The sequence below is a fragment of the Megalops cyprinoides genome, chromosome 19 (assembly GCF_013368585.1).
Source record: "Megalops cyprinoides isolate fMegCyp1 chromosome 19, fMegCyp1.pri, whole genome shotgun sequence".
NCBI lineage: Eukaryota > Metazoa > Chordata > Actinopteri > Elopiformes > Megalopidae > Megalops > Megalops cyprinoides.
In genome coordinates this window covers 3381793-3453881 of record NC_050601.1, presented here as the reverse complement: position 1 = coordinate 3453881, position 72089 = coordinate 3381793, and the positions used below count along the sequence as shown (strand labels likewise).

General features: G+C 46.1%; 1 protein-coding gene across 1 annotated transcript; it reads right to left on the bottom strand.

Moving 5' to 3' along the window:
• Nucleotides 1–21384: 21384 nt before the first annotated feature.
• On the bottom strand, nucleotides 21385–24238 carry LOC118794124 (transcription factor Sox-9-B-like). The gene is made up of 3 exons (XM_036552288.1): nucleotides 23420–24238; nucleotides 22696–22940; nucleotides 21385–22182 (listed from the first exon to the last, which is right to left on the bottom strand). The coding sequence occupies exons 1-3, from the start codon at nucleotides 23854–23856 to the stop codon at nucleotides 21392–21394; spliced, it is 1473 nt and encodes a 490-aa protein (XP_036408181.1). The 5' UTR covers nucleotides 23857–24238; the 3' UTR covers nucleotides 21385–21391.
• Between the last annotated feature and the right edge of the window lie 47851 nt (nucleotides 24239–72089).

Below are 72089 nucleotides of genomic sequence, written 5' to 3'. Positions count from 1 at the left end.
ATCTCACCACAGCTCCCTCACAGGCCTGTGTGGCGTGGGGGGGGTTGGGGCCAAAGGCACGCTTGGGGGATTAGGCCCTGTAAACACAGGCATTGCCAGTGCTGCGGCCCATATGGAAGCCATCATCTCGCAGTGGCCCTGGAGTGACGTCCCGCACGCCGCGGCTGCGCGGATCATGTCTCCCCCCTTCCCCCGCCCAACCCCCCTCCCCCCCACTTCCCCCCACCCACCCTGCCAAACAGCGAAAGCCACGCTCAGAACTGTCAGCGTCCCACGCTACGTGGTGAGCACCTGGTCCCGGCTCGGCTCAGGCCGTGGGTTGGGAGGGGGGGTCAGGGGGTGAGGGAGCGCTCCTGTATATGCTAGCAATTTCCAGGCAATTTCCTGTCTGGATCAATAAAGTATATCTATATTTATCTGTGCGTCAACATGCCACAGCCCCTCTGCTGAAATCCCCAGCGGAATGCCGCACCCAGTCACGTTTAAATGGGGAGGTTGTGGTGGGACACACACACACACACACACACACACGCTCCCTCAAACGTCAGTGAAATGAAGCCAGAAATAACTCTGAAGATAAATGGGAACAGCATTCAGTCTCTCGTGCTACATTTTAACCATGGAGTCGTGACGATCGCATCGCAGTGTTGCATTGTCGTATTGCGGTTGTTGCTGTGATGGTTTTTCAGCCTCGCAGCTCTCCTGAAAGCGCGGCCTGACCCGCTCCGAGCTCCTGGGAAAACGTCTGACGTTTGAGCGAGAGGACACATGGGTGACATATGCCAGCCCACTGTCTCGGCTCCTGACAGTAATTCGGGGGACCCCCTATCGGGGTGTCTGCCGAACTGCGCTGTGAGTCAGGGGGTCCTGATGGATGGGGGCTGTTCATGGGGATGTTCAGCTGACCCCAAGGAGGAGACCCAATCAATCACCCCCCCCCCCCCCACCCCCGAGTGTCACGTCGGCCCCCGGTGACTGACACTCCTCACTGCTGGCCTGGGGGTCAAGAGTGCTCTCAGGAGTGCTTTAAAAATCAGGACTTTCTCTACAAAACCTTAAGTTCCAACACGTGGGGCTTAACTTGATCCCGTCAAGGGCTTTGTGCGCGCATTTGTGTGTGTGTGTCTGTGTGTGAGAGTGAGCGTGTGTGTGTAAGAGTGAGCGTGTGTGTGGGTCTACGAGTGTTTGTGTGAGAATGAGTGCAAGGACTCTAGGTGATTACTTACTGTAGTGCGTTTGTGAATAATGTGAATACTTACATATGTATATAGGTGTGTGTGTGTTTGTTTGTTTGCATGCCTGTGTGTGTGTGTGTGTGTGTGTGTGTGTGTGTGTGTGTGTTTGTGTGTGTGTGTGTGCGTGCGTGCGTGCGTGCGTGCGTGCGTGCGTGCGTATGCGTGTGTGTGTGAGCGTATCTGTGCATGTGTGAGTGCGTGCGTGCGTGTTCGGGCTCTAACTAGGACACAGACCGTTGAAAAAGCCCATCGCTGTTCTCAGGCTCTCCCCTGCCAATCCCCTGGCCAGCCTGCCAAAGGGCCAAATCTTCCAGACCAGAAATGCGTAAGGCAGGATGGAGAGAAGTCTGCTGGCATGCACCAGCACCCAGGCCTTCAGACTGCCGTGAAGCAGCCTGTCTGACTGACACACACAACCGCACTGAAATACACAGCAGCCACTGCAGACGCCAGTAAGCCATCCACACCTGGAGTCTGCAGCACTGGCAGCAGATAAACCCAGGTTACTCTGGGCAGACAAATACCACAGGTTCCTTCCTTTGCAGGTGTGTCATTGTGCCAGGACTGGACTTCACGTAGAAGTTTATGGAACGGGGATTGGAGGGAGAGTGAGGTGGAGAGAGAGAGAGGGAGAGAGGGAGGTAAATGGAGAGACGGGTAAAGAGGACAGAGAGAAAGGTGGGGGAGAGACAGAGAGAAAGATGGGGGAGAGACAGAGAGAAAGAGGGAGAGGGAGGGATGGGGGAAAGTGGCCAGAGAGAGAAAGAGGAAGAGCGACAGAGGACAGAGGGGGTCAGCCACAGCTCATTAAACATTAGTGTGGGCACCCTGTACTGTGGGGACCCCCCCCCCCCCTCCCCTAAACTTTGAGAGGGAATGCGCCTCACTTTGTGGCTGTGTGCTGATTGATTTGGGCAACCCCCCACCCCCACCCCCTTTCTCCTGTGGCGCACGTTTGAAATCGGATGACGGAGGAGAACACAGACGCAGACGTAATTGAATCAAGATGGGGGCCCAGGGACGTCGCCGCGGTAACCGCCCGCCCGTCACCTGTCAGTCAGGATGACAAATGAAGGCCTGATGAAACGGAACAGGTTACATCATCGGCCCTCTAACGAGGGACGCGGCAGGACACCCCTGCCAGGGCGGGGGGGGTGAGGCGGGGGGGGGGGGGGGGTGCAGGGGGGTGGGGGCAGGGATAGGAGAGGGCCTAGCACTGTGTGGGGTATCCAGCAGGAGCAGAGAGACCCATTCAAAGGTTCCATACAAAAATAACATCTAAATAACATCTAAAAATAAAATCTAAATTATAAAATATATATCAAAACATGCAGTGTATTACTGTATACAGCATTACAGCATATATCATCGTCACTCCCAAATAAGTACATTTGCGAAGGTGTTCCTAAATTTATTTCACATTCTGTGTCATTGTCTCATTTGGCATTGAGCAGCATATTTTATTTATAATATATAATATACCCAGCTTTTGAGACATATTTGACATATTGAAACCCTTAAATTTTGGTTTTCAGTGATTTTTTTGTTCACTGTTGTCTACCTCTTTGTCTGAGTGAGCTCTATTAACATATGGAATTAAGTAACAGTCACAGCAATGGGCTTTCAACCAGAGGGTGAGTGTTTTCAACCCTGGGTGGCAATGCTGTTGTATCTGTGAGCTAAGAAGTGTATCTGACCTGTGTCAGTAAAACCAGCAATCTATCTTAGGTTAAAGATTGCATAACAGGTTACATTTGAGGACCTGCTGTATAAGGTCTCCCGTGCAATTTAATAACCTGCTCCTTGCTGTTAAAATGTTGTTGATGTGAGAGAATGTAGACGGTCCATTTCAAAATACCGGCTCCAATCACGCCTGTGCCGTTGCACAAACCTACGCCTCGGTGCGCCGTGAATAATTTTGTCGCAAACAGAGGAACTGCCAATCAATGGCGGTGTTGATAGAGGATCTTGTTTCATTATTAGTTCATCAAAATGAAATATATCCCACCGGCAGATCCGTGTCATGCTGTAAAGGAATGCAGGGGCCCCCGCGGAACTCGGAATGTTTACCGGCGGTCGGATTTGTTTAGTACACCGGTCATCACATGTCAGTTACCGAGTATTAAGTGGATTTTACTCCCAGCATGCTCTGCGTCCGGTATTTTTAAAAAAAATTAGGTTACAAAAAAAAGAATTAAAAAGGAGAGGGTGGGGGGTGGCAAAGAATATTAATTAATTCAGACTTCCTCTCTGACTTGCTGGCCTCCCCTCTTTTTTCCCGGGGGAGCTGAATGGAGCGGGGATTATTGGCTGTGTTTGATTCATGGGCGCATTGTGAGGGGTCTCCCCCGGCCGCGTGAGAGTTCTCCGGGAGAGGAAATGTGTTGGACATGCGCTCGGCGCTTGCGGTCGAGGGCAGGCGGGAGCAGCGGGACGCTCTTAATGACCGCCGAATAAGATTGCTACAATATGGCCCCTTTTCAGCCCCCCCTCCTCCTGCACCGCCGGCCTGTCATATTTCACTCCTGCGGGGGACCGCGGCCTTTTATTCCTTTTTTGTTCTCCCCCTCTCGCTCTCTCTCTCTTCCTCGTTCTTTCTCTTCGCCTCACGTGGTGGGGGGGGGGGGGCTGTTGACGTGCAGCACGGTGTTTTCTAGGCCTGGTGCGAGGGTCTGTTGGCGGCGCCGTGGGAAAACGGCCCCTCACGGTCCCCGCGGTGACATGGTGGTCCTCGCGGAGTTTCGGGAACGCTCGTGTGTTAGCGGGTAGCACGGTGTCCCGGGAGAAGCTTCAGCGATCTTCATTCACCCATGTGCAGGGCTGTTGTGTGTAACTGTTGCTGTAGTAAGCAACAAAAACAGTTAGTAGCAAGTAGTCACCCATCCTAATTTCAAGTATACGTTCCCAACCAAAAACAATTAGCATTAACTAAATTGCTTCAATGTGAAAATTACATTTGCTTTTTATGTTTCTGTCTTCCAAATGCTGATATAAGACTGACCTCATTGGCTCTATATCAGATGTGCATATTGTTTTTGTTTTTTGTGAAAGTTTTTCTTGGTATATATCATAGCGTAAGAAAGAGTAAGCCTCACTGGACGCCAGTCCTTTCAGACGCTGTAGAGGAGAGGAGATCCCGTAATCTTTCTGTTGTGCGTGTCTTGAATTCAGTTTCCGCTCTGAGGGTATAGTGCAAGCTGTTTCAGTTGGAGGCTGATCTGAAAGTGCCCCACATCTAGGCCGTCACTGTTGCAGGGCATTTACATTTACATTTACATTTATTCATTTAGCAGATGCTTTTATCCAAAGCGACTTACATAGGTTACAGTTCTTTACAATGTTATCCATTTATACAGCTGGATATTTACTGAGGAAATTGTGGGTTAAGTACCTTGCCCAAGGGTACAGCAGCAGTGTCCCAGCGGGGATCGAACCGGCAACCTTTCGGTTACGAGTCCTGCTCCTTAACCACTATGCTACACTGCTGCCCCACTTTTTAAACCGCTCGGGGTATCCTCAGTCCAAAGAGTGGAGGCGCATCCGTTTGTTTAACGGCAGATTCCAAAAAAAGAAAAAAGGGGGTGAAGAGGAGACGAGGGAAAAATCTGGCAGCCAAATGTCGCATCCCCGCCGCGATCGTTAAGAGGTGAAATTGCAAACAATTGCGAGAGCGCTGAGGTCAGCGGAGCGGTTTTGGCCGGAACAGGGGTTGGGGGTGGGAGGAAGGGAAGGGGGGGAAGGAGGTAGCTGGAAAAGCTCCTACAAGGTGTTGAACAGGCTCTCTGGATCTTTGCACATGGGCGTTCGCGCAGCCCAACCTGCCCTCCTCTGTTTATTGACACTCTGGAGACAGAATTTTTGAAGTTTTCACGCTGGCGATCGACCCCGACCCCGACGAGGCACGATTTTTCCCAGGCTGGGCGAGCACTCCCCGGCTCTCCGCCTTCGCGCGCAGACTACCAGAGGGCCTCCGAACCCCCGATCCTCCTGGCACTCCCAAGCAACCGGGCCCGTAACCGTGGTAACGTGCAGCGGAGGCCCGGCGGACATTTTCCCCTTTCTTGCGGGTTTTGGTGGGGGGCAGGAGTGCCTCTTGTGCAGTGGTGATTCTTGCTGACCAGTATAATTGTGAGGAGAGACAGGGTTGTAGAAGAGGACCTGCATGAAGTGATCCAGCTGCATTCACCTCTCCAAACAGCAGGCTCATATGTGGACGTTATTGGTGTGGGTAGGGGAGGTTGGGGTAGCAACACTGAAGAAAACGCTTTATATAAACGTTTTATATTCCTGTAACAGAAATATTTCTGTTTTAAATTTACAATCGGCAGGCAATCCCTCATACTGTTTTTTTTTTTTCCCCCTAGTGCTTTCCCTATACATTTCCATGGAAATACCAATGTCCACTGTCTCTTTATGATACAATTGTAGACAGCCTTCTTTGATGCTTCTTTGGGTGTTGAGCTCTTTGAATAGTTTCTGTTTAGGGCCTCTCTGTTGAAATCAAGAGGCCAGGAGCAGGTGGTAACTGTTTTTTGTGTTTCTATTGGGAGAGTTTTGTAAAACTCTCTGCATATATAGGTTTTGAATAACAACGTATACAGTATATCCACATACATGTATAGGTGTATCATACACACAGATATAAATACACATACACATACACATATGCACGGGTATGCATGCATGTGTACACATACATACGGACATACATACTGTACAGGCATTCACACACTCACTCTGACATTATGATAGATAGTGGCAATGATGAAATTCAAACCCTATGGTAGGCAGAGCATAGTAGGCCACCCCTGCAGCCTCTGGCGGGGGGGTCACACTCTACACTTCCCAGGCCTCTAGCTGTCCCTCACTTCCACTTGCAATTTCACGGCAGGTTACAGAAATTCATCTCTGGTTGCCAAAAAGGAAAAAAAAGCCGTTTGTTGCTGTCTGGCAGGAGCACTGCAGTATAAGATCCCTCTCCCTGTATTTCTCTTTTTACCTGTCCATCTCACGCTCTCTCCCTCTTTATTTCTGTCCGTCTCTCGACTGCGACTACATTTCTCTCATTTGTTTTACCCATAAAAGTCACCATTGTGGAATGTGGATTTCTCATTTTTTTCTTTTATCTTTTACCCAGATGAATTTTTGCTGCACCCCTCAAGCTTTCAAAGCTGTCAACACCCACACACCCACACACACACACACACACACACACACACACACACACACACACACACACACACACACACACACACACAATCTCTCACACACATACACTCTCTCACACACACACACACACACACACACACACACACACACACACACACACACTCTCTCACACACACACACACACACACACACACACACACACACACACACACACACACACTCTCTCACACACACACACACACACTCTCACACACACACACACACACACACATTCTCTCTCTCACACACACACACACACACACACACACACACACACACACACACACACACACACACACACACACACGCACACTCTCTCTCACACACTCTCTCACACACACACACACAGCAGGACCTGTGTATCTTAACTCACCTCTCAGGAGGACAGGAGCCATTTTATATAAAATAAACCTTTGGCGGCCCCTGTCCCATTGCACATGTGCTTCCCCCGTACCGGCGCATATGTGCATGTATGACCACACACATGTGCGCACACCTGTTCCTCCAGCTGCTGCCGTCTGGCTCTCTGGCCCATAATGTCAATTCCATGTTTTATACAACCGCAAGATCTCTCCGAGAATATTACAGGGAGCAGAAATCCTAAATCCTGAAAACCAACCCAAAACCAAAGCTTGTTTAGCCGCTCAGCTGAGAGCGTGTTTCGTAAGAGTGGAACCTGCTGTTCTTTTAAATGGGACAGTACTTTTCCATTCAGTCTCTTTTATGTGGTTGGATAATGTAGGTTTTTATAGGAAAGGAAGCAAAAGGCTTGGTGCAGAAACTGAACTGATCCACATATCTGCTGGATGGCAGTACCTCTCATTTTATGCGACAACGATTATCCCGTCCATGTGATAAAAGGATTAGTGGATATTTGGATCACATGTGGCATTGGCCACATGACATTTTGTTAATAATTGCATTATTCTGTTTCCCTTTTCACACATGCATCTGTTAAAGGAAAACAAAGGTAAAATATTGTACAGTACATAAGCCACTGTATCCATAAGACAGGAATCAAGATACCCTGATCTAGTGTATCTTTCAAGCTGTCCCCATTAGATTGGACAAGATTCACTCTGATACTCAAGGACGTGCATGAGCAACAAAGTCTTCACATCACCGTAAAGTTCAGCAAAACTCAGGGTGCGTTTTTTTTTTTTTCAAAAACCAACAGAGGTTATTCCATCCAGTGTAAGAGCCACGCGCCTCGCTGAACTTCATGGTAGGCCGCCCCCACTGCAAAGTGACAGCTCATTGGTTGGCTGTGATAACATCTGCGCAGTTTTGTCACTCCTGAGGGGGTGGGGTCAGGTTGGGGTTGGGGTCGTGGGGCAGCGAGGGAGTTCACACTGACTGAGTTTGTTTACGATGTGCAAAGTCTGAGTAATGAGCGTCGAAAAGCTAATACAAAACACGGCAACAAGGACTTACAGCTGTAAGGAGAGAAAGGAGGGGAAAAAAAACCCTGAATCAAAGTTATTCAAGAGCTATTCTCAGCCCGAATGGGAAGGAAGTGTTGTGGTTCCCCAATCCGCCACTTCTTTATGACTTTGTGAAAAATGCTGATGTTGCTGAGGAGGCTGGAGCCCAGTTAGTAGCCTGCGGAGACATGACTGACGGGCGGCTCAGCCAATCAGCGCGGCTCCTGGCCGGAACCTCTCCCACCTCCAACCCCCCAGGCCGCTGGCTAATTACTCACTTCGCAGCGCTGGGCGTCGGGAGAGTTGCCAGCCCGTTTCTCTTCTCCAGGATTTATGGTGATGCGGCAGCGGTCTGGCCCTCCGGGGCCGCGTTACCTGTGAGAAATAGGGGCCATCGCTGTTGTTATTGCGGGGGTGAGTGATGTGATGTGGCTCTCCGGGGAGGTGTGGAGAGTTCAGACGAGAGGTTCCCCTCCATAAACCCCGCGGAGGGACAGAGACCCAACGAGCCAGACCTGGCTACATTTGCCCCCCCCCCACCCTCTGCCCCTGCCTCTGCCTCTAACCCTTCTCTGCAGCCACGGCTGAGGTGGTCACCCTGCTGTCACCGACCTATCAGCCCCTTTCTGTTTAAGAGTAGGGGAAAAATGGGCTTAGTGCCGCACTGAAACCCGTCCCCCTGTCCCACACTGGCCGGTGTTGAGGCCCGCTTTTGCGTGGGTCGCCTTTGTGGGCGGTCCCTGACACAGGCTGGAGCAGAGGAAGCGAGTCAGCGCAGGGTCTCGTTGACCGTGGTGACTCCGCCCATATTTCACATTCAGCTGTCTCCTAACCCCCCCCCCCCCCCTCCCCCACCGGAGAGGCGAACCGTGTCGCGGCACGCACATGTTGGGAGGGAAAGCGAGCGTTCGCATTCGCTGATTTTGGGGTGGGGGGGGTGTGAAATCAAACTCCAAACAAAAACAAGCCTCAGAGACTGGGCGAGCACAAACAGGGAGCATCTGGAATCCACGTTTGCGCGAGGCCCCCTGCTCCCCCGACCCCCCCACCCCCCCCCCCCCCCCCCCCAGTGCCCTGGTGGTGTGAGACATAAATTAGCAGGAGCAGTGTTACTCAGTCATTAAACGCGCTGGGAGAGGAATCACGGTGGGCCCAATATCTCGTTAGGGAATGCAGGAATGAGGCTGGAAAGAGAACCGAAGTAGGAGTTTGGAAAGGGGGGGGGGGGGTGAGTTCATTTCTGCTGCTCCTTTCGTCCCTCCACGGAGGTGTAAGATAATTCAAGCTGTCAACAAACGCAGCCCTCTGCTCCATAATGTGCTGCAAAGCAAAGTGAGTCAGTGCCAGGATGGCTTTTTTCAAATCACCCCGTTTTTTTTTCCCGTTCATGTTCAATTTTGTCCTGACGTGGATCACCTGCTGTAGGTGATCACATTGATGTGGTGTTTGTGTTCTAAGCATCATACCTGGGAAGGGGCAGAAGAAAGCTACAATGCTTACATTTGCAGGGTGAGACAGCAGAGAGACCCAGCGCTCATAATGCAGGCACAGGGTGGGAGAGCACAGGGACCCAGCGCTTATAACGCAGGGGGTGGGAGAGCACAGGGACCCAGCGCTTATAACGCAGGGGGTGGGAGAGCACAGAGCCTGGGAGAGCTAGACTCTTGGTTGACAGCCAGGCTGCAGAGAGCTGGCTGCTCTATCAGGAAGCAGCTCTTGAATCTGTGCGCTGAATCTAAAACTCTGCAGAACTGCGCGGGAGTCTATGGCTGACCAGCTCTCAAAGTGAAACCTCACCACTGCCTGTCAGCTGACCTGTCACCTGCCACCTCTCAGCCCTGAGGGCTTTTGTGCAGGACTGGCAGCTGGATTTACACTGTTCTGTGTACTGTACTGCTCTGAACCTGGCAACCAACCACCAAACAAACAAACCAGGGAAAGATGGCATTTTGTACTGTTTAGAGATGATGTAGACTAAGATTAACTATGCATATGCATATTTGGTTTCTCTCCACAACAACAATATAAAACTCATCACAACTTTTGAATGCTGTGACCTTTGACCCTATTTCGGGGTGAATTTGGTACGCCCCGTGCTGACTCATCAGCACAGAGAGCACCCCCGCAGCTGCAGGAAGTGGTGTGGCTGGCTAGGGTTGGAGAAGGGGTTCTTCCTCTAACTCCTACCCACACGAGGTGGCCAGATTTGGCTCTCAGAGGCAGCCTTGCTTTGATTCGTCACAGTTCCGCATACTCAAGTCCTGCGCTGCCTCACTGGTTCATTTGTGCGGCACTGTACTGTATCAGGATCATTTTTTTTTTTAAAAAAAAGAAAAAAAAAAAACATATTTATCCCCCGAATGTTATTGTTCTCAGTGAAGTCCAGAGGTTGTCATCTGATTTGTTTTGCGCGGTGACATCATCATTTGGCGCCCCTGAACGATCTCCAAGTGACATGCTGTTTGCCTTTGTTGAATCTGTTGCTGGAATAGCTCTGGCGGTTTATTGTACATTCGGTGATCTGCGCAAACCTGTACATTATGAAACGGGAAACTATAATAAACACAGTGATAATGGAAAAAAGCCTGGACCTCGGTATGTTCATACGTCTGAAACGTCTGTATATTGTCCTTTTGTCCATATAAAAAAACTAAATACAGAAGAGCTAGTGAAGCCTTATTTTTGAGGGCAGACCTCCTCATTGTCTTTATTTGATTTGTATGGTTTCTACACAGCAGCTGAAGGAACTATTTGTCTTAGTTTATGTGCGGTGGTTGCTCTCCGTTTGAAAGGCCATGGCTCGGAGAGAGAGATATACACCCTGAGACATCTTTCAGGATCTCCGGCTCTCTGCACGGTTCAGGTACTGTGGGAACCGCTGAACCGTGTTTACTTACTGGAAATGAGGGCTGGCGTCTGACTTCGGCTGCTCAAATTTACCATCTCCCGAGGCTCCAGCACACCGCTAACCTACTTCGGGCGAGGCGTGTTGACTGACTGTTTCCACAACATTTGCTAACTATTTAAATTATATTTCTTTTTTCCTTTTTTTTTTTCCTCTTACATTTCCCTTGTCGTTATTATTACTAGGATAATATAATAAATAGAATGGAACAGAACAGATTGGAAGAGTTAGGCCCAGAGTGACTTCAGTGTTCGGTGTTCCTATGGTAAAGGGTGACCGTCAGTCTGGTAGAGTAATGTAGATCAGTGGTGGGAACTAGACAAAGCTCCTCCTCCCTGTATAGACACCTCTGTGCTCTTTTTACACGCCCAGTCAGCTGTGTTCTTGTGTGTCCTGCCAGTCCCTGTCCTGCTCACGCTGGAATCCTGTAACCAGATCAGACCAGAATATGCCCCCCCCCCCCCACCTTGTCAAACAGCAGGGCAAACATGGAGCATTCATGTTTGCAGGACCAGACGTGTGAACGCTGTTCCGGGGGGGGGGGGGGGGGGGGGCATGGGACACCTAGCCCATCAGCCCCCTTTTGTGAAAAACCTCACCCTCCTGTCAGGGTCGTGAGAATGTGCAGCACTGGCAGCAGCATGGGGCACTACGCTCTGCAGCCGAAGGTTGTGGGTTCAAATCCCAGATTAAGAGTGTTACTCATGTACCCCTGAGCCTTGTTTCCACTATCCATGAACAATATCTATCTGCATAAAGGAGCCACATTACATGCCATGACATCACTCTGGATTATGCTATGGGTTAAGAAAATAAATCCATTGTGCACTGTAACAGCGAAGGAACTGTATTATACATAGAAGATAGCAGGCTCAGATCACACACAGAGCAGGGCTGTTGCAAGCTCAAGCAAAGTATAACAGCCATGAGTAGCCTGGTTTGCCTCAGTAAATACCCAGCTACACCATGGACGATATGCAAAATGCCACCTTTATTAAGCAGTGATGGATAAAAGCCTCTGCTAGAGATAAATAATGTAGTAATATGAAGGCAAATGAAGGTAACTTGTGAGGTGCACAGAGCATGCTGGGATACTTGCGCCGTTCGTCCAACGTGAGCATCCGATTTCAAAATTTGACATGAGTTTCGAATCAAAACATCCCATAATGAGCTGCAGTTGTCTGGGAATGTGATGACTCCCCCTGGAAACAGCTAATAAGCACGTATGTGTATTATATTCTCATGGCAGCCAATGGGAGACTCTGAGGTCACCCCTCCATCTTCCGAACGTGATTAAGGAGTCGCCCCAAATTCATCCCAGCATGCATTAGGTAAACCTCTCTGGCACGCGGGCGGGACGGTCCCCCCGAAGATGATCAGTCACGGGAGCTCGGCCCTCTCTTTGTATATTTACTTTAAAATGCTCCTGCTTCTGCCCAGATGAAAAATGATGTTATTTCTGTGCGGATAGTAAATGTTTCAATATAATTGTCCTTAAGTACATAATCTAGGAGGTGTGCGTTGGAACTGGATATGTACAACAGAGCTGCTCTCTGGAATGGCTGGGGATATCTGAGCTGGAGTAGTGTGTGTGTGTGTGTGTGTGTGTGTGTGCGTGTGTGTGTGTGTGTGCGTGTGTGTGTGCGTGTGCGTGTGCGTGCGCGTGTGCGTGCGCGTGTGTGTGAGACACTGTAAATTTGTGTCTGTGTGTGTGTGTATGAGAGGGTGTGTGTGTGCACATGTGTGTGTGCACTCTCATATATGAATGGGTTAGTGTGTCAGTGTGTATGTGAGTGTGTATGAGTGTGTGTGTGTATGACTGTGTGTTAGAGAAGGACAGAGAAATATAGGTTGGTGGCAGACACTCGACACCATCGTTTTCAGTCAGAAAATGGACACCAAATTGAAATCAAATCTGCCCTCATTTTTCCAAAGAGTTCTCATGACTGACACAAACAAGAGGATTTATTGGAGGCTTAAGCCCCACAAAAACCATTGATCAAATCTATCATACCAAACTCTTACAACTTAAAACACAATTTAAATCCATAACAGAGTGATTGTCATGCTAACTGGTGATTCACCATAGTAACACATAGTAACACATAGTAACATTTAACATGTTCATCAAACATACCTGCACTATCAGATTAAATAGCCTTCAGCTCTCACTACATGACATTATTATATTACTAAAAGCATTATGGAGACACTATCAATGGCAGAGTTATGCAGTTCACTTCTGTTATTGTGTCAGTAACGGGTTGTATAGAGGGGAAGCATTCAGCTAAAGTGCTGTCAGTTATAATGGCACCAGCGGTTCTCCTCCCACACCACCCGCTCACAGTCCCCACCCGCTATCCACTGTGCTGCCGTGCTGCACCGGGGTGAACAGAGATCTGGAGAGAATGAGTAACACGGATTATATTTTAAAGCTTTCGCTGAACATTTTTACTGGACAGTTACTAAAGTTTTTTTTTTTTTTTTTCCCCCAAAAATCTGAGGTTTCAGGAATGGAGCAGCCATCTGGGATTTGCACTTACAACCCTCTGGTTTTGCAAGTCCGGTTTCGTAACCGCGGTGCCACACCGCACGGACGGGGAATGGAACTACTGCAGACGGAGCCTGGGATGAGCTTACCGCCCGTCTCCCGGCATCCGGTTTGGCCTGCCCGAAGGGCCCCGCCCACTCGCGGCCGAGCTCATCGTCCCAGTGCGCCCGCCATCACGGAGCACTGTCATTTCCCAGCGCGTGGGCGCGGTTGCCGTGGAGACGGACCGCATGGCCAGCACCGGCTTTGTGTGTGTGTGTGTGTGTGTGTGTGTGCATGCGTGTGTGTACGTGGGAAGTTTTAAAAAGGCGTTTTCGTGATTTACACGCAGAGGCCCCCCGAGGCATTCTCCTTTCCTTTTACAGGTTTTTTTTTCCCCCTTTAATGGACTGGACATTTCCAAAGAAAGGATGGTTGGGCTGCGGAACAGGCTCCTTTGTGTGACCTGGAGGGACAATGATGGCATGTCAGTGCGCTGTAGAAGGACGGACCTTGGGAAGCCAGCTTAGGGACAGTTTATTCTGGGGTCAGTGCAGCACTGTCACACACAGAATGGAGCAACAGGAGAAACGCATATATGGGGCAGCTATGGAGAGGATGCAGTTTTCATGGAAAAAAACCAAACAACCAAACAAGTAAACACTCTGGGCTCTGGGCCTGAGGGTGGTAGAGATTAGTGAAATGGAGCTGCCTTTTTTAATTTTCATCAATTCAACGCAGACTCCAGTTAATAACTACGAAAATGATTCATCTAAAGAGGAAATTGAATATTAATTTTGTTTTCCTCCTCATCTTTCTTTTATCAGTAAACAAACCACAAGTCTGCGGGTGTTTGGATGCATGTACATGCATGCACTGACAAACAGTCTCTCTCAGATGTACAGGCACTAAGCAACTCCTCACCATCCTGAGGTTAAACTGAAAGTTCTTTTCTTGTTAGAAAGTTTTATTTTTTTTAAATTTTTATTTTCCTTTTTTTGCTTTGTGTTTAGTTGTTGTCCAGTTTCCAGTGTCGGGGGTGGGTTGCCAGATTTTCTTCTCCTTTTTTCCCCTCTCTGGAAAGGACCACCCGTAGGACCCTGCGGGGGCGGATTCTGTTAGCCGTGTATGAGCGGAATGCTAATGGCTGTCTCCTGGGAAATCTGCCCGCAGAGACCATGACGACTGGCCCAGTTTCCAGCCCTCCGCGGGAATCTTCGAACCCCAGCTCTCGCCATCTGCCTTCTTCCTTGCCTTTGCTCTGCTGGACGCTGGCGCTGGACCCGTTACCGGTACCACCGGTACCAGGGTCTGTGTGGTTCCACTCCAGGAGTGTGACCCATTACTGACACCTTGACCTACCTTTGGCTCCCCCCTGAGAACCTAAGTTGGTACCTGTCCCCTGATCTGCGTCCAAGACCTGTGGCCCATGGCTACCTGGTTGCTGGCTTCATTTTCACCACTAGTTCTGGGTCCTGTCTCTGATCTCTGGTGTATGCAGGGATCACTCATGGTTCCCTCAGACGGCACCATTTCATTCGAGGGGCTTATACTTATTCCTCCCCTTGAGGAGAAACAGCATAAGTCCCTGTGCTTATGCTTAAGGGGAGAAGCATCTTCTCCCTTTCCTTCCCTTCCACTGGCCACCAGCTCAGTGATTTTCACCTGGGCTCATTCCTGGCACCTGGTGCCCACGCCATGACTTTGGGACGCGTGTCGCGGTCACGGCGGATCTCTCTCGGGGGAGAGCGGGTCCGTTAATGAGTCCCAGGCGTCGCCGTGGAGACGAGCCACACGTGTGCCGCCGCGAGGGCCGGTGCCTTCTCCTGTGATGTCGTTTCCTGCTGGGCTCTGGGACAATTCGTCACGCCGAGAAGCACTCACCCGCAAGGCATGGACCCGCGGTGACGGTGAGAATGAGCGGGGCGGCCGTCGCTGTCATGATCCGGGGGAGAAGAGGGTCCGCGGCCTTTCTGTGTTAGCATGACCGCGCTTCTCCTGCTCGGCCGCTGACAGGTACCGCAGCGCAGCCGCGTCTGCTGCTCCTGGCTCGGCATTACTGCAGTGGCCGATTGCTTTTTCAGATGGCCTCGGTTTCTGATGTCAGTTATGATGAAAGAAAGAGAGAGACAAACAGACGGAAGGAGAAAGTCAAGTGAAAGACTGAGTCTGGACTGGCATCTTCAGATCAAACAATCATTATATTTAATTATATTCCAAGTAATTTCAATGTTCTGGGTTTCTGATGCAGAGTTGTGTGCAGGTCTGCACTGAGCCGGGTGGGTTTGCCTCAGAGATAGCAGTCATGTGGACATCCGGTCAAGAACATCTGTGCCTGGTTGACCCCTGACTTCACTGCATTCCTCCTGTTTCCCCTGTGTCTCCCCTGTGATCCCTTACGCGCTCCTGGATCTGAGTCTCTCCTGGGTTTCTCTTGGCCTCCTCCTAGTCTACCCTCTGGACCTTGCACTCCTTCAGCAAGCTAGTCTCTTCCTTGTCCCACTGCAGAGTAGGTGTGGGCTGAGACACAGTTTTGGATGTTTCTCACTGGATGTTTCTCACTGAGGGCCTCCACAGCCATGGTGTTTTCCCAAGGATGTTCGAATATCAGTTTACATGGCAATTGCAAACCCTATGGCCAAAAGGACTCTGGGTAGGCAGGAACCAATCCATATGCCCACCACAGCACCCCTCCAGCCAATCACATGTAAGTCCAGTGATGAATCACGCATTCTCTCCTCTCTCTGTTCCCATGCGGTGTTTTTGATTGGTTGGTAAGCTTACCGGTCTCTGTTGGTTTAGTCTCTGATTCGATGCTGGACATGGCCGAAAGTGGGGTGAGCAGAAGTAGGCATGAAACACACATTTTTACCGTGACCTTTCCGATGAGGAAATAAGCTTTTTTTCTGAAATTGGCACATGCCTGCCCTAGATAAACACCGCAGCAAAGAAATAGTTTTGCATTGTTGCTTAATTATGTTACTGAGGGAAAACATCAACAGTGAAAAATAGCCATTCAAACTGCTATTTTGAATTAGTAGCAGTAGTCTCTCAATGCCACTAGCATGTCATTATGTTGATATTGTAATCGCATGTCAAAATATTTATGCCTGCAAAGTCATAAATGCACATCGAACTCTTCTAGCATCGTAGCCACATGCAAATAAGGAGCTGGGAATGTCTGACAATGACGTTAAACGTGTAACTGCAAACTTCCTGATAGAGATGTATGCTCTGTGAGCCACATGCCAGCTCTCACCCTTTTTTTTGTGGAATGGAGGGAACCTTTCAGCCCACCCCACAGCTGACCTTTGACCTTTGACAGAATGTGTCCACATGAGGTGAGGAAATTGAGGGTGGTCAGGGCTCCCCTGCCTGAGAGCAGCGAGGAGACGAGGGGGGTGTGAGTGAGCGTGAGGGAGGATGAGCGTGGTGTGGTGAAGCATCCCAGAGAGAGCTGCAGGGTCTGTGCAGGAGCTGTGCTTCGGTCTGAACAACAGGCCCCACTGTGGAGCTTCCCTCACGGCTCAGCACAGCTGAAGAGCTCACCCCTGCTGCAGACTCATAATGCCGGGTACCTGCGGGTCACAAGAGGAGCTGCATCAAACGCACCGAAAAGGAAGCAAGCAGCACAAATTAGTCAAATATACAGTTAGCTCAGGCCGTAGGAAGTCCAATCAGGTCAAAACAAGTTGGAAACAAGTGCAGAGGCCATTCTGAAAAGAGCTGGGAGATTGACCAGTGTTTTTTATGCCTGATATAAGCTGGAATTCATTTAGGAGGAAGAAGCATAAGTAGCATAGCACTCTTTATTTTAAATGAGGCTGTCATTTGGTGCATGCTTTTTAACATAATCACCCCACACGGCTGCATGACACTCACTTTCACGCATTTTTTCCTCTTTACTTTAATTTGCATGATGTGCGCAGGGAAGAGAGCTGCGTTTGCTGTGGCACGCTGCCAGATGAGCCGGCAAACAAATCACCCCGCGTGAAGAAAGTGACTGCTGTCCTGTCAGCTCTGTGACAGTTTGTGACAGTTGAGAGTGACGAAATGTTTTGGTAAGAGGCAAATATGAGGCTCATTAACATTGATGCCACAGCTGCAAAACAGGTCAACACAGTGCTCAGTACAATTGTCATAGTCATAAGCGCAGCCAACAGTAAGAAACAGGCTGGTTGATCATGTCTACAGTTTGAACCCCAGTTTTGGCAATGTAGACAGCATGTCTGAGATTATAAGATCTGAAATCTCCTCACCCTTACCATTTTTCAAGTTTGACACAAAAAAACATACTGCCCTCTCAAACACTACATAGAGCTTTCATAAGCCCTACTAAAACATTAAAATGGTCTGTTATGAGGTGAACTGCATTATCAGCTAACTTACTGGTGGCTGTGGGTAAAAAAAAAGGACATTCTACTATGTTGTACAGATCTGCCATACTGCTCTCCATCACACATGTCATGAGCGAGATTACCTTAGCAGCCCAAATCAGAATGACATGGACAATGTCATTTATTATTATTATTTCTTGTCAGCCATTTATGCAGTGCTTATGAAAAAGTTATGTAGTGCTTCTGAAAGTTTTATGTAATTCTTAAATAAAAAAAAATAATTGAAGGCATCCCTGAATAGTCAGTGTGGCAGTTTCATGTGATAAAAATAAAGCACTTTGTACTTGCTAAGATGGCGAAATGCAACCGTATTGTCAGTATATATCGTCTGTATATATGTTTGTGTGTGTGTGTGTGTGAGTGTGTGAGAGAGTGAGAAATTGAGAAATTGGTGTGGCCTTGTTCATGCCTGCATGCATACGCGTGCATATGTGCTCACACTCAATACAGAACGCTGTCAGTCTGCCCACAGTAGATTTTTTCCAGACCATCATGTGACCCCAGTTCATAGACTTCTATCTTGGTCATCATATCTTACTCTGTGGCTATGCTAATCTGAAAGAGAAATGAAAATGAGTTTATATTTGGGTGTGGTTTGGGGGTAGTTGTAGTTGGGGGGAGTGGGGGGGGGGGGGGCAGTGTGGTCTGGTGCTGAGTGCAATGTCAGGTAAAAGATGGTGTTTTATATATTTATATGCTTTATGTATTTTTATTTATTTGAGTAGCAGATGTCTTTGTCTAAGGCATCATTCATGGATTTTATTTTTTCACATTATACGTTTATACAAAAAGATAAACTATTTACTGCAGCAGTTCAGGTTTAGTGCCTTCCTTGAGGGTGTCACAGCAATGCCTCATAAGGGATTCAAACCTGGAAACCCATGGCAGCAGATCCAGTAGCTTAACATAACCCAAATGACCAGCTATTACTACCTCACCCACTATGCCCTTTTAGTAATGCATTAATGGCATCGCGGTGCTGACTGTCGGGTTGTTTTGGTGAGCAGCAGGGTTGGGTGTGGGTTGGGAAGACCGTGAATCCTCTCATTAAACCGTCCTGTGAGGTCATGGTCTGAACACCTGGTTTAAACCTGGTTTAGATTAACTCAGCCAAACCACAGGCTGTGTTTCAAATGTTCTCTAGCGTTTTATGGTCATGCCTTCATCTCTGCCCAGTCTGAAAATTGTTAACAAAGAGGGTGAGCAGCCATTAAATAGGTATGGCTGGCTTCAGATGTTCACCGATGAAATTGTCTGAAAGAGCTGATAAAGACCATCCTAATACTTCACTGTTCTTGTTTATCTCCATTTTTGTATCATTGGGCGTATTACAACTTATCAGTATGTGGGCTTTTTAATCTAACTTTTGTCACATATTTAGGTTTATTATCATCATATCACATGAATCACAATCAATACATTACTTTGGCCAGCAAGAGACTGAAGTGGGTTAATATCATCAAAATGATTTAAGTGTTTAGCCTTTCTCTAGGTTGCTGAACATTTGTCAGTACAATCTAAAGGTACTGATGCGAAAACTCAAAAACATTCTTAAAAGTGAATTTCATGGTCAGAAAATGAGGTCCTCCAACTTAAAAGGTCTGTGTTCTCCCTCACTGAACTCTTATGACATGTATCTAATGCAGTGAAAGCCATAGAAAGTTCCAGAAAAGCCTCTGATCCCTGCCGAACACACACACACACACAAACCTCTAAGCCTGCTTTTTTTCATCTAACAACTCAAACCCCAAAGAAAGTGTCACTTGAAAGACCTCCATGAAGTGGACCTTTGGAGCAGGGATTCAGTGTATTAGACAAACACTTCATCGGACATGTGGCCTCTTTGGAAATTAAGGCATAGATATTCCAGGAAAAAAAAGACTTGCCAATCCTACTGGAAGTGGAGATTCTCATCGTACTACGCATTCTGAATCTTCTTTTTTTCATGGATGGCCATATGTTTGTATATCACGAAACGGAAAATATAATATAATATATATTTCACCCTCCTGTCATTTTCCAAAGGTCAGGAAATGGCAGAAAACAAACACACAAAATTATTTTTCAATACATTTTCTTTTTATTGCAAACAATATAATACAAAAGCTTCTTTAAAGACAAATTTTCACCTAAGAAAACAAGGATTTGTTCAGCTGCATTAGAAAGCTGTCAATGTCAGAACTAAAATATGTAATACAAAGAAAGAAAACTTTTTTTAAATAAAAAAGTATGCTGGTAGAATCTTATCAATACAGCCACAGCTTCAAATAAACATTGTCCATCTTTGTTAGAATGAAAAAAAAAAACTTCCAGTTTTTTGTTTCTTTTTAAAATTTATATCAAGTCTTGTCATAATTAAAAGTAATCTGTACACAACTAGACAACCGAAAAAGAACAAATAAACATTTAAAATGCGAAACATTTACAAACGATAAATAAATGAGATGGTTACAATCTGTACCTTTCTGATGAAAACCTGCCCGTGTAATATATCACTTTATATTCAAAAGGTAACTTTAAAATCGTTTAATTAGTTGTATACTGCTGAATTAAAGAATAAAAATGTAAATAATAATCACTTTCAAATAAAATTAATGCTAACAAATAAATTAAAGGGGTTAAAACTGGAAAGATTGCATCAGGGGAACGAAAGACTACACTGACTTTAGTTGAGACCTGCAGAGGGACCCTGGTGTCAAAGGTCACTTCCTGTGACTGTTGAGAAAATGGCATCGAGCAGGAGGCAAAAATCTGGGCCGTGGCCTCTACACGTTGTGTGGTGCTAACTGCGGTGGCGTGTGCATGCGGTTACCACTATGTCAACTACTGTCACTCTATAGGCACTGATGGCACAAAGGCAGTATTGTATCTTCACACCAAGCAAAAGCAGAACTCGACTACATCTCTAGTGATGCCCTGGGACACATAGACGTCCACCCCCCCTACCCCACCCCACCCCACCCCACCCTACCCCTCAAAAAAAAAAAAAAACAGAACAAAAACACACCATTCCAGTGATCTCTTGAGCTACTTTAAGAAAGCTCAAGAAAATTCAGGCCCTTTCATAGTTGACTGTCACATGTTAAAGGACAGGGGGGGAGAAATGGTTTCCTGCCAGCCTTTCTACATTTTCGTACCATTCTGGTAAGATATACAGAGAGCAGCTCTGCACTGCAAAATTAAAGGAGAAGGAAATCTTTACCCTCTTAACTGTACAAAAATATGTTAGAGAGAAAAACAGCCATAAAGGACTTCACTTGCTGCTGATTTTGAAAAAAATAAGAGCTTTTTTCTACAAATATGTATAAATCCCCCAAAATAATAAATGGCAAAAAAGTCATAAAACATACACAGTACATACTAAAATATTTATAACTGATACGTCCTCACAGAGGATTCTTCTGTTCAAAAATTGTTTTCTTTTTTCTCTTTTAATCATATCTAAAAAATATATATATAATCGCAACTCCAAGCACACAGAAGGCACGGTTGTGAGCCATTCGGATATGTTCAGTACTTTTAAGTCCAGCGGTTCACATTTGTCTGTTGGTGGTGCGGTTTTGTGGAATGGTGGTGCTCCGGGTGCGAGAGTCTGAGCGAGATGGTTTCTGTGGGAACAGTCTCTGCTGCGTGGGAGGGCTTTGGCGGCAACCCCACCCCCCCACTGCACACCCCCCCCCCCCCCCCCCCCTTCAAGGCCGAGAGAGTTGGGTGTACACAGGCTGCTGCTCCCAGTGCTGGGGACTGTGGGTCGTCTGGGGGACGGAGGCCACCCCGGTGGTGTCGGCGATGGGGCTGTACATGGGCCTCTGGCTGGGGCCCATGTAGGCGAAGGTGGAGTAGAGGCCGGAGCCCTGGCCGGCCGCGTGGCTGTAGTAGGAGCCGGCGCCGCCCTGGTGGTCGGAGTAGTCATACTGGGAGCGTGTGATGCTGGGGTAGGAGGTGGCACTGTAGTGCTGCAGGCTGAAGGAGCCGTAGCTGACGTGCTGAGGGGAACTCTGCTGCTCGCTGTAGTGGCTGGGGCTCAGCTGCTCTGTCTTGATGTGGGGGGGTCTCTGCTGGCCGGGGGCTGGCTCCCCACCCAGGGCGGTCAGGGTCTGCTGCTGCTGTTGCTGCTGCTGCTGCTGCTGCTTGGGCATCCAGCCGTGCCCGCCGGCGCCCGCCGCCTGGGTCACCGAGGTGCTGCTGACACCATAGCTGCCGGTGTAGGCCACCTGGCCTCCCGGCACGTGGGCCGGGTTGGGGACGGGAGCGCCGGGGTGCCCGTGGGGGGGCAGGTACTGGTCGAACTCGTTGACGTCGAAGCCCTCGATGTTGGAGATGACGTCGCTGCTCAGCTCCCCGATGTCCACGTCCCGGAAGTCAATGTTGAGCTGCCTGCCTGTCCCCTCTAGGGGGCGCCCCTCGCGCTTCAGGTCCACTTTGCCGGAGGGCACTTCTGTTTTGGGGGTGGTTGGAGGGGTGGGGGGGCCCTGGGACTGACCTGTGGAGAGGCGAGAGGAGACATAAAGAAAAAAAAAATGAGTTAACTGAAGTGCAGACACAGAGTAATCGATGCAAAGTCAGAACTAATAAAGATATTCTTTGAAATTAGGAAGGCAGAGATAAGCTTTATGAGGTTCCCTCCGGCAGGGAATGGTGCCATTATATAACATGTTCACGAGAGGTTTTCGTAAGGAAGAGATAAGTTGGCAAAGTAAAGACAGGTGGTGTATTTGCATTATAGCTAGTAAAATTCTTAATGATTAACAGGTGCCTTTGCGGCGCAGTTCAAACGTTTTCCCGAACGGGTAAGAGTTTCGGAACGAAAAAAAAAAACAAAAAAACCGAGATCACATCAAAAATGCATACTTTGGAACTAATCATCATTAGTCTATCAGAGTTCAAAATGTCCTCACGCGCTGAGTGTGTGTAACAATGCACATTTTGTCCAAAATGAGAACCAATCAAATGGAAATACGCTTATATGATCACTGCAACTGGATACGTTTCTTACCTGAATGTTCTCCGGGGGAGTGCACCTCGCCCATACTGGAGGCGGGCGAGTCTGCCTGCAGCGCCTTGAAGATGGCATTCGGGGAGATGTGGGTTTGCTCGTTCTCCTCGGGCTCGCTCTGCCCGCTCTTCACGGATTTCCTCCGCCTCGGCTGGTACTTGTAGTCGGGGTGATCTTTTTTGTGCTGCACTCTCAGTCGCTCGGCCTCCTCGACGAAGGGACGCTTTTCTCCTTCGTTGAGCAATCTGAAATCGATTTAAAAGATGCCATGAATGCATTGCACGGGTCACACATTCTAGACATTATCAGAAAAAAGTTCTCCAGCCAATGTAAAAGGATCACGTTGCAAAAAATGTGGAGAACATGTCCGATTGTTCTTAGTGTTTCATTATTAATAGCTGAATATTAAATAAAAGTTGCTGCGTAACACTAAATTTAGTGTTGTACTATTAAAGGCTATGCACACCTACGGTAGAAGCCGTTTTTTTCATGAAACTTCATCGACAGTTTATTTTGGCGTCTTTCATTATGAAGTGGTGGTATTTTAGTTCACCCTTGTCAATGTCGCGTTTAGCTAGTCCACCCCACTTTTCTGTATATCTAAGGAATTTTGATATGAGTCATGATAGACTCATATCGTGATATTCATGTTGCACCAAAGTTTCACCACTACATAATGCTGGCAAATAGGCGGAGAAGCGAGGCGGGTGGAGACGTTGCCTACCTCCAGAGTTTCCCCAGAGTTTTGCTGAGCTCGGCATTGTGAAGGTGAGGGTACTGATCTGCCAACTTCCTCCGCGCGGCTTGTGCCCACACCATGAAGGCATTCATGGGTCTCTTGACGTGAGGTTTGTTTTTGCTGGATCCGTTCACCCTGACGGGCATGGGCACGAGGGTCCAGTCGTAGCCCTTCAGCACCTGGGAGACCGCATCCCGTATGCAGACGGGGAATTTGTCGTCCTCGTCTTTCTTGAAGTCGCCGTGCGCACCGTCCTTCCCCATCAGGCTGTTCTCGGACGGTCTCGTGTTCTCGGTGTCGGACCCAGATCCGGACGGACACGGAGACTCTGCAGAATCCTCCGACATGCTCGGGCTTGGGGCGTCAGAGAGACACTTCTCTTGTTCGTCTGACATTTTCAGAAATGGGTCGAGTAGATTCATGCGAAAACTTGAGATGAACAATTACAGGTGAAATGAATCAAATTTTAAGAATAAAAAAAATCGCCTCGCGACGCTAAAACGAAAATCCCTCCGTTATTCAATAATATTGCAAAAAAGAAATAATCAAACTATATCAAAAACGTTTTTTAAATGCAAAATAAGAGCTGCAGACTTTGCTGCAGCAAACAGCACTCAAAAAGTTTGAACACTTTCAAGTAATATTTCTTCAAAGCACACTTTCTGGAGAGCGGAGAGTAAACCGCAACTATACGCTGCAGTCTTGCAAGTAGTGCGACTCTTAAATAGCTGCTGTCGAATCGATTTGGTGTACTCTTGCATACGGAAAAGAGAGAACGTCCCGCTACTGTTGTAGTTCCAAAGAGTCTGGGAGTTTTGAAGAGTAAGCGCTGCTGTAGTCCGACTTTATAAGTAGTGAGCGAAACGAAGGATATTGGGCGAGAGAATTTGGGGGAGGAGACAGAATTTGATCCTTCTTTCCCCCCTCCTTCCCTTTCAACCAGCAAGGGCCCGAGGACTACTTTAAAATGTATCAGATAAGTATATTAGCTGGTTTTATTAAACTGATTAAAACGACTAGTGCCATACAAGGCACATGTGCATTTAATTTCATCGGTACAATTAGCGTTATTATTTTTTACGCAATCACATTAGTTATGATTTGCCGTAGTTTATGGAAGTTATGCAGTTTACATTCTCAGCCTTTTGCTTTTGGCAGCATTGCCATTTTTCTACCACTTTTCCATGTTGTGTGCTTAATGCCGTTATTGGTTGGCTTTCATTATTCAACGCGCCGTATCTCCAAGCCGAAAGAGGGGCGTATTAAATTAAGTGAAAGTTAAACATGGCAGCTCAAGTTTTATTTCATTTTCACGTTGCATAAAGAGCTACAAGCTTGTGGGTGCAAACAAATCACATCGCCGGACAACAGTTAGGGTTAATATCACCGAAATGAACACGGGCGGCAGTAGGAGCAGTAAGCGCAGAACTTTTCATGATAATTCGAATGATGAAGATTATTCGTTTGTAGTTATTGATACTGAACAGCTCTGTATAGTTTTTTTTTTTACATTCACATCATTCAGTTTTCATTTTCATGTATTCCTAGGCAGTGAAAACAAAAGGTAGGTTTTCTGAAAAAAAAAACGCAAATGTGTATTCCGAATGCGCAAGAGAACCTGCGTGTTATGTTTCAGTTTATAAATAAATATGTTGCTTGCTGCTTCCCGATGTGGTTTTCGTGACAGTCAATAGTAACGCAGTATGGCGTTACTATTTACTGCATTTGTTTTCTACAGAGGTTATCATACGCCTTGTATATTGTTGTCAATCTTATTTGAGTGTGTGAATTGACACGAGGAGAACACCTGTTTTCTTCGGGACAGAAGCGTTCGATAAGGGGCGATAAGGAAAAGTGAATGCCTTGCGAGTTCATAATAATCCACCGATAGGGGGCGACAACAGTCCAGAAACTCAAAGACGGACGATTCGTGCAATATGACAAGGGATTTTTTGAGGCGTACATAATCAGAACGAATGCGACTTCAGACGAGGCTGTGCATCTGACTAATTTCTGTACCCATGATATTTATTCGCTTGAAACAAAACAGTATTTAATTATGAAACACTATCTCTGAATGCCAGATGTATTTTTTTATTATGCCGTTTGCTCAGATGATGATTACTCAACCCTGAGCATAGTCAATGTTACATTGCATTTATGTATTATTGTTATTGTTATTATTATTATTATTGTGTGACCATGTCCTTTAATAATAATGGTACAATAAAGGTCATATGGAAAGGAATCAAATGAGGGAGAAGAGAACCAAATTCGCACGTAGTTTCTTCAACAGCAACGCTTAGTAACAGCTACTCCTAAACAGATTATTAATGACGTAAATCAACGGTGAAACTTCATTAGGAGTATGGCTATAGGATACTGGGGTAGGAAAAAACAAGCATTTCATGGAGTTGCTCCATTATATTATAAACATAAATGGAATTCCTGTATCACCCGGTATGTTTTGACACTTCAGGAGGGGTTATTGATCAGTTATAAATTATGATGACTGAATTTCTTTAAGTACAAATTGACCGTATTAGATACCTTGTTATGAGGCTCATCAACGTTATTTCACAGAGCATTAGTTACAAAGACAAATATCTAATATATAAATTTACTTACATATAAAATTTAAAAACAGATCCATATCGGAGAAAAATAAATCAAACCAGGCATTTTAATGGAAACATCAATAAAATGTTCAGTAGGCCTGATTATTGTGCTCATCGTCTCAGATGGGAAAGCGCCTCCAGATTCGGCCTCAAACCCTGATTAAGTGGCTTCTGCCTTTAAGTTTTGTGTTGTTTTTAAATGTTCTAATTACATGGACGTTTCAGGCCGGAATCAAAGGCATGACATTGTATCGTAATTTGTCGTAGTACTGTTTCAACAAACCGATAAAATTGAACGTGCCCTACCATCAGCTAATTTTTGAAAGCATTTGGCATTTGCCAGTTTTCATAAATAAGAGAACAAATCTTAATAACATTATTTATCTTCAGATTTATGCAAAGCTATTTAGAGTACGATGGCAAATACATCCAGGACACCGAGCGAGACATTTGTTATTGTTTTGGTTGTATTGAAATGGCTGAATGAAATGTATTATTAATCTTATTATTGTCAATAATAATAATAATAATAATAATAATAATAATAATAATAATAATAATATCGTTCTCGATTTACATTAAAAACTTGTGTCTTCCCTTCTGTCGAAACGTTTTTCTTCTTTGTTAAAACGTCTCCAGAGAGCCTAAGTGATTTGTGATTTATTATCAGAACAGCCCGTGGCCGTGTAAAATGAAGGTGCACTGCGGACATAATTGGTTACAGAGTCGAAACGAAACAAATTTGTCGCCAGCAGCACGGCGTACCTTGCTCGGGTGCTCTCCAGCACTTGTTAGTACGGTGACAATGGCCGCTTTGTTTCCTACAGGCGACTCTGTCACTGATCTGGGCATTAAACATTGGGAACCAAAACTGAATTAAAAACCTGGCTTCAGATTTGTTGTCCAAAACATCACGATCTTTCGCTTTTTGTAATAAATTCGAATTTGAAACGAAGGCGTCTTATGCTCTGCATCCACTGATACGAACGGAAACCCTGCAATTACCGTACTGTTCTATTTGTGATCTAAAAATAATTTTTAAATTAAAATTGACTTTTATCCTTTGCTTGCAGTTGTTTGTTTAGAGAAAAAACAAAACTTTCAAAAAAATACTTCAAGACAATGTTTTGTTACATCTTGGGAATTATTGTCGTTTCAACAGTCTCATAATGTGTGCCTGCTTGTGGTCGTTACTGCCAAAAAAGACTACAGGAATGAATTCAAGCTTAATAAATGATCTGTATGGCGGTATGTCTTACGTAAGAATATATACACAAACTAGTTGATGGTGAGTACTTTCATGTTCCCTAGTTCCCGTCCCGCTCGCTCGCTCAACGCTGAAGACCAGCTCCATATTACCTGCGCAGCCTCTATGTTTTTGCAGCCTCTCTCTAATGCATTTCATGTAACTGTTTATTTGGGTTAGTAATGTTGTGGAAATGTGATTTTCGGGATAATGTGGGCAGCATGTGTGCTTTCCTCGGCTACCTGAAGTCTTGCGTCTAATAGTTTGCAGATGTCTCTCTCTCTCTCTCTCTCTCTCTCTCTCTCTCTCTCTTTCTCTCTCTCTCTCTCCTGCCCCCCACCACCCTCGTCGCCCCCCCTTCGTAGAATTACTGAAAGCAGCACTTGATCAAGTGAGGACGTACACAGACGTCTGGAGCTTGTAAAATTGTTTGTTTGTGTTTTTGTCAAACCCACAAACTCAGGATCGGTCAGTAATACTATCTGCAGTTAGCCTTAATTAACGCCCTTTACATTAAAAAATAAAACTCAGGCGTCTTGATTTCTGTGTGCCCAGCCACCGGACGTTTATTTATTTTGCCTTGGCTTATTTAACATGTGGACGTTTTGACCGCACTCACTCTAAACACAAATATAAGTTCTTCGCCGATCAAGTTGCGAATGGATGATAGGATTTTTTAGCAACCGCCGCATTAAATCAATCGGAAACTCGCTTGCATTTGAGTCCGTAATTTATCTTATCCTATTGACAATCCTGCCTGCAGGTCTCGTCTGCTGTGTTAGCATTACAGCTGCTGGAATCTGATAAATTACAGCTGAATTATTACCTTGTCTGCCCGTAATCACTTAAGATAACCATGCGGCTGCTCGGGAAATTTATGTCGATAGGTCTAATGCGTTTTATATAACATTTAAGGATAAAGTCGTAAGAAAGTTGATATTCCCACTTGCTTGGTTAGTAATTTTGGCCATATACTAAAAATTTTCAATTCGCCGTTACTATTCAGAAGGAGTGTTTGAAAATTGAAGCATCTGTGTCTAATGTTCTATCAGGTATTCCAGGAACCGTACTGGATTCCTTAAAATCTTAATTACTCCAAAACTAGTCTGGTCCAATTTCATTTGCAGCGTTTTCGGTTTAGCTGCACAAAATAACACAACGGATACATTATAACACATGCGAAGACACGCGCTCACACACCTCACACAGGTGTGGTAGCACACAGGTAGGATTTATTTCCCACCTGGAGAGGATGCTTGGATTTTACACCTACACATCAGACCATCAGAGATAATGAATCCAGAAAAAGTCTCATGCTATGGGAACAGCATATGGTTAAAGCTTAGAAGCCATGTAGTTAGCCCCCATTCTCTCACAACCCCCTCGGAATCCACAAGGCAAAAATCCATGAGTGTTTTTTGCTCGTAGCGGAAATTTCTGACAAGGAAAACAGTCACCGCTATAAAAGATTGCTCAGGTCAGCCTGCCAGGTTCCGTCTTTCATGAATCAACAGCGAACGGGTTATGGTTAAAACACTCACCCTGTCATTCACAGAGGTTTCCTATTCTATAAAGGGCAAGAAAGCATGAAGATGCACAACTAGCATCCGTAGGCCGTAGGAGGCTTGCAGTCTCACCGTTGAGCTGCTTTGCCCTTTTCTTCACGTTAGCAGAATCGGCAGTTGAAGTAGAAAACTGAAACAAGCCAAAGGCTTAGAATTGCATTATCCTGATGACATTTTTGTCAAACTTAGTTGTTAAGAAAAGGATGTGTTGTAATGTCCTCTGCTGTACAGTAGCTTAAAGACCTAAAATTTGTGTTGCCGCTGATGCCACCACAGCTGTAGTCCTGCCTTGCATAAGGTCAGGTGAGTTCAGTTCAAAATATCTATGCACTAGGCATATAGAGATGCCTATGTGTCTTTAGTTGTATTTTATGAAGCCTTAACCTATGTAGGTAAGGATGGATCTCCCTTTTCCCAGGGTGCATTGGTAGCGCTGGAAAACCAAGGGCTTCATGAACCCCATGATGGGTGAAGCTGTCATGTCCTGACAGTCACTGAGTCCTACCAATCAAAAGGCTGTACTCTCCACAGCAAAAGAGTATGATTGGTGCAGATCACTGATAACATATGATAGCCCCTCCCACTGTGAGTCCCATGAAGCCTTAAGTCTCTCACCAGCACTAATAGAGTGTGAGGGCCTTTGAAAGATGGAGGGTTGAGTGACATCAATCTCCTATTGCTCTGCTGCCTGGGGTCAGCTCCCGATTGGCCGCAGGTGGGCCATGGGCGGAGCCCTGGGTGTGGGGGCTGCCACTCGCAGTCTCAGCAGCCGGCCTTGGGAAACTTCTCAGCTGGACTTCGAGCCGTCGCGTTAAAAATTCTGGGGGCAAACATTGGGAGCAAACTGCTAAATCACGTCCTCCACCCTGCCTTGCTCTCCCGCATTCCGGCGGCGACGTGTTTGAGTGGGGCATTTTCGGCGTGTGCGTGTCAGATGTTTCAGATCAAGCTACTTTAAAAAGAAAAGAAAGAAAAAAACTTCTCTGAGGTGAATATCCTGTGCTACCTGGACTCATGTAGAGGTACAAAACATCCCAGGATGTGCGCCGGTCCAGCTCTCATGGGGGGGGACATCCCAGCAGACCGCGTGTAATGAGAGCCTCGTCATGAGAGCAGTCATGTGACCTTCTCAGCTCTCTCTCGCACAGGGTCGGACGTGTGACGAGTTTCGGGCGACTCACCTGTTCCCCCCTCTCCTGAGCTGCAGTTTCCAACCCTGGGAGTGCCGGCTGGCTCGTTTGCTTAACCCCTGACCCCCGACCCCGATGTGGGCAGGGCAGGTGAGGGGAGCGGGGTGGCCAGGCGTGGGAACCGGGGCGAGGGTGCCGAGGGGGTGAAGCCACCTGCACCTCTTCAGGAGGCCGTGTGAACACCATTAGTGAAGCTCCGCCCCCCCTGCAGTAACTGCAAGCAGGCAGGCAGGCTCGTAAATCTGCCCTCCTTTTGTCAGGCCGTGACAGCCCCTATGTTACCCCCCCAAAGCCGAAAAACACCCCGCTCCCTCTCGCGCTGCCCTGCTGTGGTTATTTTATAGCGTGTCAGGATCCCCACGCTCAAGGTCCACAGCGCTCCTGATAAAAGCGGTCGCCGCGGCGATGGGAGGAGAGAGGCAGCAGCACTGGAGGCCGGGAGTGTACGGTGGGGGCATGTTTACCTGCACCGGTCCCCGGGTGTGAGGCAGAGAGGAATTCCCCCACTGAGAAAACCGAGGGGGTGAGGAGGAGAGTGAAGGGGGGGGGGGGGGGTGGACCTGGGGGAAGCTAATTTTACACCTCCACGACACTTTTCCTCACCTGTGCTAGAGTGGCAGGGCAGGATAGGCAGCAGGAAGGTGTACTGAAACTCACTCTCGCTTTGTGCTAAGATCAGTCATTTAAGGATCAGGAACTTGGCTGACATGGTTTTTATACCATTATTTCCTTATGTCACGGGAGTTACTTGCGCATTGTTTGAGCACTGGCTAACTGCCTCACTAGCTCGCAAGCTGAATTTGATTTGTCATCCTAAAAAAAAAAAAAAAATTCTATCTCATGGTTTGGGTGTGTTTTAGACACATGTAGTGGCATAGTGAGTGCCAAAAAGCAAAAAGAAAAGTTTAATTGCTAAAGTTAATTGGTAAGCAGTACAAGGTAAGACGCGGGTAAAGAAAATCACTTCATGTACACCTACAATATGATGTCTGAGACACTTTTAAAGATAAAAGATGAAAAGTCAGGGATGCACCATCACCATATGGAATCATTGCCTGTGTTCATGTCATCTTTTTTAAAAAATGAGTGTTATGTGATCAAAGTCAAGCATTGTACCTTATTGTATTTTATTGTTGGATGTGAGTCCCAGGGGAGTCAGGATTTCAGGACACACAGGTGGCGAAACAGCCCTGATCCGCTGTCAGGCTTGGGGGGGGTGATTGATGGATGGGATTGGACGTTGTCCTGACCAGATCAGAGCGCCTGGACGCGGTGGGCTGTTGACACACGCTCTCTCTCTCTCGCTCCAGGCGAAGTTTAAACAGGACTTATCGTGTCCCTGACACTTACAGAGAGCAGTGCCGTCCCCCATCTCCCGCCTAAATTCACACCACCCTGCCATCCCCGGCGAGATTCGCGGCGGGTTCCCACACCCTCGCCAAAATGCCTTCAAGGACAGACCTGGCCCGGCGGCCTCGCCGTGGAAACCACCGCGGACAGTTATCTGGCACGATAGGCGTCTGTGCTTTTGTTACAGCTTGGACCTGTTGCTCATCCTCTGTGGCGATTGGCATCTTTTTCACCATTAACACTTCTGGAAGGAATGCTACTTATGCTGCACTCCAATAAAGAAGATAGTTAAAATTTAAGAGACGGTGTTTGTGTGAGACAAACTTTTCAATGTCCTTCCACAGGAAGTACTTCACGGCTGCTGTAGCGTTATTACATTACATTGTTACCATTTAGCAGATGCTCTTACCCAGACAGACTTATATAGGTTACAATTTTATGTTATCGATTTATACAACTGAATATTTATTGTAGGTTAAGCACCTTGCCCAAGGGTGCAACAGCAGTGGCCCAATGGGGAATGAATCCAGCAACCTTTCAGTTATGAGTCCTGCTACTAACACTACACCACACTGCACCACCACCGTTATATTGTCTAACAGTACGAGCATGGTGAAGTTTTCTGGCATGTCTGAAATCTGTTTCCAGCTCGTTTGGCGTTCTCCCAGCACTCACAGAACCTATTGTGAGGTGTGTGTGTGAAGACGCTAACACCTTATCCCAGTCACAGTGCTATTATTGCCATGTGCTGACTTTCAGAAAGATTACACTGATCCAAACTGTAGAAGGCATAATGGGGGTTGCAGCTTTGTAGCATGTTTCTGCCATGTTTCAAACCTTTTGAAATCACGTTGGTGAGTTAATGACAAATCCACACCTAAGTACAGAGGCTCTTATCAGCAGAGCATAATGCATACTTGCAGTGTACAGGTCATCAAACGTTGAAAACATTAGAAAATATATGTTGTTGCTGTCATATACAGCATGTAGTTGCATGCATGTACTGTAGGCTGCATTATAAAATGAATTATTGTTGTAAGTTCTGTGATTCAAAATTTGCATAACTCTCATAATTGCATGCTTGACTGTCACAAATGCGTGTTGTGTTTCCTCATATTTGCAGCATTGTTTGACGTTCAGGAAATAATTGCACTTCATATTTCGGAATATATGTCTTTTTCCCCAGCGGAGTGACTCCACACCTGTATACCTGACACCCTCTCATGCCGTTGGCACGGGAACTCTGGCACAGTGACACGCAGGTCTAGGCACCGGGAGCTGAACTAGGTCATATCGCAGCGCATTTTTATAACTTATCAAATTCCAAAGAGCAGACAGTCTGCAACCTACAGTAACCCGGCACGCCTTTGCTGGGGCGTGCTGCAGTCTCTGGCAAGGCGCTGTAAGGCGATGGGACTTTTTTGTCCTTCACCTTTACTCAGTAGTAGTGCCCCCCCCCCCCCAATCCCCACCTACACACACACACACACACACACACGCCTTTCCCAAACTCCCAGGGTGGCGTTATCTCGCTCCTTATCCACCCCAGCTCAATATGGGAGCAGAAGCCATTGGTGGCTCATTGATAGGGTATCTGCAGGAGTGGGACTGCATGTTGACCCTGCTGATACGGCAGCACCAATCACAGGTCTCCCCTGCCAAACTGGCCACTTGCTGGCCGCTGGGCAGAGGAAGGGAGGACCTCAGCTGGAGCCAGAGGGACAGTTTTTACTGGGTTTATCAGAGAGTCTGCACTGCAGCCGGCTGTAATGCTTGTAGTAGTCATAGCTGTGTTTGCAGTCGCAAGTCATCATCAACACAGTGTTAAAAGAAATGACGCATTAAATGGCTATTTATAATATTTACTAGTCTGACTAGCTGTGACGATGGACTCAGGCGGCTGAAATGATTTGTTTGGATTCTCGGCCCGTTTCCCTTGCTGTCATTGGCCGGCCGTAGGTGGAAATGTTAGGGTAACAGTGGCTCATTGTGAGCAGCAGGGCGCCACCGTAGAACCTGGGAACAGCGTGTGCCCCTGCCCTGGCACCTCTGCCGTTCCTTACCCAGAATTCCTCCTGCTCGCTGGGCACGACAACAACAGCCCCCGGATCGGCAAACAATTCATTACCATAATCGCCTCACCGAACGGCCAGCGGGCTGCTAATATATATGAGGTCATCAGATGCCAACACGGCTGCGTCTGTTTGTCTGTCCTCCTGTCCGCCTGCCCGTCTCTCTCCATCTGTTTGCTCTGGTGAGTACGGGCACGGACGTTCTGAGGCTTGCCGATTTGGGACATCGCTGGTATTTGTCGGATAAATGAAAGTGATGTGGGAACTTCTGTTTGATGTCTCTCGCTGAGAAAAAGCACCCTCCCCCCAAGCTTCTTAAAGAGGAAAATAACATGCTGAACTCTGCACACAACAAGAGCAGAGCTGTAAATGTTCAATACGAAGGGTACATACGTGATTGTGACTGCAGTATGATTTAAGTTTTAGATTGTGTTTAGATCATAAGATTTATATCCCAAGATCTGGCTTGGGTGTGGTGTGGGATCCTGGCCTACACTTTGGGGAGTGCGGGGTAAGAGTTGACCCCAGGCAGCACTGTGATGTCATCTCTCCCATTCTTTCTGCTGTGCTAGATCTCCACCGAGTGGAGAGCTGACAGACACACACACACACACACACACACACGCACGCACACACAGACTCACTCATATGACCCAGGCTTGTAGTTTCGCATGTCATTTACAGTATTCCACAGCCCTTCCGAAGTATGCTGTAATGTGGCTCAGAGCTGAGTGAAATCTAAAGCACATGAATATTTAACAGGTACCGGGGGGACACTGAAAGCCCTTTGAACTCTCTGTAATGACTGAGAAATGTCAGAGCCTTTGCCGTGTTTTCTTTTTTTTTCACTCAGTGCATTGTGGGACCGGTGAAGATTAGCTTAAAGCTCTCCAGCATGTGAGAACAATTTTTTATGGCGTTTAAAGTTTTAGGTGGAAAAACAGACTCTGTTCATACACTGCTGGTGAAAATGTGCCAGTACAGCAGATAGCTAACACGATCTAGATGAAATAATAAAAGTTATATAAAAAGCTATATTTGGGGGCTTAGTTATGTGCTGCAGGTCAGGCTGTCGCTTCATTGCCGTCATTCATAACCAAGGATACTCAACTACATTGCCCCATTCTGGACTCATACCTGCAATCCCCTCATCCCCCCATTGCATTGTTCTCTGTGGCTGTACTAGGAAGTGCAGAACCAGATGAAATTGCATAACTGCTAACTGTGTCATAGCTCTCAATTCCCGGCCACCAACAGTACATTCCAACCCTTTCTTCCTTTCTTTATTTTCCACCACATAGCGTACTGCCACCAGCGCGTCCCCTCTGCCCAAAACCCTGTCGTTTTGGTCTGACGGGACAAAAGCGAGACTGCCGAAAATATCCGTCTGCGTCACACTGCTGACGCAAGTCTGAACATGCTTCCTCCAAGGCCTTCCCATGAGCCTCTGCTCAGTTCTGTGTTACTCATTCGCCCCGCTCGCCCTGCGCCGGCCACAGACGGGCGTACACGGAACCGACAGGCTGAAACCATGCGAGGAAACCTGTAATTGAATAGCTCACGTCCCTGACTGTCACAACATCGCGAGCGTGATGTTATGTGTTAATCAGAGGGGGATGAACAGAGAAGTGGTAAGAGGCCAGCTATACCTGTGCTGGAGGCGTTTCCAAGCCTAAATATCATCATAGCTTCCCGCCAAACACAAATGAGTCAAGGGGAGGTAGACGCATTTATCATGTGTACAGCACCTTAGCCAGAAAGTGGTCATCTTCAGTGCACGCTCCGAGCTAGCTCGCATGGTCTTGTTCACATGTCATCGATAGCTCCCACACAAGCAAATAAAGTAGCTTTGTGTCTCCTCTGCTGAACACAACGTCTGAAAAAGTATGTCTAGGCCGTGGTGTCTCCAATACAGGAATATCAAAACTATAATCATTCAGGATTTCTTTTTCTCTTCCTTTATTTACAGAAATTTGTCACCTGGAAGGCAGACCGCCATTTTCGGTCAGATAAGAACAACACGCACACACACACACACACACACACACACACACACATACACACACAGGCGAGGCAGGTCAGTGGCAGCACAACCGACCTGTGAGCTGCTCCTGTGTGCCTACACCCCTGCCGTTCTTTCAGCGGTGCCCTCTGGGTCTACAGCCCAATGAAAAGGCGTATTCTCCCGGCGCGGTCACCAAGAAGCAGAGAAACTCCCGGCTAATGGGAGAGTGATGATATCTAATTGCTTTCCTGGATTCGGCACCCCCCCCCCCCCACCACCACCCCACCCACTCGTCAGTATGGAGGACCGTTTCTGTCCTTCAGCCATGCAAACAAACAGGGCTGGAACATTCCGTCTTCCAAGCCGGGGGCCTGTTTTTCCTTTGTCTGCTCCTGCTGCTAAAAGTTAGAGAAACCAGACTATTTTAAATACCTAAAGGGCTGAATTGTTCTATAAAGGGTGTGAGTGTCAGAGGGAACGTAAGGGGAAAATGAAATATAAATGTAAGACATGATGTAAATACAGATTGGAGAATTAAATTAGTGGTCAGTCCTTCCATGCATTCACTCTGACTCAAATATTCATCCCTGGTTATTTAAGGATAAAATAATATTTAAGTATTCATTTATTGTGTTGGGGCAGAGAGAGGGGAATGAAATCAGGTAGATGTATTTAAACCAGATAAAAATTCAATAGAAGAGCTTCGTATGAATTTGCGAAGCTAACAGTTTGAAAGCAGCTGACGTGACCCGACAAGCTTTAGATAACTTTCTAGAGTTTGACAGAAACACACCATATGAGATTTGTAATAGCCATAGAAAGGCAAATATGAGGCTGGGATTTACGGAAAACGAAATCACTGATTACAAATCAGAGAAGGCTGCATTAATGTTATACCATGTCTTTGCCAGACCGTATGTATTGTGTCCCGTTCTGAGGAAAGCATAAGGGCATAGAAGCTCTTAGGAAAAGTACAGAGAAGGACAACAAGACTGGCTCCAGGTATAAAATATGAGCTACTAAGAGAGGCACTTGAATCACTGCTTTTAGGTCTTAAAAAGAAAGTTTGGAGAAACTTTTAATATATTAAAACTTTGAAAGTGGACTGTAGAGAGCGGAAATACAAATCCGAAAGTACATATGAAAAATATATACACTTCTAAATGGACAAATCAATTGGTAAACAGTCAGCTCATGTCTGTTCATGAGCTATAAAGGCTTTCATTAAGGTTCTGGATAGACCAAGAGGAAAACAGAGACTGTGATGTTTTGTTGGTCGTGTGTCGTAGTGGTTTGAAGAAACTGACTAGAGACTGGAAGGTCGCAGGTTCAAATCCTAGAAGGGACACTGCTTCCTTGAGGTGCGTAACCTACACAGTTTTTCGATAAAAGGTCCAGCTGTATGAAAGGAGAACGCGTGAAATGTGAGCCGTGGAGTGCGAGTCAGGCCAGTAAGCGCGTTGTGTAAACGTAAAGCAGATCTGGTCTTTGAGGGTAAGTGAGATGGAACAGGTTTACAACTGTTACACGGATGGGGGACCAGTTGCCTGGGAAATACCACTTTATGTAAGCTCACTGGCTCTGTGCCCCTTTGGTAATTATGTCCACCATGAGGACAGCAAGTCCACAGAGCCGACACTGGACACGGGTGAACCAGGGGGACCAGCGCCTGGCCCAGAACAGAATTCTGGCAGGGAAAAAAGCTAGATTGGTACATTGATATTCCCAAATATCCTGCATAAGTCCCAGCTCCAGTATAAAGGCCTTCTATTGAAAACAGGCACATTGGTGAAGTTCTGTGTTTTTTTTTTTTTCTGTTTTTGAAATGTGATTTTGTGGAAGCGGAGAAGGCGCAGCGTGTGTACGCTTGTCTGAAAACGGAGACGCTAATGAGGTAGAACAGAGAGCCTCTCCCCCTCCGCCCTGCGCCCTGCCACCCTCCTCTCTCTCGCCCCTTTTCCTTCCACTCTTCCTTTACTCATTACGTTTGAAGATCACTTTGCAAACCAGCTCGGGCAGCGTCACCCGGAGCTCAGGGAGGAGACCGGAAGTGGTAAAGTGAGACGGGTGCCGAGTACAGTGCTTTGAGCTGCCTCCGCCCCCCCCCACCGACGCGTTCGGGGTCGGACGTGGCCGGTCGCGGCCTCTGGCACCGCAGGGACCCCCGGCTCCCGCTCTCCAACGTTACGCCAGAGGAAATTGTCCTGCCTCATTTCCTCGGAGCCGCCGTATCTGAGCGGTGTGTGTGCGTGATTTGGGATGGGAGGGGAGGGAGGTGTAATTCAATCAGGTTTATTAGATTTGCCCCTGCGGGCTCCGGCGTCCCCCCGGCCCGTCTGTTTCTCTGTGCGGCTGGCGCTTACTGATGAGATCACCGCTGGCCGGCCGGCTGGAGGACCGCAGCGCTGGCCAGTAGCCATCAAAGCTAGATTTCAGACAAGGCGCCATAGAGCTGTAGTGCTTGTGCTTGCATGCTCTGGCGTGTGTGTGTGTGTGTGTGTGTGTGTGTGTGTGTGTGTGTGTGAGAAAAAAAGATGCGGCACTGGCATGGCCCACTGCAGCATCAGGTGAAGCTGCATTCCCGCGTTGCCGCGGTAACCGCCGTTTCCTCCTCTGCGCTGTGCTGAGCAGGTCACTGGGTCCTCAGCATGATTCACACAGGTTTTTTTTTGGGGGGGGGGGGTCAGGGGGCTGGGGGGGGTGATGAGGGTGGGTGTGTTGACACAGCAGAGCAGGGACGTGCCTCTTCCCAAGCAGACACCACGCCCAGTCTGTCAGGACAAACAGCCAGGTGACTCAGCGGGAGCGTTAGGAAGCCGGCGGGCCCTGCTCGGCGCACCGCGGAATGCGGCAATTAAAGCGTCTCGAGTTACCTTCCACCTGCACGTACTGCGCGCCCCAGCCTCCCTGTCCCCCGTCTGCCGCCCCGGGACTCCGGCGAGGCGCTCCGTGAAGGAATTTGGCGGGGCCGGGCAGACCTCTGGCGCGGGCAAGAGAGTAACATCCCCAGAGCGGTGCCCATCACGTTCGGCCTGTGCAGTGCCAGGCTGCCAGGAGCTGGGCAACCATGGTCACCACCCTTTCCTCAGCACCTTACATTACGGTACATTATTGTCATTTAGCAGGTGCTCTCATCCAGAAAAACTTACATAGGTTGCAATTTTCACGTCATCCAGCAGGATATTTACTGAGACAATTCTGGGTTAAGCACCTTCCTCGAGGGTATAGCAGCAGTGCCCCAGCAGGGAACTGAACCAGCAACCTTCCGGTTACAAGCCCTGCACCTTACCGCTATGCTACACTGCCGCCCCTTACAGTGCCAGTCACATGCGGAAATGAAACTCTTAACCCCGGAGGTTCCCACTTCTGAATCCCAGGCTCCTGCAGTTGCGTCATCACGCCACCCCCCCCAAACAAAACGTGTCTTCCAGTGAACCGCGGGGGGAAAGCGCCCCTGTGCAGTTCTGTTGCGGGTGAGCGGGTTGTGTCAGAGACCACAGAAAGCTGTAGCCAAGGTGACGGAACGCTAGGACCGGTAAGACCACTGCATTCTCACAGGGCACATATTGTGTCAGAAGAACATGGTTCCTTTTTTTTTTTGGCTACCAATGCTCACACGCACAAACATCAGTTTATTTTGGATAGCTTGGTAAATGTCAGCTGACCTTATGGAATCAATTACATTCGTCAGTTATCTCATCTAAAATTTAACTCTAAGCTGTTTCGTTGGAATTACATGATTCATTCTTCGTTTTGTCCTTCCATGTATGCATTATTTAAAATGTTTGGAAAAAAAAACATCTGTCTCTTATTTTGCCAATTTTTTGGATTGACACAATGTTCCAAAGTGGAGTTTTGTTTTTATATTACGTGCTTACTTACTTGAATCAGTGATTAGATTTCCATCCACTGACATTGTTCAAAGCTGTGATTGGATGGCAACTGCAGGATAAACAGGAGATGTGACAGATTGATAAAATGAGAGAAGCCATCGTATGTGTCCAAACTGGTCTAAAGGTGGAAGGAACAGGGAGCATTTTGAGGTTTTCGGAGTTTGAAAATGCAACTTTGGCATTACCTGCATAATGACCTGAAACCTACCCAGTCTTATTCATTCTGTAACCTGTAAGTGGCATTTTCACAAGAGCAACTGTGGAAACATCCAGTGATTACTCTGGTGTTAAAGTTTTCTACCATCTACACCACACACCACTTACCAAAAGAAGCAGGGTTTTTTGAGGCATGATGGTCTTTTTTTCCTGGCAGTGTTTTTTTTTTCTTTCTCATTCTCTGTTTCAGTATATGTTTTTTTTTTTAGCTTTTTTGTTTGGATATGATACACCTTATGTAAGATGCAACATCTCTGACAGAGTAAGTTCTCTAACCACTACACCATATGCTGCTGCAGAAGATTTCACGGTGAGAGGGTACATCGTTAGATTTTATGATTCACGGAGGAGAAAACATCTTAAAAGCGCAACGATTCATTGCATTTTAGGGGCTTGCTCTGAATACAGAGTACGAGCCATGTGGATTGAACAGGATTCAGCAAAGTCAAAGACCATTAAACAGGAGACTGTCAGTTCAGCGTTCCCCCGGGCCCCTGACCTGCTACATCTGCAGGGCTCTTCCAGTTGATAAAAAGAGGTTATGGAGTTGTTTGTGCTGGTATGTTAGCAATGGACATTGACTTCTTGGCCTTTTAACGATGAGGCAGAAAAATCCTTTACCTCCAATGACAGCGCAGACAGAATTTTCCATTTTAAGCAAAAGGAGGTGAATATTGATCCATCAAAGAAAAATTTCTGTTCCTATCTCTAGATACATTATAGACTATCAGCCGGATTAGGAACATAGGTGGGCAGAGTAGCCTGTTGTCATTAAACTTCTCCTGATCTTATGCTTTTATTGTGCATAAAGCATAAGGACTGAAGGGAAATGGACATTGGGGGGGGGGGGACCTGAGGAGTGGGCGGGGGTAGCTCTAGTTCTTATCACGTTCAATCTGTGGATGACAGGCACAGGTCAGGGGTCAGGGGTCAGGGGTCACTGTCTCCAGGGTCGACACTGAAACCCTCAGAGAAGGTGGTGCGGGAAAGAGCCTTCCAAAAGCTTTCTCTTTTCTCTCATGTGTGCAGGGAAGCAGTCGGAGAGCGGGAAGGAAGGAGAGAGGGAGAGCCCTCAGTGTGGTCAAATTTAGGTTTGACGAGACAAAAGGAAAGAAAAAATCACAAGGGGTGGGGAACGAGGAAATTTTGGCTGGTCAGGGAGTCAATGGCCACATCCTGTATCACTTCCTGAGTGCATCTCCCATGGCAACCCCCCTGGACATGTGGCAGAATTCACCCTGGACCACTTAAGCATCTTTGCCCTTCACCATGAAAGACATCAGTTTACTGTAAGATCAGATCAGGCTGGGAAAGGGTTTTACAGGATTTTTGATGCTGCTTTGACATTTTGGCAAGTTTCAGGCAGGCGTGAGTAAAGTAACACATGCCCTCTGGCATGGTTCGGAGGTCTATTTCCGAAGCTGGGAGTGACTTTTGCGCCTGTGTCTGACAGAGTAGCCGTCTGTGAGGTAAATGCCTCCATCTCATTGGCGATTTGCATTGTGCCGCATATTAAACTTGTCAAGCAAAAAAAAAAAAAAAAAAAAAATTCAAAGATGTAATGAAAAAGGCCTCGTTGCTAAGCTTTTCAAAACAGGCCTTTGCGTAGGCCACGGTATCAGGTCACGGGCCAAATAAACACGGATGAATGGCACCCTATTTCAGACCAGGCGAGATTCTGTACCAGAGCTGAAAAATACTGTGGTGGAACCATAACCGTAACGCTTCTGTAAAAGAATTAATCACTGACACGTCAGAGCTTTTCTAAATTCTGTCCGCTCTCTGTAAACCCACATTTCAAACAGAGAACCCTGCTTGTTCATTTATTGACTATTCATTTTCAGTATTTGCCTGAAGCTAAATCTCTTTTTTAATCAATTCAGTTAATTAAATTGTTTACACATTTAATGTACCTAATAGACCCGAAGGAGCTATTAATTGTTCCTGGGGCTTTCCTGATTTTCCATAACACGGCAAGAAATATGGCTTAACACACACGCACACACACACACACAAAATAACATGCAATTGCATGCTGTTTACTTTCCAATTTTGAATTTAGATCTATGAATGCAATCCTTGAATACATTTTTTCTTGTTTAAAATAAATTATCATAAAAATGTTCAAATGTAAAAATCACACATACTGAACACAGAAATTCTTGGGAACAAGAAAATGCCAAACAGCTTGGACTTTTTTATTGTGAGAAAAGCTGCATTTTATTTAGCAAACCTTTCTGTTAAGTTAATATTTTCTTCACGGGCCGGGCAGAATTTTGTTTCCAGGTAAATCTGGAGATGGGCCAGCTTTCCTAAAGTGGAAATGTAAACTAAAATGGAAATCCTCTCTTCTCCCACCTCTTCACTCCTTGCCAGGCTGCAGACAGACCACCTGACTTTAATACATTTCTGCCTGATATTATGTATTTATCTAGCAGACACTCGTCAGCATGGTAAAGTACGTATAACGAATGCTGGAAAACACTATTAGCACAAGGGCACAGGTAGGGAATAGCAAGTAACGCATCCGTGATGCAGACAGTGGCAGTGGATAAATATGCAGCCAATCTTGTAAGAGAGTGTCCTGTACATAGTGCTGAACTATACTATATGTCCTCATACGTAAGTAGCAATGATAATAAAGAGAAGGATCCAATGATATCAATAGACTGTCATGACACTAACATACATGTAGTGCCCAGCACTCATTAAGAACCTTCTATCAGGCTTCACGTTAGATAAGAGCTGTTGTAGTGTCAGGGGCAAGGCATGGATAGATTTTTTTGCAAAGCAACCCCAGCCGTTTCTTTCTGTTGCACTGTACACACTGTACACTTGTGCACATGACAACAAGCAATAACATCCCAGGTTAGCAAAATCCACCATCAGTGACCCAAAGTGTGTTAACACCTGAATGAGCTGTGTTCAAGGGCTGTGAGTGACTACCTTGCTTGCCTTTCTGCCCCCTAGTGGTGAAACTAACTCTGAGTTTGCCACTCACTCAGTAAATGACTGAATGATTTACTGAGTGAGTGAGTGAGTGAGTGAGTGAGTGAGTGAGTGAGTGAGTGAGTGGGTGGGTGGGTGAGTGAGTGAGTGAGTGAGTGAGTGAGTGAGTGAGTGAGTGAGTGAGCGGGTGAGCGGGTGAGCGGGTGAGCGGGTGAGCGAGTGAGCGAGTGAGCGGGTGAGTGAGTGAGTGAGTGAGAGAAGAAAGGCTGTTTGTGGGGCTGTTTCCTCCAGTCTCTGAACATCTGAACTTCATTTTTTTTTTGTAAAGGTAAATACGTGAGGGCTTTTAAAAACATTCATTTATTTGACTTTATTTACTGTGGGTTGGCTCACCTTTGCCAAGATTTTACACATGAAGACTGATTGTGGATAGGCCAGAAGGCCTGCCAGGACAAACTAGTTTAATTGGTTCCTCGACTGCAAGGACCAATCGTATTGAACTCCTTAGAATCTCTAGACCAATTAGAAGCAGCAGCAAGGGAAAGGCATGGTGTTGGCCTCCTGTGTCTTGGTCACAGGATGTGCTTTTGCGTGTTCACCATGGAAAGACCGCAGTCATTACAGTTCAGCGAAAAAAGTAATGTTCAAGTGACCAAACTGTCAAAACTGATTTTGTACAATGGTCAAGCAGTTGCATGCAATTGCTAGGGTCTTCTATGGGGTGTTATATTTTTCATATTTTGTCAGCATATTTTACTTAATTATTATTTTATCTGTAGGACATGTGCTGCACAGTGTATCACTGCTGTAGTCATTACTCAGAATGGCTTTACAAACAGCACTCTGTCTTAAGATATGGTCACAATGCATTGGCCCAAGTGTCTTTAGCTCCCTCCTGAAGCACGGTGGTTGGTGCAGAGTTCATAGTACAAAGGACTAAATAAAAAGGCCTTTTCCATGGTTCTGCCCTCCAGCCTCAGTGATTGATTACAGTCTTAGCATTTTCATATGATGGTCTTATTGAACAACCCCCATCTGTCATCAGGGAGAATGTGTGAACTTCACGTCAACCGCATTTCATCTGTCACCCTGACTGCGGGTCAGTTCCTAACGACACTGCCTCGTTACAAAAAAAAGCAGGTTTTCAGAGCAGTCACACGTGTTTGGCAGGTAGAGGTGCCTGTCTGTAAAAAGATGGCATATGGGAGCCATGAGACTGGCCTGAACCTGGAAGAGGGCAAGTGTTCCACCCAGAGCCCAAAAAGCACAGGCCGCTCCTGTTGACTGGAACCCCAATATGCCTCTTGCAGCACGTACGTGTCATGGAGGCGTTTCCATGGCAACGGTCGCCCCGTGCGGCATGCACTGTTTGTTTAATTTCCCCAGTTGTATTTTTCCAGTCAAGTCCCTGAAATTTCAGAGGCAAATGTTTACTTAAATAATAAGAAAAAAAAAATCCAAGCGTTACTAAAATGAAAGGTACTGTCACGTAAAAAAAATATTTAGAGTGGCGAGCGCTTTATTTTCCTTTTATTAAATGCTGATTAATATTCAGCGGTCGGACGCCAGCGTGCTCCATGTATTCAGTGTTTCCTTGGCACCCCTGCGACCGGACCGCGAACCTGCAGAAATGTGCTCTCAGTCAGGACCCATACTGTTTCACGGAATCAGATCGCTTTCGTTTCATTTCGGAACGCATAACCATCAGAGAAATAAACACAGTATCATTCGCACCCCGTGTGCTAAATTCCCTTTGTCGCGTCTGTTTCCGGCGACATTGCTGGGGAGCTGTTTGGCTATCAGCCTGGCGGTAGCAGTGAGCTGCGGACGGGCTGTCTGGAAGGGGCTGCCAGCCGTGCGGCGATCTCCAGGCTAATCTGAACGGAGGCCTGGGCTTGCCAGAGGGGGGGCCGTTCCTGAGACGCTCTCACACAGGCCATCCGATGACATCACCAATATGCGGGTCCTGCCAGGCCCAGGGGGAACCGCTGAGTGTGTGTGTGTGTGTATGTGTGTGCGTGCGCGTGTGTGTGTTTGTATTCAATGTATATCCAAACATATTGCATATATTAGAAAATGTAGCAATTATTGTCATTTCTATATCTACATGTGTTAGGGCTTTTTGTCACTTCCATATGTACAATGTTAGTGTGTATTTAGATGTACGTGCGCTCCTGAATATATTGCCATTGGTCTCCCTCCCCCTCTTAATCACTCAACCTGCCTACCAAATTCCTCTGCAATGGATCGTTTGGAAGAAGACAGGAGATGAGTGGGGATAGCGCATGTCACTGCTGTCAGCTTCATGCCATATCCTTCCCGGAATGTTTGCAGCGAGCTGCAGCACCGCAGGGAGGGTGGCGGTGAAATGATTAGCCCGTATATGCGTTTCAGCTGCTGATGTGTATCACAGATACTGGAAGAAAGGTCCTGAAGGGGCTCTGGATGCGTGCCTCTGACCGTGAGGGCGGCTGCTCTTTTCCCTGTCGCAGTGAGGCCCGGAGAGGCAGCCGACCGCAGTTAAACGAGGCACAGACGCGGGGTTTCGGGTCAGCACGCTGCGCCAGGCGCACGGGCCAGTGGTGGCGGGGGGTGGGTTTGGGGTGGGGGTGGGAGCGGCTGGTGAAAGATGCAAAGGTTCAGAGAAATTTGGGGAAAATAACCCCCTCCTCCTCCGGTGTAAATCAGGGCTTTGATTAGGCTATCGGCCTGGAGCAATGCAGGCTTGTGGAGCCAATCAGGGAATGTTCTCTCTCTCTTTCTCTCTGTCCTTCTCCCTCCTTCTACCCCCCTCTCTCTCTGACCCTGTCCCCTCCTCCCTCCCTCTCTGTCTTTCCCTTTAACATCCTCCCTCTCTCTTTTTCACCCTCTCTCTGCCTCACTCACACCCCTCTACCACCTCCTCTCACTCTTGCTCCCTTTCTCTCCATGACTGTCTGTCACCAATCTTCCATCTTTGTCTACATTTTCTCTACAACCCCCCCCCCCCCACACACACACCCCCCAGCACCCTTCCCTCATCCCTTTTTGCAGTTTTGGGCGGGCAAATTCAGGCCATTGGCTGATCTGCTTTGTACAGGCTAATCTGCATGTTCAAATTTTTTCCTGGTGATATCAAATATCCTACCCCCCCCCCCCCCCCCCCCCCCCCCCCACACACACACACACACACACACAAGCACTACCACAGAACTGCCCCCCCCACAGAGTTACCAGAAGTGAGGTGATCAGCCAGCCCTGTCTTGTGTCGATTCTGGAATCTCCTGTCATGTGGTTTCGATGCCACGCTGTAGTGATCAGCGTTTTGTGGCTGTCCCTGCAATTACTGGCTGTCCATGGCGAGGCTGTTTAGTATTACTTACAAAAGGGAGCAATGAGGTTAGAGAAATAACAAGATACCCTCCTGACTGAGCGAATTTCTGTGATTTACCATTGTTATGATGTAAAGCCATTATTACACCGGTTGAGTGAGGTCAGGACTTGGACACGTTTGAAAAAGAGGCCTTTTGACGGTGTAACATGGAAAACGAATACGATCACTACGAACACTGGTGTGTGTGTGTGTGTGTGTGTGTGTGTGTGTGTGTGTGTGTGTGTGTGTGTGTGTGTGTGTGTGTGTGTAGGCATGCGTGTGTGAGCACCAGTGTGTGTATGAGGTGGTAACAGAAAGGAGCAAATCGTAAAGATGCCGGCATATGCTTGTAGCATAGTACTCCATCAGCAGTATGAACAGCTGTAAAACTCTGTAACCATGTGCACAACACTCCATCCTTCATGGGGTCTCCTCCTCTCTGTCCCCTGTGTAGCACAGTGGACCAATCCCTACGCAAGCCTGGAGAGTCAATGTTTCAGAGTCAATGTCAGCTTCAGCCTGCCCTGGCCTCAGACCTGCTGGTGGAGGGTAGAGTCCTTCCCAGAGATTGAAGACCCAACAAACTGACAAATAATTAAACAAATAATTAAACAAATAAAAACTAACAAGTTAATAAATAAATCGTTAAATAATACACATGTGAAAAGGGTGAGCACAGTTTTGTGTCTTGTTTTTTTTTAATTTTATACAGGCTAAAAATCCCTGAGAGCATAGCGCAACACAAGCTCTCCATAGTTTGGAAATCAGCGACCCCAGTAGCCCCCCCCCCCCAATCAGAAGCAGTTATGCTGTACACAGAGCAGATCCCGGTAGCTAATTCCCCCTGCCTCCCCCGGCCTCGGCAGCCACTTAAGTACAATTTGTCAGGACATCTCATCAACTGCGCAGGAGTGCCCCACTCCCCCTTCCCCCTTTTCCCTCCCTGGTTTTTATTCTAATGGCGCAATAAAAAGAGGTCAAAGGTGACCTGGGGATTGCTCCCGGTAAGGGTGTGTTTTCATAGTAGCTGGCTCTGCGAGGTTGTGTTGAGGTAATGCACCAATGCAGAAACAGAACAGTCCCACTGAGCCTATCACGCCGCACGATGACGAATAGCCCTCATCCAATGACTTCTCTCTCTCTCCTTCTCTCTCCCTCTTTCTTTCTCTCTCCCTCTCTCCATATATATATATATATATATATATATATATAGTCTTCCTGTTTCTTTTTTTGCATCAATCTTTCTCTTTCTTTCTCTCTCTCTTTTCGTCACTCTTTCCGTCTTGCTTTCTGCTCTCCATGCGTTCAGTGATTGTAACGTCAAATTATGTAACCCGGTGAGAGAGGAGGACATGTGGAGTTGGTCCTGTTCCTGATGAGACTTTAGTCCTGTTGTGGTACTGCCGCAGACACAGCCTGATACAGCCGTGCACAGAGCTCAGTTGCTTTAAGGCTTATCATATCCGTAGAGGATTGTGTTCAATTCATTCTTTTTCACATACTGTATTTCTGTTTTTTATCGACGGTTTACGCAAGCATTTCCTCAGTGGTTTCCCAACGCTGACAGCATCTGTCAGTGAATTTCAGCTTAACATAAAGGCTAATAGAACTCACAAGAAACACCATATATCAGCCTGCCTGTTTTGACGTGAGTGGCTCCAGTTACAAAACAATATTCCAAGTGTTTTGATGTGCCATTAGCATACCAAGGGAGCGCTAAAACTTTAAACACGAAGGGATGATAAAGTGAAATCTGTTTGTGATTGCATTCGCTCACATTGCGCTGGCAGGCACTGTGAAAGCAGCGCTCCGTGGCGAAAAAAAAAAGGCCTTTGAGCTGGTTCCATCAGTGAGTAGACGAGAAGATACATTTTATTCTGGGAAACGAAACGAAATGCGCCCGAGTCCCTTTATGGGAGCTCTCGCTGTCTGCCTCACCATTTGAAATGCAAACCAAAAGAAACAGTCGCGAGGAGACGGCGGCGTTCGGCCTTTCGATTGAAAGGAGTCCAGACATCGGCGGCCCTTTTCCAGCGTTCCCTGTCGTCGATTAAGACGCCTCGTCTAACGCCAGCTTGCCGGAGGGTGTAATTGGGACCAGGTTTGTGGTGCGGACCTTAGGAATAATAGAGAGGCAGCGGGCAGCGCTGTGTCCCAGTGGCAAAAGAATTGGGCCAGTAATGAGAGGGGGGGGGGGGGGGGGGGGGGGGGGGGGGGTTCCAGGATTTTATTCCCAAACAGGCCAACTGTCTCTGTGCCCCTAATCTACAGCACTTTACCTGAAGCGCTTCGGTAAATATCCAACTGCACAAATGAACAGCAGATAATAAAACAGTGTAAACAAAGAACGTCACTCTGGACTGGCGCATGCAAGCCGACAATATAAATTGCACGATGGTTCTGGCTGCTGCCGCGTGGATCCGGAAGTGTGTGTCCCTTCCCAGGGTGCATTGCGGCACGCGATCGTGCTCCTCGCTCCTCCGCGCAGGTCGGTTGCGCGCTCTCCCTCCGCGCGGTTTTAAACGTGGGCCCTACGGTCCCGTCACACACACACAGGACAGTGTGTGCAGCCCTGTGCCAGGAGCTCGTAAAGTCACCACGTCCCGAGGAACGCTGAAAGGGATACTTATTACAGCTTTCTGCGTTAGTGAACTTCACTTTTTATGAGAGTTTAATAAGTTTCCCTGGGGCCGCTATATAATGTTGAGGTTTATTTTCGGAATAGGGTTTTTTAAAATATATATATATATATATATATATATATATATAATGTATGTATATATACAGTATAACCCCCTCCAGCAGCAGCACCACCTATTGCTTTCATTGCTGGTAAGGGACATTGGCTCTGTGCTGCCCACCCCCTGTCTATGGACACCTAATACTGATACTGCAGTCTTCAGTCACACGTCTGTCTGGGTGACCAGGCGTCCGTAGGGAGGGGTCTGACGTCTCTGGCTCTGTTTGGATGCATGTGACGTTTGCTGCTAGTTGCAGGGTTTATAAACTAATTGTGCTGGGTTTTACCCCAGGAATCAATCAACAAATATCCCAAACTTTAACTTTCAAATAACTGCAATCGCGATGGTGATCACTGACCTCACAAAACTGTGTTGTTAAATAAGTAAATAAAATGCACATCTGCGTTTTTTGTGTGTGAAAATTAAAGACGATTATTGGCTGTATGCAGGGGTTAGTACTGGAGTCACATTCACAGCACAGTGGTAATTGTTTTATTTCATTAAAAGTGTCTCATTTCTGTTTTTGGTCTCAGTGAACATTGAGACAAAGCTGAAGTGATCAGCTCTTCTCCTTGGATTCCTTTTGCAAATCAGCACGATGTCTTCCTCATCCGTGAGGCTGCATTGGTCTTGGACCAGGAGACATTTGGAAAATTACATCCATGTGTTTGTAAAAGACACTGAGATGCAGAAGAAAAGACATCATCTATAACAATGTCACAGGCTGGGCAGGACCCAGCAACACAAAAACTGCTTCCCCCATCCAAGAACCCAATCTGATGATGTCAGTAACAGGGAGGTCATGTGATAATGACATCACAAAGCAATCAATCCCAGAATGTTGTACTGATAGGTGACGTGGCTGTAGATACAGTGTTAATGTGACCCCATGCATCCAACATGGTCAACATCAAAAAAAGGACTTTTTTTCACTTTCCTTCCAGTAACAGTCAGTTGAACTGTGAATTCAACAACAATATTTATATATCTAACAATACATTAATTTTATATTCACTATATCTGTGCATATCTTACTTTTATCATACCTTTCATCTCAAAATGGAAAAATGGATGTTTGAGGGCTGTCATTTAATCACCACGGAGGTTCAGGCCCTCCTTCAAGTCTGAGAAAATGAACTGAAAGTCCTCACAGCAAACTAAGTGCCTCAGAATCCTACTGGTTTCCAGTTTGCTTTCAGCTTTGACATGGGGTTTTTTTTTTTATTATTTATTTATTGCAGACACAACATTCATTACACTACTGGCATTTAGAGGACACTTTTATCTAGAGCAACCTACATCAATTACTGATTTATTTTACAATGTTATCCATTTATACAGCTGGATATTTACTGAGGCAATTGTGGATTAAGTACCTTGCCCAGGGGTACAGCAGCAGTGCCCCAGCGGGGAGTGGAACCGGCAACCTTTCGGTTGAGTCCTGCTCCTTACCACTGTGCTACACTGCCGCGATTCATTAATCTGTGGCTACCGAACTCACAGAGTAGTGTAAGTGGCGGAAGAGTGTGAGTACATATCTCAGTCGATGTCTGACCTGAGGCAGGGATGATCTGCATGGAGTGGAAGCACATCGGGTGGTGGGCCATGATTCACATCCCTTTTAACTTCCTTTCAACTCCCTCTGCCAAAGGCCTGACCTCAGAACAGCCCGGGATCTTCCTCCCGAACCCAGTGGGCAGCGTGGCCGCTCTGGCACTCCCCATAACCCCTCGCTAACTCTGAGCTGTATTTTCAATCACTGTCCGCCGTTAAAACCGGCGGGAAGCCGCGTCCTCAGGGCGGAAGGCTGACCCATGCTGGGCTCCTTGGCGCTGGCGGAGTCGTGCGTTGCCAGGGCCTTCCACTGATCTGAGGCCAGTGAGCCATCCTGTGTCTTGTAGTTTTACTCACGGGGGCAGCTGCAGGGTTGTAATGTCCAAAGTAAATCTTTAATACTGTTGAAAATCTTTATTTTATTATGTAGAGTTTTTATATCTGCCTGTCTGTCTGCCTGTCTATTCAGAATGTGTATTTAAATGTATTCAATATATGCATTTCTATATATTCATAATTGTTATGTAAGGTAATCCAAGCTGCCACAGTGTAAACTTATTACCTGCAAAGGTGAGGCATAGTTAAAATGCATTAATTCGTAAAATTATTGTAGTGATCTGTGACAGGGTTTTACTTTAGGTCTAATACTAACATTACCTGTCACATTCATGTAAAAGCACTGGTGGAATTTTGTGAAGCTAATTGGTTCTGCCTCATGATTGATGTTTAGATATATCTTTATAGGGACGGACAACCAAACCAATTAATTTCATTTTATAAACCCGAAAGCCCACGGCAGAAACTACGCTACAGATGCTAATCAGTTTCCTAGATACATCTCAGTAAATACTGTTCAAACGGCTTGGAGCAGCTCGTATTGAAGATTAGCTTAGGCAGGCGTTCTCTCAGAGAAAGAAGTGGAGCTGAGGCCACAGTAATGACGGTCTTTGGCAGAGGTTTGTCTCTCCTTTGGTCCAGATGTTCATCGGCCGAGACACACTGCACTTGACAAATGAAACACAGCAATATTTCCCGGGCACTTCTTTCCTGTGGCACTTGCATGAAGCCTCTTTCTTGGAGCAAGAGTTTGGAACACACACACACACACACACACACACAGACACACTTTACAGTTGGATTGCCCTGCCAGATTTGGGCTTGCCGCAAAGTAATTGTTTCCATACTCTATAATCTATTACAAGGCATTTTTTTTTTCAGCCTGACGCAGATTGTTGCTTCCCTTATGTACCAGACTTCCTCTGCAGTTCCCTCTTCCCAAACGCCTCAGAACTTGTCACATAAAAGAAAGTTGGGGAAAAAAGTGTGAAATTACAAATTCATTATTCACAGCGGTGAGAGCTGGCTGCCATTGGTACCTCTGGTTTGTTAAGGACGGGGCACGTGGGACTGTGTCACTGTTTTCGCCAAACAACGCTGTAATTCTCATCTTCTTTCCCTCATTTTCATAAAAAGGTCAACCGTAAAATTAAATGCCACATTTTACAACGTATTACCACACTTTTGAGCCTCACTTACAGTCAATTATGAATATGTAATTAGTGTTTTCAAACAGAAATTAGTGATATAATGGCCAAAAAAATAAAAGAAAAGAAAATCTGTTTTCCTTCCCATGAGCCTATAACCGTAAATTTGATTCTCTTGGCTTCATAGGCTGGCACAGCAGCTTGGCTGAGGGGTTCTGGTCCAGATGGGTCCCTGGGTCCCTGCCCAGATCCTCCAGTCTGGATTTGAACCTTTGTGCCTCTTGCTGTGGCACAGCCAGGCCTTGGTTAGATATGGGATGGACCATGAAAGGGGGGGAGAGGGACAGAGAGAGAGAGAGATGGGGGCAGAATATTCAGAGAAAGTGAGAAAGAGCAGGAAGGAGGGTAAAGTAGAATGAGGGATCAAGGAGGGAGGGGGAGAAGAGAGGAGCAAGGAAAAGAGGGAGGAGAGGGAGAAACGGAGGGGAGGTGGCCTCAGAATGAGGGCGTGGGTGGGGTGGGAGGGGGTGCGTGAGAAAGGAGGAGAGAGACATAGAGGGGGAGAGCGAGAGAGAATGGAGAAGAATGAGAGAGAGTGTGGGGGGGGGGGGGGGGGGCGTGAGAAAAGAGGAGAGAGAGAAAGTGGGTGATGTTCAGGGTGGGGGTGTTTCTCAGGCCGAACTTGTGGTGCACTTGACAGGCCCAAGTAGGCATGTTTACCCTCCGGCAGCCCATAAGCCCTTCCAGATGAAGACATGTCTCCACTGTCCGTAAAAGTGTCGGCTGAGGCAGCCACCAGCATGCGGCAGCCAGTGTAAGCATACCTTCCCCTTCCAAACCCCGTCTCATTGTGTGCCTATTGCATTCTCATTTTTTTTGATTCAGAAAATAAATTTTCTTTTTTCTTTTTTTTTTTTTTTTTTTTTTGCAGTCTCAGAGGGCCGGAGCAGCCGTGTCTTGGTTAGTGGCCCGTTGAGCTGGCGGGTCAGTGAAAATAATTGGGTCCAACGAGCTAAATGAGCCTGTCTGCTTTGACCAGCACCAGAGCTCACGGTGTGGTCCCATATACTGAGGGGTTCCTATCAGGCCTGTGATCCTCAATTAGCCCAGGCTACACTGAGGAAAACAGGGCTCCACAATAGCATAAAATGCGAATAAAGATCAACGATATTCAAAGCAAGAAAAACAAGACAAGCCATTCTTTTTTTTTTTTTACTAAGGTGACTCTACCATTTTGAAGACAACAGAAGGTGAAATAGCGCTTTAAAGTTATGACTTTATAAGGATGTGTGTGGTGGGGGGGGGGGGGTGGTAGGGCTTTGGCTGGCATCAGTAAAGGGTGGTGGGTTGGCGGGGATTGTGGCAGTGTAGGTCCTTCTTGTTGGTTTACAGTTAACGGACTCACCACATTGGAGAGTCTCTAAATAACTTCTGGCAACATCCAGGCCTTAATGTGTGTGTATGTGTGTGTGTGTGTGTGTATTTGTGTGTGTGTGTGTGTGTGTGTGTGTGTGTGTGTGTGTGTGTGTGTTTGCGTTTGTGTGTGTTTGTGTGTGTTTGTGTGAGTGTTGGTAGGGTGGAGAGTGGGCTGTCTGAGATTGTGCATCCGTGTGTACAGGTGTGTGGCTCTGTGGATGTGTGCATGCATGCGTGCGTGTGTGAGTGCGTGAGTGTGTGTGACATGTTCAGTCAGATGACGGGGGGAGGAAAGCTCATCTCTGGAATCTCGGCAGGGTTTTTTCAGTCCTCGTCTGTGAGAAACCTGATAAACAATGGTTGGCTTCCAGTGTGGTAAGCATGGCCGCAAAGATCCGGCAAGCAATGGGGAAACGAAAGCCTTCCAGCCATCTCTGGAAGAGGCTGTGGTGGCATTCGCCATCGTCTTGTTTGTTCTCGGTACATATCTCTGTGACGCACGTGAGAATCTGCTCAGATGACCAGGTGGTTGCAAACTGCCACCTGTGACTCACCATATGCGTGAAGTGCTTCCACTTAAAATGAGGTTTTTAAGAAATTTTTTGAAAAATAATTCTCATTTCAACTTTTTTTTTTTTTGCTTTCTAATGTTTTTTTTTTTTTTTAAATTCCCATTTTAGTCTGGCCAGATAGCATTGGTGTGGATGGATAGTGTCAAGCAGTCATCCTGTAATGGTTTTAGCTTTATGGGTTGAGGATATTTGGACAGTCTGATCCTAGATCAGTGTTTGAGGGTGCTGAGCTTTGTACCACACAGATGCATGGTCCCCACACAGGAGGTCCTTGTGTGTCTTACACAGCACTGAAGCAGTATTGTGTGTGTGTGTGTGTGTGTGTGTGTGTGTGTGTGTGTGCGTGTGTGCGTGCATGTGTGTATAAATGTGTTTTTGTGTATCATACATTCATTTATTTCTGAAAACAAATAAATAATATCAAGCTCAAAAACTTAGATGACGATGAATATTAGACTTAATGAGGTTTAGGTTTATTATGTTGTTATTCATTGATCTCTTTTCTCCTTTAGAGTAGCCTTTAATTCTACTTACCTTAATTATTGAATATGTTTTTAATTTGGCAGAAAGAAACATGAAATTAGGCTTATGCAGTGCTGTTTCAAAATGTGATTGAAAAATACAGTGGATGATCTGAACAGTGTGGAATAGGTGGTGAACAGTGCAGGCTACTAAAGGTCTAAAGGTTTGCTTACAGTGTTATCTCTTAAGATCAGATGACAGACGATATTGTTCACTTCAGGAGATACACAAACAGCCCTCTCACACCTTTCACTGAAGCCTTTCAGCTGTTTACCTCTGCTTGCTAAACACCATAATCTGTCAAGTACTGGGCGAGAGATCTTAACAACCCCTTAACCCCACTGTAAACACAGATTGCTGTTCTGCTCAGAAGGCTTTAAAAAAAAACCCTGAAACAGCCCATTTGCTACACTTTTACCAATGTTTTTACAGGCACGGCGAATATACAGAAGAGATGTAGGCCATCATCCATATCTGCCTGAATGTGTGATCAGTAAAACAAGCAAAAGAATTTAAGATTGAGGACTGCCACCTATTAAGGAGTTAGATATGTCATAAAAGATTGATTGGTTTGAGTGACCTGCCATCCGGTGATACGTAATGTAAAACACTGCTGTGATTAATCTGAGTTAAATTAAGACCAAGTGGACACCGACAACAGCATAGCCCCAGCTAGCAGAGCCAGCCAAGTATGCTAGCCAATTAAACACAGCTAAGTCAGTCATACGTTTGCATCAATGAAAAAAAGGGTGTCCATGATTTTGTAGAGGGAGAAGACAGTATGATCCCTTCCTAAAGTTAGCATGCGTCAGCAAAACCAGTATGATGTATGAAAAAGGGCTGCAGCGTAGCATAGTGGGAAGGAGCAGGACTTGTAACCGAAAGGTTGCCAGTTTGATTCCCCGCCGGGGAGCTGCTGCTGGACCCTTGGGCCAGATGATTAACCCAGAATTCCCTCAGTAAATACCCAGTTGTATAACTGGGTAACATGTAAGAAATTGTAACCTTTTAAGTTGCTCTGGATAACGGTGTCTGCTAAATACATAATGTTTTGATGCTATGTAATGAGAAAAGAAAAAATATATCTGAATAGGGGAAGACTAACAATGAGTTACAGGCTTAACATCATATAACATCATAATCAGCATAACTGATTGTCATTGTTTTCTTTTTAAGTATTACTCTTAAATACTTGTTTTCTCACTCTCAGGCCTGCAGAAAGCCTGCTTAGGAGAGACGTTGTGGCCTGTGCTGGCTGAAGCCCTCAGGGTTGAGGCTGTGTGTCTGAGACAGATTGCGCCTCTGCCTGCACATGACAGGCCATACCCTTCTGTGTCTTACCAAGGGCCCGTCCGGCCAGAAACAACAAAGCAATATCCCTGAGAGTCTGCTCGGTCTCAGAAAGGGCCCGGCGCTGCTCCAGGCCCGGCTCCACGCGGCGGTCTTCGGCTGGTGTCCGCTGTCTGTGCAGTGGTGGGGGTGGGTGGGAGGGACCACACAACGAGCGCATCGTCACGCCAGCCAACAGCGGCGTACCTGACGGGATTTCAGTTCGTGCCGGTAAAAGTGTGTCTTCACTTCCTAAAAACGCTGTTTCTGATCTTCCCTGGTTCCGCTGCCCCTTCTTCTCCATGCCTTTCTCCAGTGCCCATGCTCTACCGTTTTATTTTAGTGAAAATTAAAAAATGTGTTGGCCAGAAAGTACTCGGCATGAATATATGATAAAAATATAGCATACATTACATTATTGTCATGTAACAGATGCCCATATCCAGAGTGACTTATATAGGTTACAGTTTTATTCATTTATACAGCTGGATATTTACTGAGCCAGTTGTGGGTTAATACTTAATTAATATACTTGGATAAATATGCAGTGCGAACATGTTTTATTATATTCTATTTTGAATAAAACGGTGCAATGTTTGTAATTACTCACTGTTGCAGTATTACAGGTCGAACAGCAGAGAGGGAAGTGACTCATTGCACTAAGGCATTGGTGAATGGGATCACTGGAAGGAATCTCTGAGACCGTGACGGGACAGCACAACAAGCGGGTGTGGTTTCTGAGAGTTCATCTCGCAAACAGTTCATTCATTCATTGGTTCGTTTTTATCATTGTGATTATTCCTGAACTGACCAGGTTTTTAGTCATCCAGGATGATTACAAAATTACGTTGCAGGGTGGTGTTAAAAGTTTGGTCCAACTGCTTGTGAAAATAAACCTGAGAGTTAACAGTGTAGGGATACTTGCCCACAGGAAGAACCACAGAATTGTGCTGTTGGGTTGGGGGGGGTGATTGGAGTAGGGAGTTATTTCTATCCATGGTCACTGCAATGGCCACCTCTTTCCTTCAAAATAGCAATCTGACCTTCGGTTACTTTAAACTACCACAACATCAACACATCCCTGTAGGTAGGTAATCTGTATGTAAGGGAATATGACGAGGGATAGTAGTCATCCTGACCATAATTTCCTTGACAAATGGCAGCATCTGCTCACCAGAACAGGCCTCAGACAAAGCTGCTGTTTCAGAAAGTTTTGAAGATGACACGCGAGCGAAATAGCAGACCTACCTCACCCCGCGTTTTTTTTTTTTCTTTCTTTTTCCTTCACTTTGTGGTTGCGAAGTGTGTCATGATGACATCGTCGCACCCAGCCGAAAGCTTCCTGCCCTGATTCATGTCACCGCAGTCCAGCTGGTTTCCGGGTCTGGTGAGTCCCCGGATCCCACCCTCCGAGCAAACACAGAGAGACGGACGACAAACACAACGCAGCCGTCCGGCAGCGAGCCACACAGATTATGACCTCAGAGACTAATGTCACCTCACAAGAAAGACGCAACTTTGCCAGTGAAGGCCCAAAGAATACACCCTCTGGAACTGGAGTCCTCACAAAAAAGGCCAAACAATAGAACATGAACCTGATGAGAGAGGACTTAGGGATCATCAGGGATAGGCATGGCAAAACCACACTGCCGCTATCTTTAGCTGACTGACAGCTAAATTTTCTAGAAATTTCATATTTGTTTTAGTTGTACATTAAATGGAAGAGTGGCGTGGCTTTTTGTCTGTCAGGCAGGGCATGTATGAATGAAGGAAGAATTAAGAACTGGTTGTGAAGAAAATCTGAAACTCAATGTTAATCACAATTAAAAAGAAATTAATAAATAATAATAACAAAAAGAAAAATATGAACTGATTCCCTATCGGAGGTGTGGAAAATTTAACAGTTTATAGAATATGAAGGCAAAACCCTCTCAGAGGTAACTGTGTGGAGTTAGAAGAAGAGGTTAAAAAACCTTAACTTCCTGCCTGCCTCCACGTAGATAAACCCCGATTTGCATGATAGTTTTTTCTGTTATGATGGCTGTAACCCCACCCGCAGTGGGAAATCCCCACCATTGTCATTTCATCATCGAGGAAACGCCAAACTCTGGGTATGTGCTCGTCTGCTTGCAGCGCATTTGTGGAAATGCAATTTCAATACAAAAAGGAAATCAGACTAAAACAATAGCGGCTGCCTAGGCAATATTTCAACATAACAAAGATTTATGCTCATTGGCTGCCAGATTGAAGGACTGAGCAAAAAATAGCAACAGAGCCCTTAATTGCAGGAAGCCAGACCCCCGAATGGATTTGTCTTATGCATGTGCATGCAGAGGGTCGTCCGTTTTGTTTATGCAGAGGTAATTGGAGGACAGGCAGGCTGGGAGACTTGTTAAATAGACTAATTTTTCCTCCAGCGGGCCAGAACGGCACTGGACCAGACCACTCTTGACCCCTGCCTCCGCACCCAGCCGAAGTGCAAAAATGACCCCTCCCGCCCCCTTCTGTTTCTGAAACTACTTCGCCCGCAAAACCTGTCATAATATTTCCCAGTGCTGCGCAAGGCAACATCTAATGGACCTCTACCATCATTTCCAGAAATCTAACTTAATTGCTTAAGTCTTAAATGGTGTTTAATTGGCCCATGTCGGGCAGTTGGGAGGCCGCCCGTAATCGAAGGGCCCTACTCATTTCCAGCTGTGAAACAATGGTGCTCACCAACACCACACTGCCAAAGGTCAAAGGTCACGGCGTATGAATATTAGCTCACGACCAGGTTTATTTGACTTAACGGCATTAACAGTGGCAAGACTTAGGGGAAAAAAATGAAGCCAGGCGGTGACCTCCAGCCCAAGTGATCGTTAATTGCTTTATTTCGGTGGTTTACACACGACTTGCAATCAAGGCGGCCACGGCAATTTCAGTACAACAGAGGCTTGTTTCCAACACAAGTCTAACCTTGTTGTTTTAGTCTTGTGTTACCTTTCATTTATGTAGCACCTCTAACCGAGGGATCTGAGCAAGCTTTACAAATAAGCCGCTTATGCACCAGAAACAATTAGCTGCGTGAGTAAGTATCACTGCCTCAGTGTAGCATCCTGTAGTATACAGTCCCAGATTGTCAATGGCCCCCGCACTGGGAAAGTAGATGGCAGAACTTTGCAAGTCCAACATTTCTGTTTGGCTCTTGTATTACACAGTGCATTTAGACCATTCAAATGTGTCACTGATATTGGGAACTAATATACCTGGCTTTGTAAGTCACTGTGGATAAACTGCAGGAGGGTCTGAGTTATGGTAGGAGTGGGTGTGGTCCAGGTGCTACCCACTGGCCAGTCAGAAAGCATTATCATTTTAATACCCGCCTCACCTGTAACCCAAACCCCCTTTAGTGGCAGCGATATCAGCTCGGTCCCTGGGGGTTGAAGATGGGGGGGGGGGGGGGTGGGAAGTGTTGCATTGTGGGTATTGTGTGGAGGGCCGAAAACAGAGCCCCTCTTTGTGCTTTCCCAATGAAGTGAGGACAAGAGGTGGCCGGGGGAGGCAAAAAACTCACACCGCAGCGAATCGGCCCGGGCCTGGACCGGCAGAATTTATCACAAACTTATTAGCTTTTCAGGAGCTTAAATTGAAACCAGTCTTGCTCTCTCGCTCGCTCACTCGCTCGCTTGGGTTTCGGAGGAGGCGGAGGGTGGGCGCTGAGCGCTGGAGGTGACAGGATAATTTAGGGAGGATGGACCGGGAGAGGGAGAAAGGGTGAGAGAGCCAGAACACTCAATGGAAGGAGAGCAGACCCGGGGCAGACTGCTGCAAGATTTGTTTTAAGAGACAGCGGTTAATTCCGATCTATTAATAGCTGCAGTGTTGACTGGTGCTTGGCACCTTGTGCCAAACCACCGGCTCTAACTGTCAAAATAGAATATCACTGATAGTTTATTAGTTTAAGTGAATAAACCCGGCACCATAGGAACGTTTGCAGAAATCTAACACCACCCACCGAAGTGTTCTTACGGTTTTTACTGTGCGCTGTACAGTATGTATCTGATAATTGTGTACACTCATGAGGCTAGTGTAGCCGTGCACTTAACCAGAGTATGCTTATAACAGAGGTGAGCAGTCTGTGGAGTTGAAAAGGGACCAACAGCATAGCATGCAGTAAAACAGAGTATGTGATTATCCAGTATGCAAGTGTACAGAGCTGTTTGCACTCTGTCAATCACCCTGGATGGCACTGCCAACTTAAACAACGATGACAACAACCTAACATGTAGGCCTTAGGTGTTGAATCAGCACAAACATGGCATGGCATGGCAATCAAATGCACATATATTTTGAATAAAAAAATGTTTCACAGTGCTAATGTATTTTTTTTTGTCAAAAATGTTTTATTTAATTATTATTTATGGTTTTTTATTTTAAAATAATATTATGAATAGCTGTTGCTTAGAGCCAGTTGAACAGTTCCTTTGTCCAGTTACACCCTATTACAGGCCCACACACACAAAAGAATTTTTGATATCATTAAATGCTGAATATCTTTCAGCCCATAGGAACTAATTTCCCTCATTGGTGCATTTATAAATCTTTTTTTTTTTACTGTCCTTGGTGATAAACTGCAGGTGAGGCAGAAGCATGCTTTTCTGGAAGATCTGCCTATTCTGTATAATACCATTTTGTGTTGTCTGGCTGGTTTTGGCGAAGGGGGTCCATTGTGGTTGGAGGGCACAGTTAGTTTTCCAAAATGTTCAAGATTCAAGATTCAAGATTCAAGAACTTTATTGTCATTGTGCAAGCACAACGAAATTGCAATGTTGTGCCAGACCCTGTGTTTTTGAGCTGCCTGGATGTCAGTAAATGGCAGCAAATGAAAACATAAAAAGGATATAGTAATGCGTATGTTTTAAATCGTCTAACATTTTTAGTGCTCTCTTTCACCCACACATTCACATTACCAATCATGTCAGAAGGTGTTAAAAAGAGATCTCAAAAAGTGCCCGGGTGTGTTTTTTTTTTCACATATGCTGTGTGGTTTGACCTGTGTTAAAACTGATTCTTTAGACTTGTGATTTTGTTTTATGGTATGTTACCTTCCTTATGAAGGCTGGGTTGCCGTGTTGCACCTCTGATTTAAAACGTGGCATTGAGAAGGACACTCTGGATCAGTGACCCTTCCCTCAGGGTTTGTCAGTGCCTGCTCCCTGCTCTCTGAGGCCCGTAGGATAGGAGATGATACCCAAGTCCTGTATCTTCATTACGCAATATTATTTATGAGCTCAGTTCTAGTCCATATCGTCCAAGGCATATTGTTCATCTGCACAGGGTCCATCAGCAGTAGCACAGCTAAGAATTGCATCCACAACCCATAGATTTAATCCAACTCCTGAGGTGTGAAGACTGTGCTTGTAGAAAACGCACAGACTGTGTCTGTCTTCGCCGGTTGTTGTGCACTGAGCTAGTGCGTTAGGCTCTCTCTGCCGGCGCGCCCTGCTGCTGTGTGACAGTGTGCGTGCCCCTCTGACCGGCTTTGTTAGGCCAGGTGTGTTTTCCCTTTGGTGCCTGTGGTTCCGCATGCCCTGGAGCCGTGAGAAAGCGGGAGTCAACCCCACCCCCCCCCCCCCTCCCCCCACCGTAGCCATCTGATTTATTTCAGCTAATTTGCCTTTTTTCCAAACAGGAGGGCAGCGCTATGCTGGTCAGAATTGGGCACTCTGCTTTTTGTTTGGGGGAGGGAGGTGGGGGGGGGGGGGAGGTGGGGGGGGGTGAATGGTTAGTCACTGCTTTAAGTCCGGGAGCTGACATTCTCTTAATGTCTAATTAGCTTTGGGTGGGCATGTGCTTTGATTATAGGAAGTGCCCCGGGGTTCGGCCTGACTGCAGAGTTGCACGGTTTTGACAAAAGCACTCCAGACTGATCAATCACGTCCCTGTCCCACCCCGCCTGACGTGGGGCTTTGTCCCCCTGTTTCAGAGCGGCGGCTCCCAGCCCCATTCTCCCGACCCTCCTGTCCTACGCCGTTCACCAAGGCCTCTCCACTGCTCAAACTGCAGCCTCTGTCGGGAGGAGCCCTGCAAAAAGCAGTCTCCTGGTCTCCAGCGTGTGATCTGTGGATGACCCACTGCAGCACAGCCCTGTGATGTAACTCTACGTGGGCACGGGAAACCAGTATTTTGGCTGCTGTCAGCTCTGATAAGTCAGCCTGCAGACGACGGGATCTGGATACACACATTTCCAGACCTGTGTTCCTTTTTTTTTTTTTCCCCTGTTCTGGACAGACAAGCCAGTCCCAGAAGTGCGTGTGAAGGATGTTAGACCACCTCAGTTTTTCCCTGAATTAAATAAAATTAATCTTTTTTTTTTTTTTTTTTGCGGTTAAGTATTTTTATTCCGCCAGTTATTGTTTCGTTTCCATCCCTAATGAAATATGCAGTTGGTATTTTTGTAGTGTAACTTTATTGAAAGTTGCAGTAGAGCTGTTCGCTTGTCACCCCAAATAAAATTTGCCCCCTTGCAAACCGAATTGATAACAACATACACGGGCATGATAACTGTATAATAAATGCCAAGGTAAAAGTATCATACATTTAGCATAAATTTTAAGAAGGATGATTGAAAAAACAAAACACTGAAACTTTGTGAAATTGTGTGAAAATTATGCGAAAAAATGTTGGTCCAAATGATTTCGTCAAGACAGACATGCACTACTGACACGCAGCAAGGCAAGAGATATCTATTGCCAGCAAGATCCACAGAGTCTTACTGGGGTTTGTTTAACTCCAGATAGGGACTATTGTCCAGCCGGCAGGCTCCAGGATATTGGAGTGAGAATGAATAGCTTCTCCTTCACTTTATTAATCCCAGAGGCTTTGGTCTCCTTTTGCGACCCTCTCTCTAAAGCCATTTCAAACACAGGCCAGATGGCCGGAAGGTTTACTTTGTTTAAATCCCGTCATTCCTCCCCTCTTCATATTCACCAGACACCCCTTCTTTTTGCCCAGAACCCCTCACACCCACCCCACCAACCTCCCCCCACAAAGTCTGAAAATTTCATCTCTTGCGTGTTACTCCACGTATCCCTCAGCTTAGAGGGGACATGCTAGAATGACACTATGGTGACCCACAGGGGGGATTAGTGGGTCTCTCTCTCTCGAAGCACACAGTGATGCCTTTACAATTACAGCAGGAGACTTATTGACAATCTCTGCATGAAAGCGAGAGGGACTTATGAAGGCAATGCATCCCTATGAAAAAAAAATCTTATTTCAATTTATGGTTAAAACATGACATCCAAAATATATTCAATATGTGATGTATAGTTGAATTGTTAGTATTGCAAGTTTTGTTACTCAGCAGCTCTGATACCACTTAATTTCAGAGCTCAGTAATTGTTACTTTTCTTTTTCTTTCTATCTGTCTATGTATATGTTTTCATTAAGTAATGAGTAATTATTTGCACAGTTGCTTATTTTAATAATCCTCTTAAAATAAAAATCAACTGATATGGAGGAACTCATTCTTTTATTTTAATCGCTCTTGAGAATAGCTTAAAGTCATCAAACTGCGTCATCTAGGAAAAGCAGCTGGATTAAATAAGATAAAGGCAGAACTTTCTCAACGCTTTCAGCTCGAAGAGGTTTGTTCAATTACATCCACGCATAAAAGACAAAGTAAAAACAGACAGACAGCATGTGCGATTTAACCAGCTCTTCGCAATTTCATCTGCAGGACTCTGTCTAAACCCCACTACCAAGGGAAAGGTGAAAAAGCAGCAGTCTGGATGTAGCTGCTTATGTCATTATACCTGACACTGGCGGCCAGCAGTGGACGGCTGGTTACCCTCACCTCACCCCATATCCTACCCTCAGCATGTGACTGGCACAGAGATCGGCTTGCACCTGCTCCAGGTGAGTGGGCTCGTTAAACCTTTAGTCCTGGACTTTCATTGGATAGCTTTCATCCACCCTGCCTTTAAGACCCATGTGAATGTACATGTTGATAGAGTAATACCCTTCATTATGGACCTCATTAAAACCTGGGGTTAAAGGTCGCATCACAATTCCAGACGACGTGGTGCTTTCATTATGGATAATTGCATGGTTGGTACCAACTGTCTCTTGAGAGCACGACAGGCTTTTTGGGGTGCGCATTCCCATAGATTTTTTTTCCTGTTTTGGTGGAAATATGGACTTTGTTAAGTCCCCCTGTATGTAATCTGCAATCTCTATCCGAAATTATGGCTGTTTTTAGGTTCTTGAGAAAATTCTAATTCAAAGGTTTCTCCTTTCTTTTTTCTGGATTCTTTCTTTGATTTTCATTTATATGCTGGTTTTATATTTTATTTTATTTATATTCTCGGCATATAAAGCATCATGTTTGTTGCATGACGTCACAGGGGTCGAAAAGGAAACCTGAATCTCCCCTGAGACGAAACAGTGGGCTTGTGTCATCGGCTTTGCCGGAGTTTGTACTGTTAGGAGTCAGACTCCGTGTCTGCCTGCCTCTGTCCCCTTTTCAATGGCTTCCTCCCTCAAAAACACAGCAGCCCAGCGCCGCGGTCCTCCAAACACAGGACCTTCTCGAAGGGAAACCGAATCTTAGACCTTCGACAATGGGTGCAGAGGGGGCGGGGGGTGCGTTCGCAGGTGCGTCAACGCGTCCCCCTCTCCGTTCCCACAAATATCACCCTGCCTTACCGGGAGCCCTGGGGAGCGCCCCTGAATCGCCGCTCCAGATCAGGTATCGATCAATTAATGGGCAAAACAAGAGGCTCGGAGAGGGCTGAGGGGTTATGGGGGGGTGGGGGCTGGGGGGGGTGTAATGTCATGCACGTCCCCACGTTTGGATTCACAGAAATGCTCATTTGCAACCCTATCTGGTCCACCCCCCAACACAATAACAGCGAATGGGGGGGGGGGGGGGTGCTAGGGGACGGAGATGCTATCAGAGGTGGCTGTGAGAAACCCACGTTGGCATTTAACACCGACGGTCCTTTGTGGCAGGCGATGTGGGCCGCTGGTTATGAAGTCACCTGAAAGCCCCAGCCAAGGGGCCTCGCGGGTCATTGTTTGCCCACTGTGCGGAGGGTGGGAACCAGGGAAGGTGAGGGAGTTCCACTGGGGCTACAGGTGGGGTGTAGCGTGACCATCTTCACCACTGCCCTGTGTGAGATTCACACACCGGTATCCCTATTGTGGGAGAGTCAGGCTGTCACATGTCATAAATGAGTGATGGGTAAGAAGTGTTGAAGTTTGTGCTTGACATGAAATCCCAAACTCTGAGTGTGTTTTGAGATGGACTTATAGGTACTCATGCTTATATAACCAATGTTGTGTGTGTGTGTGTGTGTGTGTGTTTGTGTTTGTGTGTGTTTGAGAGACGGTGCGGGTACTACAGCGGTAAGGAGGAGGTTCTTTCGAAAGCTGCATACATTATATAAGAGCTGGACTTTCAGAAAGAGAACAGATGTAGTGTTGTGCCCTGGAGCTTTGCCAAGCTTCCACATGGGAGAGAGCAACCAGATCCAAGCACAGGTTTTAGCGAAGAAGATAGTCTGTGGAATCCAAGGCCTGTCCCAAGGTGAGAAAGTACAGAAACAAATGCCAAAAAATTATGAGAGACTAATACAATCAGAAAGCTGAAATACAAACAAAGAACAATCTAAACAAAGACCAAAGACCACAGACCAAAGTCCACCACCACCACCTTCCCCACAACGTACCACTTATTTCCCCATGCTTTATAATCTTCTGTAAATTTAAGTTTAATAGTATATTATTTTTTAATATACTCACCACAAGCTTAGAGTTTAAAAGGCAGACCCAGAATTCTAGAAGCTGAAAGCAAAAGCCATTTAATATCATAACGTTCCATTGCGGTAGAAAGACATTCTTTTTTACAGTGTCTTTCCTGTTCTTGGATACATATAAGAGTGACTCTTTGCTGTTCTGAACCTTGGACCTCAGAATGAATCACCACAACAAACACATTAACTGTGTGAGCAATTGCCATTAGTGGAAGCTGACATTGCTTAGGTCACTGTGTGGCATTCCATCCGTATCACTGCAGTAGGAAGTGTGATGACGTATGAGTGTGTGCTTATGCAGGGATACATCATATCAACTGTGTCTGAACCAGGGCAATGGAGCCGAATAGAAAATCGAAGAGTTGTACTGTGTCTAAAGGTGAACTCCATCTCCCACAATGCACTGCACAATGCCAACACCCTAAGATGTCGCCATCTTTTTTTGTATCATTATGATTATGGCCCACGATAGAGATGTTTTATTTATGCTTTATATCTCTAATACTTCATATGCAATTGTGAGATGATTGAAATCAGTGGTCTCCTGTTCTGTAGAGGATGGAACATTTGGTTTGGGCTTTGGAACCTGGCATACTGTAGATATGTTGTTAATACAACATTATGATTGTGTATGAGATGCACACTTAATGCATTTGTGAACCGATCTCATTTCACAGTGCCTGCCCAGGGGGCGATGCCTGACTTTATGTTTTTATTCCATGTCTGTTATGTACAATTCAGACTGTAGATATTGAATGAAAGCACATGCATCTGTTTTGCAGTTTTATTTCATCAGATCTTGCTAGAGATTCCACTCTTTATTTTTTTGCCACTTTTGGGCCTGCCTACATTTCCGTTGTGGGAGCAGAGTGTGTGCTGTTTGTGTGGGTTGCTTTAAAAAGAGTGGGGAGTGTAAGCTCAGCTTGCGTGGCTAATTTCCGGCCTCCATGAAACCCCACTCTGAGGCTAGCCACCCCCATGCAGCCACGCTGTAAACATACCTGTCTTATATAACAGCCCTGCCGTCTATTATTGGACCCTTTTTTCCCCTCCACTTCAACAACCTCCGTGCCTCATAAATCTAATTGAGATTGATGGCTGTGCTGTCCGGTGTATCTTTATTCAGTTTTAAGTTTAAGGATTTTATTTAGTCAAGCATACATGGGAGGATTCTCTCCCGTGCACATGAAATATATGTAGGATTGACAACTGGTTGTCAGAGATGGAGAATCCTTCTGCGTGTGTGTGTGTGTGTGTGTGTGTGTGTGTGTGTGTGTGTATGTTTGTGCGTGTGTGTGTTTTGAATTGTTTTCCACTCAGATGATTAAAGGAATCCCCTTTCTTTTCTCTCTCTTGAGAGGAGTCTGTGTTCCACGTCCTCCTCGCTGACAGGTCTTGGAGTGATGGATCTTCAACCTGCAATTACCGTGACCCTGAGCAGCGTGCCATCAAACCCATAATCACCTCCACTGCTCTCACAATGGGAACATCAGTCCCCCCACTCCACCCAACCCCACCCCAACCAAACCCCCCTACAACCAAGACCAAAAGGATGTGAGGAGGAAGACTGCATCTGTAAACAAGGGAGCCCTGATTGGACTGCTGACGGACGCTAACGTGTGCTCTGTGGGGGTCGTGGTGACAACAGTAGCCAACGAGGCCCAAGCCACCTGTGACACTGACCCCAAACGCGACCTTTCCACAAGAGGTCACTTCTACTGAGAAGTCTCAGAGCACTGAAAGGTCATACCAAAGAACTGTTTCTTTGTGAAACAGTTCCTTAAATGCATGTATGACCCTGGTAAGAATTAAATTATATACTTTATTTATTTTACATTTATTAAGTATGAATATTTATATTCTTGAGCTGTGGAGCACTTGGAACAGTCCTGTTTCTGCTTAGTTCTGACTTTTGTCATTTTGTTAAATTTAAACCTGAAATTTAATTTATCCTCAAAATACTCAAATTATATCAACACTGATATGGAAGATAACGACATTTATAATGTTTATACTGCCTAATTTTGTGTGGCACGCAAACCTTTGTCCACCTATGTCCGCAAGCACATCACACACACACACAGACACACACACACACACACACACACACACATCTTTACGAATGTAATATATTTAACTCAGTGTTTTCCTTTTGGGAGTGAACCAGAGTTTTTAGTTCATTTAAATTTATAAGAATCTACCAAATGGAATACATATTTATATATTTTTTTTGGTGGGGGCAGTTTTATGGCTGAGAAAACAGAATTTGCGGTTTCACCGGCTGAGGCTTGATGCTCACGGCTGTGGAACCTTTTATGCAACCTGGCGTCCAGGAGGCTTAAGAAAATATTTAGCTTTCCACCCTTTTGAGCCTTTTAGCCTCGGCTGAGGGGGAAACGTGTGCCCGAGAAACTAGAAATCCGCAGCGGTCAAAGGTCCTGAGTGGGATGGGTGCCAGGTTCGTTCCATAAGCAGATCGCACACATTCAGACACAAACACACACACACACACACATACATGCTCACACAACACTCACACACACACCTATACTCACACACATGCACACACATGCATACTCTCTCTTTCTCTCTCTCACACACAAACACACACAAACAGGCTTACACACACATACACACTCAGAAACACTTGATCAGACACACATATGTTCAGACTCACACACACACACACACACACACACACTCACTCCCTCACACATACACACATTCACAGAAACACACATGTACACATATATGCACACTCTCAGACAGACCACTCCCCACCCTACCAACACACACAAATAAATATTCACAAACACTTGCACACATACATATACACACATATAAAGAAACATACATGACCAAGAGGAAGACAAAGTGGAGAAAAGTGAAAAGTAACACCAGAGAGGTCCATGGGAAAGGTACAGAGTTTTAACACCACAGCTCACTTAAGCAGATCAGGCACCCTGCTTCGAAATCTTGGCTAAGGCCCAGCGCATCAGATGATTGGATAAAACCCAATCTGTGAGCGGGAGCCAGGTGGCTTCTTGCAATCTACCGATTCTGCATAAGCTCCAGTCCCCACTGATACCCGGTCAGTGCCACAGGTGTCCCGACCACGGTGCCTGAGATGCTCTTGCTCTGGTTCAGTGTCCTCCCCGAGAGAAACCCCCTCCGCTGTCACTGAGAGACATGGTCTGTGAAATGTGCCATCAGGATGCAAATTTGTAGTTCTTCTGCCGCTGTTTAAGAGACAGTTACCGCATACTTTGGCTTGAGAGTTCACTGAATTATTTTATTCATTTTAAATGATTCATTTGCTATTTCTTCTTACCCAAGGTGACTTCCATAGCTTCTGTTAATTGTTTTATAGTCCATTTTGTATAGCTGGATCTTGTACTAATTTAGAGCATGAATCTTACCCACAGGTGCAATGGCAATACATCTGGGAACAAACCCCATTGTGTAATTTTAGCTCATAAGCAAAAAGAGATTTTTTTTAATCTTTATATGTATCATGGTTAAAATCAGCATGGTTCAGTGAATCACTTAATTTAAGGAAACGTTGTGTGTGTTAGCCTCTGTAATCTCGACAGCCTTTGATCTATGTGAATCCCCCTCATTGAGGTGACCGGACACATGGCCTTGCATTGAATGCTCATATCCTGTGCCGTTGCCCCCCCACTTCCTCCACACCCCCCAGATAAAGAGTACAGGTGGGCATATCGGCCCAAGGCCAGTTAGGGAGTTCATGCGCACACATAGAAAGACAGCAAGCCCCTGTCTCTCTTTCTTTCCCTCTCTGCTCTGGTCTTCTCAACAAACAATGTAAACTGCAAAAAATCGTCATTTTTACAGCACAGTAGGTTAATAGGTTAAAAGGTCCATTTTAAATGTTTGTCTACTGTAAAAATACATGAACTACCTGCATGGCTTCCATTATTCTCCACCACATTATTCATGATGCATTTCTACAGTCTTGCACAATAAGAGCTATACCCACAAACTGAAATGTCTTAAACATAATAATGATAATATATAATAATAGTTAATACTATGATAATATGCATGGGTACTACATTCTCACAGATATGGCAATATTTTTCTGATATTTTTCTGACTTTCTGTGTGTAAGAATAACACGATTCTTGATATATTTTGATTTTAATGAGGAAATTTATTTGTCTTTTTTCTTGAAATATTTCAAGAATCATGTGTTATTCCCTCACACAGAAAGTAAATATCGGTGTGAATCCTTATTCTGAGCCGATGTTTGAATGTGTGTGAGACTGAAACTATGTCCATGGACATAAAAAAAAAATAATAACGCATGATGTACACAAATGATACGAGCATGTTAACAGGGAAGCCACTTGCTGTTTTTCTAAAATCCCTGGGTGTTTGTGAAGGCATAGTTTTGGACGGGCCTATTTGCAGAGAAAGAGAAGTGCACTGTTTGAGGCCGAGTGAAACAGAATGGGTGTAAGACGGGGGGCCAAAAACATTGAAATTTGTTATTACAGGTGGGTGTGTTGAAATCTTTGTGATTCTGAGGTGCGCTCGCTGTCGCGCTGACAAGAAAAAGGAGGCGTGATGCCTGGCACCGGGCCACAGCTCCGAGTGCAGCGCCGCAGTGGTCAGACTGGCATGCAGGCCACGGCCGTATCAAAAGAGCTGAGGTTTATCATCTGCGGCATGTCCATGTTTTTACGCATTTATCATAAACTCAACCGCCTTCAGGAACTGGCTCACTGGTATGACCACGCTTACCACTTACCTGTAGGTGGAATGGTTTTTCCTCTTGTTTACTGACCTAGCTTTACTAGTATTCATTGTATGGTCATATAGGTTGTTTGAGCCTTACCTTGCACTTAGATTATGTAAAATCTATCACTGCATTACTTCATTGTCATTTTGCCATCGGTCTTATCCAGAACGGCTTCGACGTGTTACAGTTTTTACATGTTATCCATTTACACAGCTGAATATTTTCGGAGACAATTCTGGGTTAAGTGCTTTGTCCAAGGGTACAGCAGCAGTGCCCCAGTAGGGAATCAAACCAGCAACCTTTCAGTTTCAAGCCTTGCTCCTTACCACTATGCTATACCACCCCCCATATATTCCCTGATGCTGCCTCCTGTTAGTCCTCACCCCTGATTGTCCACACTCTGGTTTTTAAATATGAAGAGAGGAAACTGCACACCCATGGTTGATGCCAAACTAAACTCTTTAAATTTATTCTCTGCACCATCTTAGCATTTTCAAAGCAATAGATTAGATAGGACGTTTATGACCTCTAACACTTGAAGTCTCAAAACCGTTGTTTTATGATGAATGTTACATGATTGGTTTTGGATTACTCTGAGTATGTGGAATGTAAATCTCTCTGTAACTTCTGATAAATATTGCCGTTAATCACACTTGCAGAGTTTTAAGTCCAAAGTCACTAAAATTATGAAGTTAAGACACCATTTAAGAAAGAGAAGCTGGCTCAGCTCTGTCAAAAGCATTAAACAGGCCCCTTTCACAAGCCATGTGTGCTATATACCGGTCTGTTTTCCCAGTGTTACTGAAGTATTTCAGACCCCAGTGTAGCAAGGAGTATCCAGGAGAGCCTAACCAAGAATCTTGGATCAGCATAATCTATTTTCACACTGTAAAACTGTTGAGGTTAGGGTTTGGTCCAGATCCTGCATTACCTGTTAGGGACTGAAAGTACTGGAAGTTCCAGAGCTTGTAATAGTAGATTTGTCCTGGTGGTTTGCCCACTAGGACCTCTTCTTACTATCTAAGTTACCCAGCGAAACATTTTTATAGATGTATGGAAACACATTTCTATAAATTTCTACAAATGTCTGGCATCACTCCAATTCAGTGAGTCCAGCATGTTTCCCTGGACTCAGTCAACACCAGTCCTAAGCTTGACTGACTGACATGCAATAAATGCAAAAAATTTTATTTCAGTTGAAACAGATTTTTTTTTTCACCATGAATAGACCAAAGATTGCTTTGGGAGAGTGAAAGTGTCACTTGCATTTAGTCAAAGTCAAAATAAGGACAAATAATGATTGCATCCAGGGATGTGTGAGTGTGTGTGTGTGTGTGTGTGTGTGTGTGTGTGTGTGTGTGTGTGTATGTGTGTTTGCTGGGGGGTGCAGTGACTTTTTGATGGGGGTCTCAGACACCCATACCAGATCATGTTTTTCTAGCAAATTCCTCATTACTATCCCATCGTAATCTTTCCAGTAGAGCCAACTGTCTCAGATTACAGTATCAGCTGTGAGTCAGATGTGAGCAGCTGTTACTCCAGCTGACAGACACATGGAAAATAGAAATCTTTGATGACAAATTTGTATGCTTTATGCTACAGTGTGGGGCTGAGCTTCGGGTAAGGGTTGGGAGAGATCTGAGACAGCCATTAAATGCAGGGGGCACTTATTAACATAGAGATAGAGAGAGAGGGATACGTACAGACAGTGGGAGAGGGAGAAAGAGATACAGATGGCCAGATGGAGAGGGAGAGAAAGGGCAAAGTGTAGGATGGCATAACACAGATAGAGGGGAATCCAAAACAAGAGGAGAGAGTTAAACAGAGGGAGTGTGGGGGAAGGGGGAGGGGGGTGGTTTTATCTTTGGGGTGGGGTGTTTGACAGGCCCAAGTAGGCATGTTTACTCTCCGGCAGCCCATAAGCTCTTCCAGATGAAGACATGTCTCCACTGTCCGTAAAAGTGTCGGCTGAGGCAGCCAACGAGAGGCAGAGAGTGGATCGGAGATGGAGAGAGA

Coding starts and splice junctions, on each gene's coding strand:
- LOC118794124 (XM_036552288.1), bottom strand. CDS start 23,856: ATGAATCTACTCGACCCATTTCTGAAAATGTCAGACGAACAAGAGAAG. Junction 22,941..23,419: donor ACTCTGGGGAAACTCTGGAG/GTAGGCAACGTC, acceptor AATCGATTTCAG/ATTGCTCAACGAAGGAGAAA. Junction 22,183..22,695: donor CTCCCCCGGAGAACATTCAG/GTAAGAAACGTA, acceptor GCCTCTCCACAG/GTCAGTCCCAGGGCCCCCCC.